At 36.8% G+C, this 72,089-nt stretch overlaps 2 protein-coding genes across 2 annotated transcripts; one reads left to right on the forward strand and one right to left on the reverse strand.

Moving 5' to 3' along the window:
• The first annotated feature begins 33,951 nt into the window (after nucleotides 1–33,951).
• On the forward strand, nucleotides 33,952–41,315 carry LOC107797159 (CBS domain-containing protein CBSX1, chloroplastic). The gene is made up of 8 exons (XM_016620026.2): nucleotides 33,952–34,287; nucleotides 36,016–36,103; nucleotides 36,181–36,245; nucleotides 37,622–37,670; nucleotides 39,259–39,311; nucleotides 40,446–40,561; nucleotides 40,673–40,730; nucleotides 40,809–41,315. The coding sequence occupies exons 1-8, from the start codon at nucleotides 34,087–34,089 to the stop codon at nucleotides 40,881–40,883; spliced, it is 705 nt and encodes a 234-aa protein (XP_016475512.1). The 5' UTR covers nucleotides 33,952–34,086; the 3' UTR covers nucleotides 40,884–41,315.
• A 16,636-nt stretch (nucleotides 41,316–57,951) lies between these two features.
• Nucleotides 57,952–59,436, reverse strand: LOC107797149 (ethylene-responsive transcription factor ERF011-like). The gene has a single exon (XM_016620017.2). The coding sequence runs from the start codon at nucleotides 58,718–58,720 to the stop codon at nucleotides 58,211–58,213; it is 510 nt and encodes a 169-aa protein (XP_016475503.1). The 5' UTR covers nucleotides 58,721–59,436; the 3' UTR covers nucleotides 57,952–58,210.
• Nucleotides 59,437–72,089: the final 12,653 nt, after the last annotated feature.

A 72,089-nucleotide genomic window follows, 5' to 3' on the forward strand; every position in this document is an offset into this window, starting at 1 on the left:
ATTGCAGGATAGTATGGATATCTCCCGGATTCAGGCATTCGCCCAGAATATAGAAAGGGGTAGGCGTCGGCAGCAGGGTACAGAGAGGGCTGAGCAAGGGCAACGTAAGAGGATGAGATTTCCCAGGTCTCAGGAGCAATCTCAGGGTAGTTATAGGACCCAGTACTTCGGACGGCCACCTAGGCCTCCGCCACCTCAGTTACAGGGTTACGGGTATGACCGATATACTCAGTCAGGACCAGGTGAGAGCTCACGGGCGTCGGGTTTGCAGCGACAACGAGGTTCTGCGCAGACATGGTCATTTCCTCCGCGGTGTGACATCTGTGGTAGAGGACACTTGGGTCAATGCCGAGCAGGTTCTGATGCTTGTTATACATGTGGGCGTCCGGGGCATATGATGCGAGATTGCCCAAATAGAGATTCTGGGGGAATGGCACAACCAGCGAGTTCAGCAACAGGATCGTCTATGTCCGTGCATCCTTCAAGGCGCGAGTCTCAGTCTTCGGCTGGTAGAGGTCGAGGCAGAGGTAGAGGTTCCAGTTCAAGTGGTAATCAGAACCGTATCTATGCTTTAGCGGGTCGACAGGACCAGGAGTCTTCACCAGACGTTGTGATAGGTATATTAACCATTTGCTCTCACGATGCTTATGCTTTGATAGACCCAGGATCTACTTTATCGTATATTACCCCATTTGTCGCGAGGAAGTTTGGTATAGTGCCTGAAATACTAAGTGATCCTTTTGCGGTATCTACACCGGTCGGAGAATCGATTATTGCTAGACGGGTTTACCGAGGTTGTACGGTGACAATTTGTAGTCGTCAGACCTCAGCTGACCTAGTTGAGCTAGAGATGATGGACTTTGATGCTATCATGGGCATGGACTGGTTGGCAGCTTGCTATGCCACAGTTGATTGCCGAGCAAAGGTAGCCAAATTTCATTTTCCGGGTGAGCCAGTCCTTGAATGGGTAGGTAATACACCAACACCCAGAGGTAGGTTTATTTCCTATCTGAAGGCGAGGAAAATGATCGCAAAAGGGTGCATTTATCATATTGTGCGAGTTAGAGATGCAGATGCTGAGATACCTACACTTCAGTCTATTCCCATAGTCAAAGAGTATGCAGATGTGTTTCCAGATGAGCTTCCAGGTATTCCTCCAGAGCGAGAGATTGATTTTAGCATCGATTTGCTTCCAGGAACTCAACCAATATCCGTCCCTCCGTATAGAATGGCACCTGCCGAATTGAAAGAGTTGAAGGAGCAGTTAAAAGATTTGCTGGAGAAAGGTTACATTAGGCCCAGTACCTCACATTGGGGTGCACCGGTACTATTTGTGCGGAAGAAAGACGGCTCGCTGAGGATGTGTATCGATTATAGGCAGTTGAACAAGGTAACTATTAAGAATAAGTATCCACTTCCAAGGATCGATGACTTGTTTGATCAGTTGCAGGGAGCTAGATGCTTTTCCAAGATTGATTTGAGGTCGGGGTACCACCAGGTCAGAGTTCGGGAAAAGATATTCCGAAGACAGCCTTCAGGACCCGATATGGCCACTTCGAGTTCCTTGTCATGTCCTTCGGGTTGACTAATGCACCCGCTGTATTTATGGACTTGATGAATAGCCTATTCCGGCCATTTTTAGATCTGTTCGTGATAGTATTTATTGATGATATTCTGGTTTATTCCCGTTCAGAGGATGAGCATGCGGACCACCTGCGAGCGGTACTCCAAACCCTCCGTGATCGTAAGTTGTATGCTAAGTTTTCTAAATGTGAGTTCTGGTTGAAGTCTGTAGCATTCTTGGGGCATATTGTATCAGATGAAGGGATAAAGGTGGACACTCAGAAGATTGAGGCCGTGAAATCTTGGCCTAGACCTACCACTCCGACAGAGGTTCGTAGCTTTCTAGGCTTAGCAGGATACTATCGGAGGTTCGTAGAGGGTTTTTCTTCCCTTTCGGCACCATTGACGAAGTTGACACAGAAAGAAACTAAGTTTCAATGGACAGAGGCTTGTGAGCGGAGTTTCCAAGAGCTTAAGAACAAGTTGACCTCAGCTCCAGTTCTAACACTTCCAGAGGGTCTAGAGGGTTATGCCGTGTATTGTGATGCATCAGGTGTCGGGTTAGGATGTGTCCTGATGCAACATGGGAAGGTAATTGCATATGCCTCAAGGCAGTTGAGGAAGCACGAGAGGAATTATCCGACCCACGACCTCGAGTTAGCTGCGGTTGTCCATGCACTTAAGATATGGCGGCATTATTTATATGGTGTTCATGTTGATGTATTTACTAATCATAAAAGCCTACAATATATCTTCAAGCAGAAAGAGTTGAATTTGCGATAGAGGCGATGGCTTGAGTTATTGAAAGATTACGATGTTAACATTCTTTACCATCCAGGGAAAGCTAATGTTATAGCAGATGCATTAAGTCGCCGATCTATGGGTAGCTTAGCACATGTAGAGCCCGAGAAAAGACAATTAGCTAGAGAGATTCATCAATTGTCTTCGTTGGGGGTTCGGTTAGTAGATTCTGAGGATGGTGGAGTGGTACTCCAAAACACTACAAAATCATCCCTCATAGCGGAAGTCAAGGAAAGGCAGTACGAGGACCCAGAGTTGGTCGAGTTGAGAGAGCGAGTTCCGCAGCAGAAGAAGCCATTGTTAGAGCTCAAGGGAGATGGGGTTCTCAGATACAAGGGTCGTTTGTGTGTTCCAGATGTAGCAGGGCTACGAGACAGGATTATGTCAGAGGCACATTATTCATGGTATTCCATCCACCCTGGATCGACGAAGATGTATCATGACATTAAGGATATGTACTGGTGGAATGATATGAAGAAGAACATTGCTGAGTTTGTCGCCCAATGTACTAGTTGCCAGCAAGTGAAGGTAGAACACCAGAAGCCCGGAGGGCTAATGCAGACTATAGAGATCCCGACATGGAAATGGGAGGCGATAAACATGGACTTTATCATGGGTTTACCTCGTTCTAATCGTAAGTTCGATTCCATATGGGTGATAGTCGATAGGCTCACGAAATCAGCTCACTTCCTACCGGTCAGATCTACATATACAGCAGAAGATTATGCAAAGTTATATATTAAGGAGATAGTGCGGCTACACGGATTACCAGTTTCTATTATATCTGACCGTGGGGCTCAGTTTACAGCACATTTTTGGAGGTCATTTCAGAGAGGTCTAGGGACTCAGGTGAATCTCAGCACAGCTTTTCATCCATAGACTGATGGACAAGCCGAGCGCACAATTCAGACGCTCGAGGATATGTTACGAGTATGTGTGTTGGATTTTAAAAGAAGTTGGGATGAACATCTACCTCTTATCGAGTTTGCATATAATAACAGTTACCACTCCAGTATCCAGATGGCTCCGTACGAGGCTTTGTATGGGCGTAAGTGCAGATCTCCTATAGGGTGGTTTGATGTTGGAGAATCTGGGTTACATGGGCCAGACCTGGTTCAGCAGGCCATAGAGAAAGTAAAGGTTATCCGGGAGCGACTGTTGACAGCTCAGAGTCGTCAGAAGTCATATTCTGACGTGCGGCGACGAGACTTAGAGTTCAGGATTAATGACTGGGTATTCTTAAAGGTATCACCTATGAAGGGCGTGATGAGGTTTGGCAAGAAAGGAAAGCTTAGCCCACGGTATATTGGGCCTTATAGGATCATTCGGAGAGTGGGCCAAGTAGCTTATGAGTTAGAGTTGCCCTCAGAATTGGAGTCTGTCCATCCGGTTTTTCACGTATCTATGCTACGGAAGTGCATTGGCGATCCTACTCGAGTGGTGCCCACGGATGATGTACAGATTACAGAGGAATTGTCATACGAGGAAATTCCAGTTGCCATCCTAGACCGACAAATCCACAATCTACGAAATAAGGAGGTAGCTTCCGTAAAGGTTTTATGGAGGAGCAAGAATGTAGAAGAGATGACGTGGGAATCGGAGGAAGAAATGAAGTCTAAATACCCCCACCTATTTCAAAATGAAGATATGGTTCGAGATGGGACGCTACAACATAGCTCTATGTAGGCTAACAGGTCATCAGGTAAGCTTTTATTTTTCACTTTCAATATTTATGATTTACGGTCGGTGAGGTAAATTGCTGCTATTTATAAAGATTGGCCATATGTGGCATGCATAGTATGTTTCTGGCTACGTGCAGGTTGGTTTTAACCTAGTGTACGAAGGATACTTTGGCAAAATTTTCCAAAGTCTCTAAGAGTAAACATTCGAGGACGAATGTTCCCAAGGGGGGAGTGATGTTACACCCTATATTTTCGTACGTAAAAATGCGTCGTAAGCAAACTAATGTAGGACCAAAAATGAGATAATATTTAAAAGTATATAAAGTAAGTTAATCATGTTACCTCTGAGGTTACAAATATTGAAGATCATGAAAAACAAGTACAAAGAGGGTTGGACAGTTCAGAAGCTAAAGCAATTAAATAAAACAATGTTTCATCGAAAGTCGACAAGTTGGGAATGTTATAACATGTACCTTTGGGGTGAGACTAGGGTGATTAACATGATAAAGAGATTATGTTATGATTTATATTAGTCGTATTACATCCGTGTGTTATGTTTTTAAGTCAAGCGAGTTGTGGAACAAAAGTCGATGAAAGTCATCACAAGTTACATTCATAAGTTTTACTGAAACTTTGGGTCAAATGTAACTGCAATTTTCTCCCAATATACTTAGAGTTATGGTGTGTTCCACCCATCAAATTAAATATCTATGAGTCTATTTGCCAACGCATTAAACCATTTGTCAATACGACATCGGAGTAGAGAGATATGTGCATTTTTGCGATACTGCGCAAGCTGCTAGGTGACAAGTAGGTGTGTCACCTACTTGCTTAAATGAAAGCCCAAAAATGGGCCATTTCGGGTCGTCCAAAGAGGCCTTTTAAGGGCCTATTTTCTTCATATATTAGACTTAAAATAGAGCATAATAACCAGACATAAGCTCTGCAAAGAATCCTCCCAAAAATTTTCCACAAACCCTAATTGATTTTCTCTCCCTTTCAAGTTCCAATTGGAGGTAAAACTTAGAGTTTGAAGAACCAAGATAGGAGCTGAGTTATCCAACAAATAAGGTGAGTTTACTGCTCTCTTTCATCCATTTTTTCTGCTGTAAATTCATGGTAAGTCGTTCTATACTTGTAAGAACTCACGGGACGGTGATCGGAAGTCGTGAGTTCGAGTTATTCACTTGTAGCGGACTGTTTTGTGGACTGTTTTGTGTTGCTGTTGGGCTGCGTGTTTTATTACTATTTTGTGGAGTTTTGGAGGAGGAAGGGGGTTTATAAACACCATATAAATGTAGGGTGGTTGGCTGGTCGTTCGTCATAACATTTTCGGGTCGTTTGACACTACTACGGTGATCGTTTTGTGTACGAAGAGATTGGGGTGTGTTGGGCTGTTTTGTAGTATTTGATGGTGTATATAGGGCTGGAAAATGATGTATACATGTTGTTATTGTTCTGTTCTTGTATTGTTGGTGTTATCTTGAAGTTGGAGGAAGGGCATACTATAGGGGAGATGCTGCCCGTTTTAATACAAAATAAGTTTATCGTTCGTTGTGCGATAGTTGTACCCTTCGTAACTTAACGATAGTATTATTATCGTTCTTGTAGATTAAGGTGCAAAGAGGTGAGTTCAACTTGGTGATTGGAAAGATTGTGATAAGGTATGTTAAGGCTAAGCCTTCCTTCATTTTGGCATGATCTCGTAGCTACATGTGTTAGTAATGAGACAAAAGAGAAGTTCATATTCATGAATTTATTCACACTATTCTAGTCTCATAAGTTACAATATTATTCCTTATCGAGACTCTATATTCAATTTTAGTATTGTCTTCTTCCAGTCAAGAGAGCAGCAAGCCTATATATACAGTATTACAGTATTTTCATTACCATCGAGCTATAATCGATGGGCAGGCCCCTATTGGGCAACCTCTGATCAGATGGAAAGTTATATACCGAGCCTACTGTGGCCGAGCGCCTATGAGCGAGCCCAGCATGGTCGAGATACATAGCCTAGTATGGCCGAGCGCCTATGAGCGAGCCTACTATGGCACAGCAGTTATATATACCGAGCCTTATAAGGCCGTACAATTATTTTACTTACTATATTGAAGGAGTTGAGTCAGTATCAGCAGGTAAGTATATCTCCAGATCATCTTTGACTCCCAGTTAATTTCAGTTATCATATTATCAGTTCAGTTTCAGATTTCAGTTATTTTATTGCCTTACATACTCGGTACATTATTTCGTACTGACGTCCCTTTTTTGGGGCGCTGCATTTCATGCGTGCAGGTTCAGACAGACAGACGGGTAGACCTCCTCAGTAGGTGTTTCCCGAGTTCCGCCTGATCGGTAAGCTCCACGTCTTTCGGAGTTGCTAGGACTAGAGTTTTGTGTACATCTTATGTATATCTGTATATATGTTATGGGTAGGTCGGGGCCCTCTTCCGATCACAGTACATCTATCAGTAGAGGCTTGTAGGCATATCCTATTGGTTAGTGCAGTATGTTGGGTTTGTATAAATTGGTGGTTTGTCGGCTGTAGTAGCTATGACGGCCTTGTCGGCCTAGCTTTATATTGATGTTTAGTTAGCGCTAGTTTCCATTCAGTTTTATATTTTGCTTTGCAAATTGTCTTGCAAGGTGGCCCCATGGCCAAAGTATGACATTATATGTTCAGAGTCCCTTAGTCGTAATTTGGTACGCCAGGTTAGGTGAGGCACCGGGTGCTTGTCTCGCTCCTAGGTTCGGGGCGTGACAAATAAAAGCTTAACTTAGTCAAGTAGCTAATTTCTAAGTCCCCGGCAATGGCGCCAAAAACTTGTTGGGACCAAACACACTCACGCAAGTATACGTGGTCGTCAAGTAATAAAGTAGTGAATAAAGTATCGTTCCCACGAAGACTTATGATTAACTTTTGACTAATTCAAACTCGAATAGCTTATCGATTCAAAATATTTCTGACAAAATATATAAATTTCTAAATTACTACCTAAAGGCTATCAAGTAATGAATTGCTAAGAATCAAACACAACACTTAAATAGTTTTGAATAACAATCAATAGGATATAATATTCCAGGGTCACGGGTTATCTAACAATCATGTTGCATTCTTAGTTTAAAGTAACTAATTGATTTATCTGGATTGTTGATTCACAGGGTTGATATTACTCGTAAGTATCTGTCGAGTCCTTACTCGCCTATTCAAGCTAACTTAATACCTATAAGTCTATGGAATTAAGTTTAACAAGAACTCATTTACAATTCCTGTATTGCAACCGAGTAAGGCAATTAGGTATATGTCTATCCTAATTGAGAATCCGTTCCCCGATGCCCGGGTTTAAGAACTTACTCTATTTAATTCTATATGCAATCTAGAGTTCCCACTTTCGAGTTCAACTCTAGATTCGTAGATAGTATTTCACTGTTAGCTACTCAGCAAAATAATTTAAAACAGAATTAAATAAACAACCCAATATGATAAAATCAACTTCGTCAAATTAAACTTCAAACATCAACATTCATGTATACCCATGACCCTAGAACAATAGGGTTCTTAGCTACTCATGTTCATACAATCATCAAAAATTGTATTTTCAAACATAAAATCAATGAATACTAGGAAAGGGATGGAAGAATTGATCAAATCCTCGCTTTTTAGTGTTTTGTGCCTCTCTTCTTCTTTTAAATCCGTTCCCTCCCTTCAAAAATAGGTTTAGGTTGGCTTTTATATGAGTTGGGGGCGTCTAGGGGTCGAAATAACCGAGTCCTAGTCAAAAAAGGAGAATTCCCGTTGTGAGCGTCCAGGCCAGCGTGGGGCGCTGGACCTGGCGCTCAAACTTCTTTGCTTCTGTAAAGTGCGCCACAGCGAGCGCCCCACGCTGGTTGTGGCGCTCAACTTCCATTTCTGCAATTTTGTTTCGATTTCGCTCCAATTCATGCCCTTTCGTCCCAAATTGCATCCGAATGATTCCTACACATAGAAATACCAAAATTTAGCACAAACAATCATATTAAACATCTCAAATCGTCGAGACGTGAACAAAATGTGAGGTGATATATACCAAAATATGCATTCATTAAGCCGATTATCACGTTCCTAGCTTTGAGGCGTCCTTGCAGGGTATAATACAGAGTTTAGATTCGACAGGATTGACAGGGCCCTCTGGATCCTCATCAGACCCATCCCAGCCAGGACCATCGCATTCAGGAGTTGCTTGAGGAGGCTTTTTATTTATATGTTCTGAGCCTATTTTATGTTGTCTTTTACTTTCTAGTCGTGTCCAGTAGTATTGAGTCCTTTAGGTGGTGTCAGAGTTTGTCGTAGTCTGGTTGAGTTTGTCAAGTTTTTTGTTATCATATTTCCTATTTTGTATTTGAAAACTAAAAAAATATATAAATGAAAATTCCAAAAAGATTTTTATTTTTTTAGTCTATTTTATTCATCACTTTTCCAGAACTACGCTTAGTCTAATATATGTGGAACATGATACGTAGGCGACCTACATCGGGTTTGATCGAATCATTTTAAAAATTAAAGAAAAGAAAAAAGATGAAGTTGTGGGATGTGAGAAATGAGAGGAAAGAAAAGAATGATAAGCATAAAGGAAAAGAGAAGAAAGAAAATGAGTAAACCAAGGAGTGTTAGAGAGGAAAGAAAAGAGGAAGGTTGGAACGAGCAAATTTGGATGATGCCATATGACCTTGTGACCCTCAAAGTCATTCTAGAACCGTTAATTGTTGATAGGTTCATTGCACGTAATGTGATATTATTATCTGATAAATGCCCTAACGCTAACATCTTGACTTTCTTTTGCTCCTCTTTGTTATCTTTATTATTATTATTATAATATAGGAAGGTGGTTAGTTTGTTGCACTCTGGCGAGTCATCCATACAACACTAGGTCAAAGAGCAAGGAAGTCATGGCTAGCAAAGAATTGGACACAAATGTTGTTAATCCATCAAGAGAGATTGTGCAGTTAGAATCTGACTTGAAATAAGAGGTCCAAAGGTTGAAACAGCGTATGGCAGAGACGTATCAAGCTTGGATCAATGGGCATCCTCCACCCTCATTTCCCGCTATCTACACTGAAAACCCTGCCACCATCCCACCACTATCGCAAGCCCAGATTTCCACTACCAAGACATTTTGGCCCATCCTGCTGATGCGACGAGGCTGCTACAGAAGTCTTTTTCACAGACAGGCATCTCCGGGCATGCTTATGGTGCGAGTGCTTCATCTCGAAGTCCCCGGCCGTTGAACAAGTAACCAAAAAGAAGATGTTCCTCCGTGGCTGGGGGAAAGAATAAGAGGGTGAAGAATGCTGCCCCCGAGTTGTCTTCGGAAGTCGTGGTGACGAGCCCTCCACCCGGGCCGGCCATAGATACCATGATGATTGATGATGATAGAGAATCTAGTGAGGAGGGGGCTTCTCTACACGGAAGGCCACCTTCATCAACTCAACAGACTGCTCAATTTGTTGAGTTAGTTACACCAACCGAGGACGATGCCTCTCTAGGGGGAGTTTGAGATGGTGGAAAATGACAACTCCCATTTTCGGATCCCAGTCGATGCGCCCGATATTGTGGGGCTGAGTACCAGGTCCCTGCCATTTTTGGTTGACGAGTAACCAAATACCAGCACTATGTTTGTCGCAGCTGCTTCTCACCCTTCAACGCCATCAGCTTCATCTCCTTCTTCACCAACTCTTTCACCAACAACTTCTACATCATCTTCGTCGGCCGCATCTGTCCGAAAAGAGGATGTTTCTATCCCTCAGTCCCCAGTTCATGGGAATATGGGGCAAAATTATGCTTCCTCCTCAGAAGATCCGCAAAGGAGAAGGAGTGTTACTCTCTCAATCTCCACCAGATGCAATTTGTTGTCCTGAATGATAGAACTTGCTAACTAACTGAAGCCTTTGTCTTCAAAAAAAGGTTGGGAAAAGATACTGGCTCTCTCAGGATAGTGCTTATTAAACAATGCTATGCACAACGCCGCAGCAGTATACTCTTCATTTCCTCTGACATTTCTTTTGTCTTTGATTTAGTAGTATTTTGAGTTTGCCTTTCTTGTTTCACATGCCAATTTTCTTACTTCCGAGGGCCTCCAAAGATTATTTTGGAAAAAGTAGGAATTTACCTCCGAGAGGGATCAACTTTTGGCCAAGAGGGACCAATCTGTTGTTCGCCTCTCAGAACTGGAAGCCAAAACTACTAAGGTTGTTGAGTTGGAGGCTCGTTTGCAGCAGAGCGAGCAAGAATTAGAGACCCTTAGCCAAGAGATCGGCCCGCTAAGGGTTTAATTTGAAGAAGTTAGGGCCAAACGGGTTGAAGTCCATAGTGTCGTACTTGCTGTATCCGATAGTGAGGCTGCCTCCGCTAAAAAGTTAAATAATTTGGAGGCAGCCTTGAACTCCAAAACTTAAGAGCTTGTTGTTGCCGGAGCGAAATATTCCCAATTGGAGGAGAAGTATAAGAAAACCATTGAGCACAATAGACTTATCAGCTCTACTGTTCCCGAACTCGATGTTAGCATCAAGTCTGTTAGATAAATCTATTTGCCGAGGTTGACTAGCTTAAAGAAGAACTCAAGCGCCGAGCGAATTCCCTCATTATTGAAAAAACATATGTTATGTACAGCATGAGGAGAAAAACCTTGGAGGAGGCTAAAACGGGTGTCATTGACTTTGATGTCAAAATCACTAAAGCCCGTGAGCTGGAGTCAGCTGCTAAAAGGGGTCTCTCAGCCAGGCCTGATGCCTCCGATTCTTCTGGTTCCGGTTCCGAATCCTCGGGAACTAAAGAGCAACTGGAAGATAAAGATGTTGAGGGACAAAATAATGAGGGTCAAGATATCGAACCAGCGGCGGATCCATCTACTTCCCCTAGGGGCACAGATTATTCTCTTCCTCCAGGTTCCGGAGATGCAGCAGCATAGCTTTTCATATCTTTTTCCAACTTTTGTACTTGTGCCGTTTTGGCACATTTATAGAAATAACTTTTGCTCAAGTATTGCATGAGCCTTTCTACATTATTTTGTTTGAACATTTATGCAAGTTTTAATCTTTGTATTCTTTCTTGCTTAAGTGGTTTGCGCAAGTTTTATTGTTTTCGTCTGATTATGCAAGGCTTTGGGTGTATTTTCTCCTAAAAGCATTTGGACTTCGACCACAATTTCTTCTGAAATCAACCCTTTATCGTGAGGGTTTTCATAAAGGAGGTCCCTCTTATGTTTACGGTACTCTTGAAGATGGTGTCTTTTGTTCATTACGGCACTAGTATTTGAAGTACTTGTTTAACTTTCAAATGACAAAATCAATTCATCGTTCAGATAAGAAACAAGATAGAAATAAAAGTACTTTACTTTATTCCTTTCATTTTCAAAAGTACACAAGCATTCGTTATGCTAAAAAGAAATTTTCATTTCTTGTGTCTAACTTGTACAACTTGTTTCTAAGGGGCTTGCCGCGCAATCCCCAGTCCTGATGATACAACTATGTTTCGAATTTCGTATTTCGGTCAACGTGGCAGTCATTATTTCCGTATCCTCATATCACCCCCCCTCTCAGTGTTCGAATGCGAAAAATGCGAATTTGAACACTGAAAGTTTTGCACCTTCTAGGATTGCACTAATGAATCGCTAGATAATCTTCAATTCGGTGACAAACTTCACTTTCCCTTAGGAATTTATGCAATTGAGCCAAATACTATCTAACAATCCCCTAGTGGGTTTCACTTGTGAATGGTCGGGTAACGTTTATTCGGTAGCAATCTTAACTTCACGATGGGAGTTTTGCTACCGAGCAAAAGATTATCTAACCGCTCCAGAGTGGTTCTTTGTTGTTGTGCCTTGCTATTAAAAGGTCTTATTGCTGCTGTTGAAACCTTCATCGTAGTATGCTTTCTGTTGCTGCTTCATTAAAAATCTTGATAGAAAAACCCAATTGGGACAAAACTGGATGAAGGAAAAAATAGTGCAGCACATACTTTCAGTACAGGTGATGTTCTTCAGTAATAGTATCTCTTGAGGTGTGCCACATTCCAGTTGCTTGGAAACTTCTCTCCATCTTGGTTATCCAATTCGTATGAAACTTTCCCGGTGACAACTGAAACCAGGTAGAGGCCTTCCCATGTAGGACCTAACTACCCTGCGTTGAGTTCCCGGGTGTTTTGTGTTACTTTCCTTAGAACCAAGTCTCCCACTTTAAAATAACAGAGGTTGGCTCTTCGATTATAATATCTTTCTATTTTATGCTTTTGAGTTGCCATCCTTATATGTGCCAAGTCCCTGGGCTCATCGAGTAGCTCCAAATTGACTAGCATTGCTTTGTTGTTTGCCTCTTCATTTTCCTGGAAATATCTCAAGGTAAGTTCCCCTACTTCCACCGGAATCAAGGCTTCTTCTCCGTTCACAAGGGAGAAATGAGTCTCTCATGTGCTCGATTTGGTCGTTGTTCGGTATGCCCAAAGTACTCCAGGCAGTTCCTCGGGACATTTACCTTTAGCTGTTTCCAATCTCTTTTACAAATTTTGTATACTTACTTTGTTCGTTGATTCGACTTGACCATTTGTGTTTGGATGATAGGGAGAAGAGGTGATCCTTTTGATTTTCAAGTCTTCAAGGAACTTTGTGAAATTTGCGCCTAAAACCTGTGGCCCGTTATCGCAGGATGTCTCTTTTGGCATTCCAAATCTGCAAATTAGGTTCTCCCATAAGAAATCCAACACCTCACATTCACTAATCTTCTAATAAGAACCTACTTCAACCCACTTAGAAATATAGTCAGTTAAAATCAAAAGAAATCTTACCTTACTATGGGCCGACGGCGGTGGTCCGACGATATCCATTCCCCACTTCATGAATGCCCATTGAGACAAAACTGAATGTAATGGTTCTGCTAGTTAATGTACCAGCAGTGCGTAGAGTTGACACTTATTGTATTTTTGTACGAATTATTTAGTGTCTTGTTCCATTCACGGCCAATAATACCCTACCCTTACCAGGGTATTATTTAGCGTCTGGGCCTGAATGATTTCAACACATCCCTTTGTGGACTTCTCGTATAACATAATTAGCTTTGGAGGCTCCCAAGCATCGGGCCAGTAGGCCTTGGAATGATTTCATGTACAATTGGCCACCTTTTAAGCTATATCGTGCTACTTTGGTGCACAGTGCCCGGGATGCCTTGGGGCCTTCGGGCAACTTCCCATGTTCGAGATAATTAATGATTTCATTCTTTCGGTCCCTAACCAGATTAGTTATATTTACCTCATAGTAGCTATCTGCATCCAGAACCGAGTGCATGAGTTGTACTACCGTACCGGAACTTCATTTCCGTTGATGAGCCGAGGTTAGCTAATATGTCCGCTTCCGAGTTTTCTTCCCTTGGGATGTGCATAATTGACCACTCCCGAAATCAAGCAAGCAGAGCCTGAACCTTCACTACGTAATGTTTCATGTGTTCCTCTTTTGCTTTAAAGATCTCGTAGACCTAATTTACCACTAGTTAGGAGTCGTATTTGATTTCTATGACCTCAAAATCTATTCCCCGGGCTAATTCGAGTCCTGCAATCAAAGCTTCATACTCTGCTTTATTGTTACTCAAAGGGACCATTCTTATGGCCTACTTTAGGGTTTCTCCCAAAGGCGTGCTTAATACTATGCCAAGCCCGAACCCTTTTACGTTGGAAGCTCCATCCGTAAATAGGGTCCAAACTCCTGATGTCGATTCTGAAACCATCATTGCTTCTTTGGTTGCCAGATGCAGCAATCCCGGACTAAAATCGGCAATAAAGTCGGCCAAAACCTATGACTTAATCTCAATCCTAGGTTTATATTCTATGTCAAATTCACTCATTTAGACGGCCCATTTGGTCAGCCTACCCGAAAGTTCGGGCTTATGAAGGATATTCCCCATGGGAAAGGTGGTCACCATAGCTATCGGGTTACATTGGAAGTAAGGCCTTAGCTTTCGAGCGGTGACTACAAGAGCTAAGTCCAGCTTCTCCAAATGCGGGTAGCGAGTTTCTGCTCTCGTTAAAATTCTACTAACGTAATAGATGGGATATTGTGTACCTTCGTCCTCATGGACTGAAACGGCGTTTACCTCTACTTCCGAGACTGCTAGGTAGATTAATAATTTTTTGCCTTCCTCCGGCTTCGATAGTAACGGAGGGCTTGACAAGTACATTTTTAAATCAATCAAAGCATGCTGGCATTTCGGGGTCCATTCAAAGTCATGCTTCTTGTTGAGTAGCGTGAAGAAATGGTGACACTTCTCTGATGATCGAGAAATGAACCTGCTCAAAGAAGACAATCTCCCTATGAGCCTTTGAACTTCTTTTACGCTTGATAGTTGGTCTGGGATGTCTTAGATGGGTTTGATTTAATCGGGGTTTACCTTAATCACCTTTTGTGAAACCAGAAATCCTAGAAACTTGCCGGAGCTGACCCCGAGCACGCACTTCTAGAAGTTAAGCTTTATGTTATGCTTTCTTAGGATGTCAAAAGTTTCTTGCAAGTACTTAAGATGGTCACCTACATTCAAAGACTTAACAAGCATATCGTCTATATAAACTTCCATGGTTTTCCCTATCTGTTTTCAAATATCTTGTTTACGAGCCGCTGATAAGTGGCTCCGGCATTCTTTAGCCCGAAAGGCTTCACATTATAGCAATATGGGCCAAAATGTTTCGTGAACAAAGTTTTTTCCTGATCCTCCGGGTTCATCTTAATTTGGTTGTACCCGGAAGAAGCATCGAGAAAACTCATTAACTCGTGCCCGGCCATTGCATCAATCATTTGATCGATGTTTGGCAGTGGGAACGAGTCCTTTGGGCACGCCTTATTCAAGTCTTTATAGTCTACGCACATGCGAAATTATTGTTCTTCTTAGAAACTACTACTACGTTAGCTGGCCAGTCTGGATACTTTACCTCTCAGATCGAATCGATATCAAGTAGGCGAGTTACTTCTTTTTGATGAATTTATTTCTGGCCTCGGCAATAGGACGTTTCTTTTGTCTTACAGTAGGGATGCTAGGATCCAAGGTTAGCTTGTGTACGGCCACTTCTGTCGGGATACCTGTCATATCCGCATGTGACCACGCAAAACAATTGGCATTAAATTTAAGAAATTTAATAAATCCTGACCTGAGCTCAGGGTGCAGTCATGTCCCCAAGTGGAATTTCCTCTTGATGAGCTCTAATCACTCACTTAAATTATGCTCGTTACTAAAATATATAATAGTATAATATTGTATCCACATGTATTGGATTTAAACAGTATTCTTTTAGTTTCTAGCTTTATTGTTATTTAAGATGATCAACAATTGAGATTTCTATGAATTCTAACTAAAATTAACTAAGAGTCTAAAGCTATTAACTAATGACAATTGAAACCAGGATAAGCAAAGAAGTTATCAGTGGGAGAAAATAGAGATTGATAGGATAGGTGTAAGATAATTATTTGAGATCTAACTTTAGATACTTTACTTCTAATGTTTAAGTGAGTCTCTCGAATTCACTCAATTATTAGTTCAAACGTTCAGTAAAAACTCCTCTCTCGATTAAGTCTTAACCTCATGAGATGAGCCAATTTAAGCACAAGAAGATATGCAAGAATGTGCAGTGGATTAGTCTTTAGGAAAATCTCTTTCTATTATTTACCTAACTAGGTTTAATCAATGATTCAACTAGCTTCTTTCGATTACTAATAAGAATTAATGAACTCAACTAATAATATAATGCAAAGATATCACAAGTTATGCCTTTCTCGATTACATGAACAAGTAAATATAGATACAACAGTTAAATCATCCAAAACGCTTCAATATATAAAACTAGAGTTATAATCCACAAATAATCATCAAAACACCAAATCAATCAAACCCTAAAAGGGAACTACTCCATAGATATGGAGAAATTCATCATAAATATAGCTAAATTACTGAAAAACATAAATTCATACTAAGCTCGGGTCTTGAGTGAGGAAAGAATGATAAAATCATTGTGCTCGTGTTCTTCCAACTCCTCCTTAGCGTCCTTAGGTCGAATATGTGTCAAGGGTCCTCTAAAATTCGTATTTTTGATGTATTTATACCATGTAGGAACGGGATCGGACGAAACTATCCTTTTCAAGCTGAAGTAGGAAAAGTTGGGTGAGAAAATACACTACTGCAGCGCACCGGGCGGTGCACCATGCGCCGCATTAGGGGGGAAGTTCAGAGGCCTATGTTTTTCACTCTACATGAATTTTGCACTAGCGCCCGGTGCCCCGCTATGCATGGCACGGAGCGGTAGTGCAATTTTCTTACAGTAATTTTTGTTTTCTCACTTTTTGACATCCAGACTTAGTCCTCGACCCCCGAACGTTATCCCGGCTTAATTTCTTGGGCTTTTACTCAGATTTCAAAGCTCTAACTTGTTCAAATTAGCTTTAAATTATCTTAATAGCTCGGAATCATTTCCTGCAAGGCATAAAATACGTAATAAGCGCAAATAACCATTATTTAAGCTCAACCACAAGTAAAATGAAGTGATTAAAGTGCAAGATATGACTAAAATACGAGTTTCTAGCCTACCATCACCTCTCCAAGAACTTTTCAAAAAATGCGACTTACTAAAGCTCTTCCATCGTGGACTTCATTGCGTCCGTCTCTTCTGGTACCTGGAAATATCTTGGCACCTGATAAGATTCTGACGCCTCTTCCCTCTGGTTGACTTCACTTGATTCGAGAGAAGGTGTTGGTTCTTGTAATTGCAACGCCGCATGCTCCTTCCCTTTGCTACTGGAGATCGAAATCGCATCCATCTCCCTTGTTGCCTGTTGGTCGCCTTTTATCTATTTAATCCCATCGGTAGTTGGAAATTTTAGCAGTTGATGATACGTCGATGGTACAACTTTCATCTCATGCAACCACGGTCTTCCCAGGATAATATGGTAACCCATATCATTGTCCACAACCACGAAAAGGGGTCGTCTTCATCACTCCATCAACATTTGTGGTAGCAGGATCTCTCATCAGGTTGTCACACTTGCGAGGTTGAACCCGACGAGGAGTTTTGTGGCCGGAATGATGCTTCCGGTAAGTTTGGCTTGTTCCAATATCCTCCATTGTATAATGTTGGTTGAACTCCCTGGATCCCCCAGAACACATTTGATTTTAAAATCTAATAAAATTAAAGAAATTACCAATGTGTCATTGTGCGGTAGCAACAATCCGTCTGCATCTTCCTTCTTGAAAGTGATGTCGTCTTCAGCGACTTCTCGGAGCCTCTTGCTATGGGTTACTGTTACCTTCATCTTTTTTGTTGCCAAGAAGGTAACCCCGTTAATCTCGTTCCCCCCGAAAATCATGTTGATCGTCTAGCACGGGGGATCTTCTCCTGCTTTTGAGGGCTCCGTGTTATCACGGTTGCGATCGTAATTGTTTTTGGTCCGATCACTTAAGAATTCCCTCAGATGGCCATTTTTCAATAGTGTCGCCACCTCTTCATGCAGATGTTGGCAGTCCCCAGTCCGGTGGTCGTTCGTCCAGTGGTATTCGCACCACAAATTAGGATACCTCTGGCTGGGATCGAACTTTATCTGCTTCGGGAACCGTGCTTCTTTAATGTTCCTCATAGATGACACCAACTCTACTACACTGACGTTGAAGTTGTATTCTGAAAGTCTGGGATATGAAGGATCTCAAGAACCTGATGTTTCCTTGTCCTGTAGCGATATATTGTTTCGGTCACGGTCAAATCTTCTATCAGTAGCAAACCTATCTGCCATTCGAAAACCTCTGCCGTGTCCTTCGGCCCGTTCATAGAGTAAAAACCGTCCCCTCAAAGACCGTCTAAATGTGTCAAAATCGTCTTTTGATTTCACTTTATTCTTTTCCCGGTCTTTAGCTGACGCCGAGAAGCCGAGATGATCATCCTCAATCCTTATCTTTGACTCGCACCTGTTGTGAACATCCGCCCAAGTAATCTCTTGGAATTCGATCAAGCTTTCCTTCAACTTCTGGGAAGAATCGAAACTTCTTGGATTCAAACCCTTGGTGAAAGCTTCAGCTGCCCATTCATCTGGAATAGCCCGAAGCAACATCCTTTCCTTCTAGAACTGGGTTACGAATTCCCACAGCAACTCGAACTCTCCTTGTGCAATTCTGAATATGTTGGTCTTCCGGGCCTATACCTTTCTGGCCCCAGCATGATCCTTAATGAAGAATCTGCGAGCATCTCAAAAGAATTTATGGAATGCTCCGGTAACAACGAATACCACGTCAAGGCTCCCCTCGTGAGAGTCTCTTCGAATTTTTTCAGCAAAACGGATTTGATCTCGTGGGGAGCAAAATTGTTCCCTTTCACCGCCGTTATATAGGTGGTAACGTGCTCCTGAGGGTTCGAAGTCCCATCATATTTCGGCACGTAGGCCATTTTAAACCACTTCGGGATCAATTCTGGTGTTGTGCTTGGTTTGTACGGCAATTGAGTATACTTCTTTGAGTCCGGCCCTTTCAGTACCGGTGGTACACCCGGGATTTGGTCCATGTGGGCGTTTACTTCCCTCATAAATCGTATGAGTTCGCTTTTGAAGGGATTAATCTCGTTGTTGTGATCGGATCTGCTCCCCGGCCCTATCGAAGCCAACCTCGCCCCTCGGGGTGTTGTTGTCGACCCTCTGCGTTGTTTGATTTGCGGGAGCACCGGGAGGAACTGGACCTCGCCCATTCGCGTTATTGGAAGCACGCGATAACGTCTGCTTTAGTTCTATCATAACCTTATCCTGCCGTGTAAGATGGCCTAGAATGACTTACTGTTGCTCCTGTAGGACCCTTGCCGCTTCAACAACATGCTCCTCTTCAGCATCATTAGGAGTAGCCTCCCGAACATATCGCGGGAACTGCCTGTCATGGATCGCGTGGCTTCGTTTCCCCTATTGCGGGTATCACTGATTGAATCCTCGTGCTGAGGTTGGTTTCCTTGGGCCTCAAGATTGTGTGTGTTGTTAACGCCATTATCTATCATTTTCTGTGATTTTTTGCTAAGAATAAATAATCAAAATACGTTATTAAAAGAAGTAATGACCAACTTAATTACACGACTGTCTAGGCCTCATAGTGGGCGCCAAACTGTTTACTCGTAAAACAGTACAGTTGAATTTATACGTGATTTCTAGACAAGTGAATTAATTTGATCTTGAGATATTAGAAGAATTAGATAAATATGCAATACTTAGCCTTGGGATGGAGACGAAATAGCAGAAATAGTAGTTCCGGAAGCAGGGCTTTCGGGCACAACAACAATGAAATCAAAAAGCAAGAAGATAAAATTATATTAAGCTTTGAATAGAGTGTAGCGTAAGTTTGCCAGACAATTCGTGTGGTTTACAATGATAATAGAACTCATTATTTATAACTGCACCTAGGGAACAAGGTCCTAGGACCAAGCCCTTCTTTAATGTCAATTATAAGGGTCATGGAAGAATATGTAACGGTGGGCATGAATGTCATATTCTTTGTAACGGGTAGTGTATTAAATGATGTAGAATATTCTTTATTAAATGCTACCGAGTGGCACACATTTATTTCATCTTTATAAGTATCATTCTTTCCGGTAACAGATGGAATAGTTGTCTTCGGTTTCAGATATCCTCTGCTTTCGGCTCCACGTGTCACTTTCTTATGCGATCATTTAGTATAACATATTTTACCCTATACAAAAATAACAACCTTGCACCTATCATGTCAAAACTCTTATTTCTCACATTGATAAGAAACCAACTCTCCTAATCTCTAGTTTTTTGCAATCAATTGTCAATTGCTTTACTTTAGTAGTTAATCGTAGTTTGTAATCATTCACTACTAGAAATCCGGTAAAAACCGACCAAAAAAACCGACCAACGTTGGTCGGTAATGGCCAAAAACCGACCAAAACGCGACCATTTACGTGTGGACAGTATTTTTGTGGTCGGAAAGGAATACCGACCAAAGTTGGTCGGAAATTACCGACCAACTTTGGTCGGTCAATTAAATTCAAAAAAAAATATTGCAAAAAAAAGACCAAAGTTAGTCGGTTTTTTCCGACCAAAGTTGGTCGGTATTTTAATTATGTAATAAAAAGATTCACCATCTGGGAATCGAACCGGGTTCTGTACTGTGGCAGGATACTATTCTACCACTAGACCATTGGTACATTTTGTTTTAAGACTGTCTTTTATTTGATTTATACTCTTTAATTGTATTTTCGCACGAAAATAACGGACCAAGGTTGGTCGGTTTTATTAAAAAGTAAAATTACCGACCAAAGTTGGTCGATTTTTTTAAATGACCCGCCGAATTAACCGACCAATTTTGATCGGTTTTTTTAATATTAATTTTTATTTATTTTAATTGAAAAACCGACCAAAGTTGGTCGGTTCTTGAAACATAAATTTCGCGGGACTCAAAAATAATTTTTCGCATTTTTGCACCAAAGAAAACCGACCAAAGTTGGTCGGTTTCGTAAAAAAAAAAATTAAAAAAAAATATTTTGAAAAATCGACCAACTTTGGTCGGTTTTTTGACCGACCAAAGTTGGTCGGTCGACCTTGATCGGTTTTTGGCGAATTTCTAGTAGAGATTCCAATCAAGTTTTGATCATTCTGAATAGCAGTTAAACTAGGAATTACTAGAGTATTGTTTAAATCCAATCCCGGTTGAAACGATAATCATACTATACGCTTCAGATTCTTTATGAAGAGTTACTGTTGGTTGGTTAATTGCACAGAGCTCACTCTTGTCCATTTTCTTTGACATGCTTCTCTGTTGCAAAATTTTAAAAAACTCTTTGCATTTTATAAACAGTATATACCAGTTGGGTTTTGTGGAAAACTATTTTGATGTCTCTTTATTGGCTAGATAAATTAACTGTTCCTATTAAGCATTCCCTTTGAGAATTGTTGATGTATTAGATAGCTCAATATGTGCATGTGCCTATGTGGAAATAACGTGAGGAAGAAAGAGAGATATCTGGAATCAGAATTGTAACTTAAGTTTGCGCGAGTGAGATTTTGGGTAAGGTGAAATCTGAAATTAACGATGGGGGACTGGTTAGCTAAACCTTAGATGGCTCTTATCATACTTTGATCTACCACTTCCTAATTTTATTTTATTTTATTTTCTGTTTTGTCAAATTGTTATGTTCTCCTTTTCTTCTCTGTGTTTTCTGTGTTGAGTACTATCTTTGGGTGTGTAGATAATTTGACCGAGTTATTTTGAGTGACTGTTTTATGGGGTCGTGGGAGTTGGGTTGGCCAGCCCATTAGATAATTAAATATTTTAGAGGAATTTAAATAGAATACAATCTTTTTAATATTTATTTAAGTTTTCTACAGCTGCTTTGATAAAATTACATATAATACAATTTATTTTAAAATTTATAACTTTTCATATTTCGAATATATCTCTCTTGAGATTATCTCACATAAAATGTATCCTAATATCTCTCTTAAGATTCTCTTTCATCTAAAAGTATCTATCATATTAATTTTTCTCTAATTTCTCCATTAATATATTGTATATTGTATATTTCTTGTACAAAATGTATGTTATATGATTAATATACAATATACAAACACTGAACTGAAAAAAAAATATCATTAATAAATATAATAAAATATCATTAATAAATATACTACACAGAGTATAATATATATCATGTATATATTAAAAAATATATAATATTATATTATAAAAGAACTTGGGGGAACAGGGTTTTGCATTGACATAGAGGTGAAGAAGAATCAAATTTGGGGAATCCTTTGAGATTTTTTGTGTATAGCATAGGAGTTCTAATAGAGAGAAATAATTTCGTAAAAAAAAATTAAAACTAACAAAGACATGTTTCTTTTGGTAAGGATATAAAATGATTGATGCATAATACACGGATAATTAAGGCAAGTGGGTACTTATAGTGATAATCAATATTAATAAATTGGAGAATTTTTAGGGACAAATAAGGATATGTTTCAAAATAAGATTTCTCATTAATAGGGAATCTACTATATTTTTAGAGTGTATCACTTATATTTTGTTGTAAAATTTATAATTCTAATACAAGTTGTAGATTATATACGAAACGAGCAGCCGAAAACGGTTGTCCCTGTTGTATTTTAGATGGAGTCATCTACAGGGGTAAGAATCTTACCTTTATTTAGAGAGGAATAGCAGTACCATGCTCTTCCGTGCTCGTAGATTGACTCACCTATGCATCCCGACTAAGGTCTCACAAACGTGCACTTCCCTTGTGCATCCAATTTCCCAATATTTTATACATGCTTTAGAAATTGGGGTTTGGCCAAATACATGAAAAATTGTTAAGAAATGAGCATGAATTAAAATCTCTTGTTATTTAATTTTCTTTTATTTAGTTTATTTCTTTATATTATTCGCTAGTAGCATGTTTAGGCCGAGCACACTTGGGTAAGTAAATATTAGATTGTTTATTTATTTTTATTTTTCAAGGCTAGAGGTTGCCATGTTAGCTAATTAATTTATTAGTGGTATGCCCCGAAGAGTTTGTAAATATTAGTTTGTTCAGGGGAATGTCCTGCAGTAAATGTAAATAAAAGTGGAGACGGACGACATCATGGAAGCGTAGTATAAAATTTAGTTCTTTTGTTTTATTTTTATTTAGGTAGGGGCAACCTCGAACCTTTTTGTGTTTATTTCTACTTTGTGTGTTTTACCTCAATTTGAATACCCTTTAAAGCCAACCGGATCAAGTGTACAACCATATTAGTTACGGGACTCGGGGAATGCCTAACACCTTCTCCCCGAGTCAATTGAACCCCTTTCTCGAAATTTCTGGTGCAAATTATGTTTTAGAGTCAAAACGTATTTTAAAAGGAAAAGTTATTTTTTGTTAAAACGGTGACTTGGCACACCGAAACCAAATGTCAACTGGCGACTCTGGAGTTACCATTTTAAATACAACTTTGTCATTTTCAATTTCGAAAATCCTTTTGAGCTTTAAATCACTTTATCATTTTAAAGGGGTTAAGGTGAAAAAGGGGTGTGACAGAAGTAATAGGAGGTTAACCAAATGATGAAGAAGATTAACGGGAGTAACTTCTTTAGTAAATATACACAACCGCTATATAATACTATAATATTTCATGACATTTACAAAAAATTTACGCATTTATTGCTTTCTCCAACTCTTTCCAAAACAGCAGGATGAAACTTCATTAAATTATAGTAATATTTAGTATCTGTACAATTAAATCACTTGTTCATTTGATCAAACAGAAAAGATATTTTGAATAAAAGCGCCCAACTCAAGCCTCTCACTGTTGTTTAACCAAATTGTTCAACCCAGTGTTAATAGTCTATTTCTATTGGATTTGTCACGTACAAAGTAGCTTAGTTTTAAAGGCTTGCCTAATACGTGAAAATTCAAGTGAAGGGTTAGTATTATGGAACTTTATTTTTATGGAAGAAAATAATATTTTAGCTAACTTTTTCGTTTTTAGTTCGCAATTCTTTTTCCGGAAACGTGTAATTCACTTATATTTTTGTGCTAAGATAACCAAATAATAACAATGAATGAAAATTGTGATCTTGGCCACACAAGAAACAGTTGGGGCCCATTTGGTTGGCTGGTAGAGAGATTAAAATCAATCAAAGGATTTTTACATTGTACAACATTTATTTAAGATTAATCTTTAAAATAGCATTACTTTTACTTTAGCTTTAAATTTAAAATAACATTTTTGTTTACAATTATATCATATTTTACATATAATTTTAAAAGAAAATTCACCCACAATAAAGGAATCTTTAATATATCAAGGGACTCCCCTTTCCTTTCTATCTTCATTGTATTGCAGCCCCCCGCCCCGCTTTCCTTTCTCTCCCCTCAACCCTAATTTTCTCTCCCTTTTCCTTTCGTGCAAGTACCTTCCATCTTGACAAGTGAGGCTTGATCAGGTAAAAACACCTCTATTTACGATCGTTAGGTCTCAGGTTCGAGTCACAGTGGAGAGAAAGTGTGAAAACACTATAAATCATCCTAATTTGGAAGACGTTTAAAAAAAAATACCTTTCATCTCCATCTCCTTCTCCAATAAATATTTTAAAAAATATTTTAATTATTGCTTCAACATTTTGTTCTACTACAATTAATTAAATATCATCATATAAAATAAAGTGAAGTAAATAAGAAAGAAAAACAAAAATGAAAAATCAACGTTGAGAAAAGGCGTGGGAAGGGACACGATAGAGAGGAAAGAGTGTGGCCGAGGAAATAATTAAAATGGTCCTTAATGTATGGAGGTTGTTTTATTTTGGTTCTTATTGTTTTACCCTTAACAAATATGGTTCTTAATGTATATTAAAAGATAACATATTATCTTTTGATCGGGTTATTAAATTTAACCTGCAATTAAAGACATATGCTTTCCCTTTTTCCATCTTGAAACAAAGGAACAAAGAGCTTTCGTGCACAAGGGCTCCTTGAATGAAGAGGTTGCGTCTCTTTCTTTCCTCTCTGTCATAAAAAATGTCTACGAAGAAAGCTAATTGTCGACAATATTAAGAAACGAGCAAATTGCCAGCAACAAGCATATTGTGGACATAGTTTTACAAAATTACATTAGAAAAGCAAAATACAATAATTGAAGTCTAGTTGTAAGATTTAGGCTTCAAATCAGCTACTACCAACATCAAAACCAGCAAAAATATCTTCACTTCAAGTCATCTACTACTCCATTAACAAAAAGATCAGCAACATATCGACCATCATCTGAAATATGCATAGAACCCATTAGCTTAGATATGACAACGAAAGTAACTTATTAGCTTAAGTGTAATCAAACTGGAAAAAGAAATTACCATGTTAAAAATTTATGTCAGATGAATTAACATTATCATCTTGGACAATTTCTGCTCTTCTAACCTGTAAAAGAAAGAATCTTAAATTTTTTTAAGAAACCGAGCTAATTCTACTATCAAATCAAAATATTTATCGATATCTTTTCGGGAACAAATGAAGTAGCAGGCATCCAACAAGCTGGCTCAAAAACTCCTACTTCTGGCTGCACATAGTTAAACTTGCAAGTTCTCCTATTATGGCCAGGCTTGTGACATGGGCCACAGTCATTATCGGAATCACTATTCAAACTTTTCTGATCATCGGAGTCCACACAATCTGAATCTCCATCTTTGTTACACAACTTTCTCAAAACTGCTTCACTAATAAGCTTTCTGTCATCCTCAAAGCTTTGTTTTTTTTGTCCTTGTCTTTCAAGGATGAAATCATCATCAGATAATTCATTTTGTGAATCTCCACACTCATCATAGCTATGTGTGTTTTCCCTTTCAATATGTACGATAACATATTCTTCTTGGTTTAATGTGTAATATGTTTGGCCTGAGATCTCAACTACTCAACCACAACTACTCTATCATTCGGGATGCATTTTTCAATTGTGAGGGATTCAACTTCAGTAGAAACTAATCTCCATTTATTGCCGAACTTCCCACATTTATGCCAAAAAATTTCCGAGTCATTCATATAGCTACACATCTCAGCAATCTTCTTCAAGTTTGTTAGATTAAGGTTTGTCACTTCAACATAGTCAAAGTAGTCCACCATGCCTCCAACATAAAGTTTGCTTGGCTGATGCTTCATCAGTCCCTTATGGCAAACTTTAATGCTAAAAAATGCAGCCTCGGACACAGGGTCTGTCAAAAAAAATTATGAGGACCACCATTCTAGATATTATCTGAATATTTTAAAGAACAAGCATATACTTCTAAAAAATCTTATCATAATATGGGGCTGATTCTTCACCAACATTCCTTTTGACCAACATTCTTGGTAATAAAGAAGAAAGTAGAATGTACTTTTACTGTAGAGATCGATTCTATTGACAAAGAGATGAAGACAACGCAGCTGAATAAAATTAGGGCATGGTCTCAGCCAAACTAGTTGCTCCTCTGTTAAGAAATTTTGAGAACTGTTTTTGAGGGGAGATTATAAGCTTTTTCGCTTTTTAAATGATTGCACGTGAGCTGCACATGGGTCCTTAAGTTAAATTTAATAGTTTTTTTGGATAAATCTATTAAGTTTAGGGCAAAAAATCAAATATATTATCTTTTAATATACATTAAGGATCATATCTGTTAAGAGTAAAACAGTAATGATCAAGATAAAGCCCCGTACATTAAGCACCATTTTGATCATTTCCTCAAATGTGGCCTATTACAAATTGAGTTTTGGATTAAGTAGCTTGACAAAAAAGCCACGTATAGCACACATGACAAAATTCCCAACTAGAATGGGCCCTTCCATCTAATGTTGGAGTTATGTTTTATATAAGATTAAGGTTCCCAAAGACAAAGCCAACCAATAATGGAATGCAACGAGGCTCTTTTTTATCTTTCCTAGAACAGGAAATAATTGCTATGTAATATAGCCCAGGCCTACATTTGCACCACTAGTCCGTAGCTCCAGATATTTTTAAATTTTTGCAGCTGTAGGCCCACACTTTTTTTATTATGGTGTACGTAATGTTTGAGAAAATGACACCATACGACCACACATAACACGAATTAGCAAATTTATAGTCTTATATTAGGTTTTGCAAAAAATGCCCTAAATAATTATTATTAAAAAATTATGTGTTATACATTGAGATATACAAAAATAGAAAATATATTTTTTTTGTTCATTTAATATACACAAAAAAAGAAAATAAAGTTATGATATACCTTTTGGTATACACGTTATTTGATGTGTTATACACTGTGATATACAAAAATTATAATTATTTTTCTGTTATACACTTGGATGTAAAGACAACAAGAAATTATAGATAACTATATTTATAACTTTATATTTTAGATATACAAAAAATAAAAAATAATATTGTGATATATATATTTTTGATATATATAAAGAAAGAAAATAAAGTTGTAATATAAATTGTGATATACACTTTATTGTTATAATATACATTTATTGGCTACCTAATGCCAATATCTATAACTAAAGTTTTTTCTGCCAATTATGTGGGTAGATTGTCACACCATGCCAAAGTTCCTTAATATTTGTTTGACTTGCAAAACCATTAAACCGCTACATGAAAAATCAAAGAAAATTACACCAGCTAGCAAATATAATTATTTTACCAACAGACTAAATGCGTAACTTGCCCAAATATCAACGTCGTCCTCCTCGACTAGCCATGCATCCTATTCCTCAAAATAAACCTTGTTGTAAAACCTTTTGTCTCCCAAAATTTTGAAGTGTTTTATTTCTATTGAATTTTTCTTAAAAAGCAATTTTGAGAAGATAACAGGAGTATTTTCCAGATTCATCCCACTAACATTTTGAAGACTTTGAGGGATGTGCTAGTTTAGGATGAGTTAAGCTAGTCATCCTCAGACCACCTGTCTAATTATAATAAGTGGCAATTTTTAAATACAATGTTATAATTCGAGTGTTGATTATGCAAATCAAAGCGATAATGTATTAATTTTAAACGAGGAAAACGTGAAGAAGGCAAAATGCTAAGAGGCCTCCTAAAACCTTCCTATAGCAATTATGGCAATTGTTTCTTCTCCCCTCCCCCCACCGCCCACCCAACCCCACATTATGGCAATTGTTTCTTTTCCCCTCTCTTTTTTTTTTAAATTTAATAGAATTTGTGAATAATTTAACAAGATTAATAGAATGAAGATTATATTAAAGTTATGCCCGCTGGCAAACCTTGATTTCCATTCTTCAAGTGAGTACTGCCTAGACTAATTTTGAACAAATTCTTTAAAGGGGAAAAATTTAAACTCTGACTTCAAATGATACTGTAAAGTTTAGCATTTATTAAGTCACGGTTTACAGTCAATAGACGCAGAGATAAATGGAGTTATCCTCTGCAGATTAGTTTTACAAAAAATGGTCCATAAAACCTCGAACCTCAAGACTTATGCCTAAGTTATGTAATGTTTTTGTAGCTTATAAAGACAGACAATTTACTGATTTGTGCAATGAATTTAAAGAAGTGTTGAAAAAAACAGTTTCCCCTAATGATCAGCTGGAAAATTGAAGATAAAAACATCATCCAATCAACTGCAAGAAACGGCAGAGATCTAAGCGAAATTTTCCACATGTTTGCAGAATGATCATTCTTGTTTTGTCAATTTATATAACCAAAAGTGAATGAAAGAGACTACAAAATGGGAAGGTAGGGACCAATTAATGGCCAAAATTGAATCCACAAAAAGAAGAAAGCAACCAAGTATTGGAGTCCAATCACACCAAACACCCCCTCCTTCTCCCCAGGTCTCTTTCCAGCTTTGCATTGTGGTGGAAAAGAGTTTTCCCTAACTCACATATTAACCCACGAATTTAGAATTTTAATTTTTAAATCAGCTCGTCAGTAACTTATACCCTGTTTGGCCAGCCTCCAAAATCAACTTATTTTATAAAATATTTTTTTTCAAAAGTGCTTTTCAAAAAGGTATTTTTGGTAAGAAACAGTTTGTGTTTGGCTACTTAATTTGAAAAGTACTTTTGAGCAGCAATTAGTATTCGGACAAACACTTAAAAAATGCTTCTAAGTAAAAGTATTTTTCAAAAAAATATTTTTGAAGAGAAGCTACTTTTTCTGCTCCTCCTATTCAAAAATCTTTTTTTTTTCTTTTAAAAGCTTGGTCAAATAACTTTTTTTTTAAAAGCACTTTCGACTAAAAAAGTATTTTTAACTCAAAATAAACTTGGCCAAACAGGCTACTAGTTGTAATTTTTCATTTCTTCTTTTCCACCAAAAATGTGGTAGCTTTTTCACACTATAATTAGTATTGAAGCATTTCTTCTTTTCCACCAAAAATGTGGTAGCTTTTTCACACTATAATTAGTATTGAAGTCTTTTTCGTTTATACTTGACCGATACGAGGATTTCAGCTGTTTGCTTAGAGAGGAATCAAAATTAAGAAACAATGATGCTTTTCCTTTGGGCTCTATTTCACTTATACTGATAGATATTAATTTGTAAATATTTCGTTTTAAATAAGATGGCCGTTGCTTGGAAGACTAGCTTTTATAAAATTGGAAACTACAGTATCCAGTCCAATTAATAATATGGCTGTTGCTTGGGCAATTTAGCCTCTATTGGCAGCCCTACCACATGAATATAACAATTAAAAAAGGGGAAGAAGAAGAAGAAAAAATTTCATACCATAGTTTATATAACTTAACTCCTTTATTAAATAAGAGTTACTTATATACATAAGTTGACGAAGAGGAGCCTAACTCCCATTTATAGAATAGTAGAAAAAGAAATATTTACACTAATAGAGCAACCAAAATATCTACTGATAATAAGAAGAGGAACCCGTACTGGCCCATTTTTATATCAGCCTGGTTTCATGTACTCATGTACCTCCATTTTTCGCATAACTTGCACATCAAACGTTGCCCAATTTCATTTCAGCATGGTTTCCAAAAGAGTAATTTTCAGAAATCACTATAGTTTCACTATCAACTTTAATTCATATAGCAATCATATACATATTTACTTCATACTTAATATTTTGTTGCTATCGGACTGTATTCGTTATATTCGCGCTACTGTATTCATGAATACAGTCGTGGAATTCGCCTAATAAGTAGGGAGTCCAGCTGTTTAATAACGAAAAGAGGATCAGTTAACGTGTATCACTTCTAATTTAACTCAACAAAATCAATTCTACAAAATTTCGTTGCTATTGTGTTGTATTTCATGTATTCGCGCGACTGTATTTATAAATACAATGAGGTAATCCGCCTTAAAATAGTGATTATGTGTTTAATAACGGAAAGCGCAATATTGAATTGTATTCAATTTCACTATATTGAATTCAGCCGTATTCAAACAACAAAAAATCAAGAAATAGGGTGTATACCGTTATATTCAATTCGACTATATACATTGTATTCAGTTCACCTATATTCATTATTCACTATTATACATTATATTTAATTCACCGTATTCAATTTGATTGTATTCAAAACAACAAAAAAACCACAAAAATAGTGATATTCGGTTGTTTTAAAAAAATACAGACCTTCGAAATACATAAATACATGCGAAAATATAATGTATTTATACAAAAATATAATGTATTTGAGTCTATTTGTACAGAATACAATATATTTGTATCATTGTGTGTGACTCATTAGCAAAGAAGAAAAGAAAGTTCGTCGGAGATGACGTTTTTCGGCCAAGAAAAATAATGTATACATTGAGACGAACAAAAATCAGACCCTCAAATCTTCTCCAGCGATTCTACTTCAGATTTCCAAAAGCTCAATCTGTAGCCATGGCCAGATCTGTTCATCTACTCCCTCTTCGATTTAGATCTATTCTCTTCGCTTCAAAAAGTCTATCATCGTCACCCAAAATGGTTGCTATGATGGCTGCTTTGATGGAAAAGGGAGAGAGATATGAGAAGAAGAGAGAGAATTGAGAATCTTGCTGATAGAGAGGGAATGAAGAAAGAGAGAAAGAACATAACTAGCGTATTTTACGCCTCAATGATAGGGTATAAAATAAATACATATTTTGCTATAAAATAGAAAAGATCGCTATAAGTAATAATATTTTGAAATTATTTTGGTTTATAATAAATATGGTATAATAATTTGTTATAGGAGGTAAAAATTCGTAAAATAAACAACAAAATTGCATAAAGTAGGCCAATTTTTTTTTTTTTGGGGGGGGGGAGGGGGTATAATTGTAAGATTATCAACTGAAAGACTCTTGGAGAGGGCCTAAAATCAAATAGAAATACATAAAACAAGTCCAAATATGACAAGACAAAGCTACCGAAACAGAAAGATTCAACAACTCAATATAATCTCACTAGTAGGGTTTGGGGAGGATAGTGTATACGCGAACCTTACCCCTACCCTGGGATGGGAAGGCTTTTTCCGATAGACCCTCGGCTCCCTCCCTCCCTCCAAGAACTCCCTACCTTGCTCTTGGGGTGACTCGAACTCACAACCTCTTAATTGGAAGTGGAGGGTGCTTATCACTAGAGCAATCTACACTTATCATAACTGAAACAGAAAGATGAGTAACAGAAATGAACGATCTCCTCTTTCAATTGTCAAATCATGCTTGTAGAATGTAGATACTGAAACCAGCAAGGCATACTTTGCTTCAGCATAGGGAAATCTCTCTCTCTCTCTACCTTTATTTTTTCTCCTCTCTTTCTCCTTTCTAATTAGTTAGCAGAGAAAGGCTTAGCACGCAATTTGCTGACAAACTATGGGGAAAAGAATGATGTCTACACACGATTAATAGGATGAAAAATTATTTTCACGAAAATATTCTGCCTAGAAAATATGTTATGTTGACAATTTATTCTTTGGATTGTTCCTGTTTCATTAAATATAATATTATGTGGTGTATAGAGTAAAATTGGTTTATGTTAAATGCTCGAATGATTGCGTGACACGTGAAATCGGAGGCGGACGGAAGATAAATCGAGTGAAAACCAAGACCGAAGACAACAACTTCGGTTAGTACCGGGTAGATCCCGAAGGGAACGCGGTCAACGGAAGCAAACAAATGTTTGCCACAAGATGACATTTAATGAAGAATATTTCTCAGTATTAAAAATGCAGTCGTTGTAGAGAATTTTGGCATTTATAGTTTGTCGTTACATATGGCCCCTTTATTGTCATTTAAGAGGAGATTGATCCTAGAATCTTGTTTCCTAGGTATAGTTATAAATAATGACTTCAACAACCATTCTAGGGGAAAAAATCTCTAGCAAAATTTATGCTACACTTTATTCTCAAGCTAAAAAATATAATTTTATTTTCAGTTGAGTACTATTTTTATCGTTGTGTTCGGAAGCATTTCTCCCGGAACCATGCTGGTCATTTCCTTCGATTTCAACACTAAGTATTATTTTTCATTTAATTTATTTATCATTTTTGGATCAAATCAGTTTGCTTGTCTATAAACCACGCAACAAATTCAATTGTACCGTTTTACGGGTAAACAGTTTGGCGCCCACCGTGGGACTTAGACAGTTGCGTAATTGAGTTGATTCTTGCGTCTATTGCTAACTTGTTTGATTCTTTGTTTCGTAGCAAAAGTCGAAAAGAATGACAGCTAATGATGTCAACATCACACACAACGTTGAGGCACAAGAAAATCTTCCTCAACATGAAGATTCAATCAGTAACACCCGTAATGAGGGTATATAGCAACTCCGGTCCATGACGGGCAATATCCTCGACATGTAGACAACTCCTGATAACACATGGTTAGTGCACCGTTGGCTTGCCTAGCAGCGACTTTGGGCGCATTCACAGCCTATAGGAAAATTGGGTCGTGACAATGGAATAGATGCAAAGTATTGATATATCATAGTCCAACTATAATGGAATAGATGCAAAGTATTGATATAGCATAGTCCAACTATATATTCTGGAGTTTCTTTTTCGCAGAGGAAAATGTTGACTTAGTAACATGGATTAAGTTCTTCTATTTTTACTATTTGTGTTGGAAATTTTAGAATGGAGTGTTTGAAGAGAAAAATACATAATGTAACTATTAAGAAACAGTTGAGTCACATGTGACCCTCTTTCTGAATGAATCTTGTGCAGATATTCTTTTGAAATATCCTTAAGTTAAGAAAACTAACTCTACCTATATATAAAGTATAAACTCCCAATTACAATACTATAGTCCTTAAATACGTGAAGTAAAACTGTGAAAGAGGATGTGTGCTAAATTTGAGATAGTAATAGGAGTTAACTGTTTCACAACAGGTAAGTCACTGTTTCAAACTTTCAACTCAAATAAAGCTCATACAAAAAATAGAGAAAGAAAGGAAGACAAAGAAGCAAATCTAGTCATAAATACAAAAAGAGAGAGAGAGAATACAAACTAATATTGATAATTTGTCACTATCTTATATTTACCTGAAAGTTCTTGTTTATGAAAATTGATATTAACAGAATATCCCAATCTCAAATTTTGAAGAGTAACAGAAAAATCATAGTTTAACGGCAAGAAAGCTACATAACTTTCAGAACATAACATAATACATCATAACAAAAAGATTATATAAAACATTATTTATGAGATCGATAAGGAGAATTGTTTACCTGAACCAATAAAAATTGTCAAAATTTTGGATAGATTCAACGACGCCAATTGTCAGGGGCTATTCTTTAAGAACACAAATTTTAAAATTGTGATATGTATACTATAGTCAATTAAAAGAGGTAATCAAATTTAATTTTGTGAGAAAATATGAGCAATTTCAGCTCGCATAACAATTAATAATTAAAATTATATATCAACCATAGAGTGTGGCAAATAATTGGTAATTAAAAATATATATCAACCATAGAGTGATAAAAATCTTAAATTAATAAAATATTAACTTGATATGATTCCAAAATATTAACAATCCTAATACGGTATTGATTCCAAAATAATGGGAAGAAACGAAAGGGAGAAGCCTAATACGGTCAGTAAAGAAGAAATTGAATCATAAACTAAGACTAAAGAGATAATGGAATTGGAATCCAAAACGAATACAAAAGGGACATAAAACGCGTAGGCAAGAATCCCAAACATGGACAATTAGCTTTTTTTATTTTTATTTGAAGAAAAAAAGTAATTAAAATTATAATTATATCCAACATGAATAATATTTCGATAGTACCTTTCTGCTTTTAATTGTAGTATAGATTAGAGCATATAACTTAAATCAGGTTTGAATAACAAGTTAGAATAATCCCATTTCAACAGTATGTGCCTGTCTGGTAAATAAAACAAACTCCAGGGAGTAGAATGAAAATATTTTTCCGTGAGAGCACCAATTCGAAGGTTCAAGTTTAGATGCCTCTAGAGTATCAAAAAATAACTACCTGACGAGTGACGAAGCCATACGCGTCTGCTTACTAAGTACTGGCTTCGCTATTTCCGTCGAAGCCATTACTGCTGCATCTTCACTTCCACATCTTCTCTCTGTTAGTTGTCATTTTCTTCTCCCGTCGATGGCGTCTATATCGCCGTCTGGACTCTGTCTCCACCGCGCATCCGCCGCATTCCACCACCAGCTGCCTTGCCTGCTCTTATCTCTGCCTAGCCACAAACTTGCTGCTTCCTCTAAATGTTTCCTGCCGGTACGCCTTTCGGACTCTCGCGAGACCTTTTGCCTTGCTGCAGCCAACACTTTGACGACCAATTCTGTCCCGGTTTGCTTCCTTATCCAATTCTACAATCCTGATTGAACTCTTAGCTTAGGCTAGCTTAACTTAATTTAAGCAACTCTATTCTCTTTGAATGTACTTATATAGTAATTTGGCATATCTTCACCGGCACATACGAATTATAGGATTTGAAGTTTCTAGAAGGCTAAAGGTTTGGAGTATTTGATAAACTTCTTAAGCACTTAAAAGTTAAAACTTAACTCATTGTGAAGTGATAAAATGACTCTTAAATTATGTTCTGGTTATGATTATACTTATAATTTAAATTAAAAATTGTGATTTATTAATTAAAACTGAGACATGAACATGAAGTCGATCAATCATTATCATTAAATAATTAACTATTAATGAACTTTAAAAGTTATTCTATATGTGAAAGCTTAAAGCTACATGGTTACTTTCTGCATAGGTGGATTTAGTTAACAGGCATTCATGCTTTTTGAAAAGTGCGTGAATAAAAAAGGTAAGTAAACTGTAGTGCTTCCTCTGTCTAAAATTGACAATCCCTTAACTCTTTTTTCAGTTATGCTAATAAAGTCAAAATGCATAAAATTAAGCTTGACCTTCAAATTTTGGATTGACTTCTACTTGATGTGGTAAAGGTTTGGCTATTCATTTACATGTGGTAAGTTAAAGCAGGGTGCTTGATATAAATTAGATTATGATTTAAAATGATATTACTTGCCTGTTAGTCTTCTTCTTCTTCTTCTTCTTCTTCTTCTTCTTCTTCTTCTTCTTTAAAATGATATTACTTGCCTGTTAGTCTTCTTCTTCTTCTTCACTCTTCAACATTGTATTAGATGGACCTTTTGGAAAAATTCGATTTAATTCCAAGGCGGAAATATACATAATATAAAAATGAACAGAAATTCACAAGGTCAAAACCTTTGGCAATAATTTATTATATGGCATTCAAGGGATCCTTAAAAGTTTGAATAGTGATAAACTGACTTAAAGAGTAAAAACTCAACAGAGCTTTGCATTCCCTTACCCTCGCTCTTAAGTCTAAAAGTTGTGACAAAAGGGAAACTGCATTCAATCTCATTTGATTGAGAGAGGCGCTCCATGGGAAATGTAGCAATTGAACTCAAGCATTTTTAACGTTATTTGACAAAATTCTTGGCCAAAGTGAATATTCCCAAGGTTAGTACAATTTTGTAGTCATAGTTTCTTGGTATGTATTTTAATCCAGATTAATTTGAAGGTAGCCTCAACCTATGGATTGAGGTAGAGAAGAAAAGGTAAGGTTGCAATTTGGCATGGTTCAAATTTGAAATATGTGCAACATAACTGAATGTGGAGGAACCATGTAACTTTTTGCTATTGCTTTCACTGAAAAAGAGATATAGGTATTTAGAAAAATAAAATTAGATATTTAGGAACTGCACTGAAAGCATTATAAATGGCATTTTATTTCAGAAAGACCAGAATACGTTTAAATGTCTTATTCAAAGATTTATTTATTTGACCCTTGGGAGCAGACATGGATTAAAGTTTCGGGACAGAGAGATCAATATGTATTGGCTCCTCATGTGAATATCTTGCTCACGAGTTGTTGCTTGAACAAAACTTGGTGCTAAATGTCTTGGATCTGTTTCTCTCGGAGAGCCCTTTGTTTTCGAAAGTTAACTATAAATGATTTATCCATTGCATCAAGAAGTTCCTTTTCCCCATGAATGTCCACCAAATCATAAGCTTTTCCACTTGTGGCAGCCCAGAAATGGTGTCTATACAGTAGGTGATTTCATGACTAGAAAAGAGGAGTTACATGTGGTAAAGCCCACAACATCAGTAGATGAAGGTACTTTTGTACTCAAATTTCATCTTTACTTGCTATACATGAAGTCTCTATCTGATACATGATAGTTCCTGCAACAGCCTTGGAAGCTCTAGTGGAACACAGAATCACTGGTTTCCCTGTAATTGATGATAACTGGAAATTGGTAAGTTCTGATTTGCAATATTAGCTGCTATATCCAGTGTAGATCCCACTTTATTGAGTGCAAGTACCCCCTATTCGATGACTCTTTCCCAGCTTATGTAGCACTTATGAACATCTCTTAAACTAACTTCATACCTGAAAGCTAATTTGCCATTAAGTTTCAGTTGAATTAATATCATCAAAGCTGGGCATTAGGAACCTTTAACTTCTTTAAGTGTCTATCTTGTGCAAACTGAAGTTTGTTAAACACAGAAGATAATTTAGCATATCAAACCCATATAGATTACTATGACACAGCACATAACTTTTGTTTATTAGACAGCTAAGCTAGTTATTTACAATGATGGGGGAATTTTCACGAATGTTAAAAATAGATCATCTAGTTACTACTCTGGAACTTTTAGTATAGTAGTTGCTGTGCATGTGATTGCGCATGACCATTAGGATAGATTTTTAATTAGCATCATATTCTAATCAACAAGCTCTTAGTTAATAATATGATAAACATACTAGAGACTAATTCATGTGCTTTAGCTCTCACACATGATACATGCTTCTCTTGACATGTTACATTAAAATATTTTAAGTCATAAAATTTGTTGATCTGTTATAGGCTTATAGCCACCATCCAAATTAATTAGTACATCAAAAGCTTTACTTGGGAGATTATCTTCTTCTCATTTAGTGTGCAATCACATGTTTTCTTTTCTGGCTTATATTTGTGAATGGATATTTATAGGCTTATAGCTACCATCCAAATGAATTAGTACATCAAAAGCTTTTGCTGGGGAGATATTTTCTTCTTCTGATTTAATGTGCAATCACATGTTTGCTTTTCTGGCTTATATCTGTGAATGAATCATGTTTCAAACCACAAAGCAGGTAAGGAAAAGCTAATGCTAAAAATTCTTATGGCAACTAATATTTTTTTAATTCCTCTTCTCCTTTGTTACTTGATAAGATGACAACAGGAATCTATTTTTAAAATATTGGTAAAGTAAATCTAATGCTATAGTGTCTTCTGGCAACAGGTGTCTGTAGAAAAGTTCTTTTGTTTTGACAGCTTATTACTTAAAATATTTTGACTGCATACTAATAGGAATTTCTTCTCTAGCTTGTATGGTTTCCATCCACTTTTGGTAAATCAAATATTTAGTGGATGATCCTTTTATCCGATACCTAGTATGCATCAAAACTATTAATTATGAGAAATTTATTAACTGAATAATGCAATATGTAATTGCAGTACTATAATGCGAAAGGTATGGCCACTTCTCTATAGATTTGATTCAGGATATTCAGTTCAAAGATGTGCTAAGAGTAATATTATTTTGTCTCATCAAACACTCAAAAGTCAGAAGCTCTTTCTTGGTACAGGTTGGTCTTGTTTCTGACTATGATCTATTGGCGCTCGACTCTATATCAGGTAAATTTTCCTAAATTGTGATGCTATGATGATTTTCATGCGGAGATTACAACAAATTCTATCGGTATTTGGCCAATATTTTTTTCTGGACCGTTTTCGTTGAAACCTTTAACGTGTTTGGCAAGTAACTGGTGTGTTTGCTGGGGACTGGCATATGGAGAAATGGAATACAGTCCACTATACCCGTCTACAGACAATGTTTAGATTTTAAGTTTTCGGATTCTAAACTCTTCCATAATTTGTTTGCCTTCATACTCCAGGCAAGCTTTATGTTCGAGATGAGTATAGTGCATCTCTTCTTTTTTTTCCTTCGTGAACATGTACCAATTACATGTCTCTCTAGTTAGATCCCACCTATCTTAGTGGTGAACTTTCTTATACCTCGAATATTGTGGCATAATATTTGTGACTTGGAATGTCTGTCAAACAGGAACAAATTCTAAATCTTTTTTCTTGCAGTGTTTAAATATGTTGTTATCATATTTGAGGTTTTACTCACTTAGTTATAAACAGAGTGTGTTTAAATATGTTGTTAGCCTTACTTTATGGTTATAAGTTGAAAATAAATTATGGTTTCCTAATTCGTTATTTTACTTTGGATCTTTATGAACTATAGCCAAAGTTCTAGTAAAAACTTGGTCTGTTCAAATTAAGCCCTTCTGGTTATAAGGTGAAAAATAAACTAAGATTTCCCTAATTCCTTATTGTGCTTGAAATGCTTTGGGACCTTTTATAACTCGAGCCGAAATCCTATTGAAAACCTCTCTGAGGCTTATCTTCTCTCTTTATTTGGATAACATAATCCAGTACTGAAAGTTTATTTGGATTAAGAATATGTTGTTTGTTTTACCCCTTGTGAAGGTATAGTGCATTCCCATTCCACATGTTCATCTTATATTTCATTTATCCTGTATTTTGTTTTCCACTTTGATATCATTCTTGCCTTGAAAGCAATCTTTCCAAAGGCACAATTAGTTCTCTCTTGGTGTACTGTGCACTATTTGCTCTGTCCCCTTTAATTAGCCATGGCAAGAAAACATGTCACTACTGCACCAGCTTAGAACCCCAATCTCAGGCAGTGGTCGAATGATAAAAGGAGCAATTGTTTTTTTCTTCTTTTCTACATCTACTTCCTTAGATTTTGGTTATCTGAAAATGGAATTTCCTGAAAAGATTCATTCTTGCTGCCTAGAAAAATTCTTATATGGAGAACTAATTTATTTATGCAAGAGGAGTAATTGATTTTTACGGGCATCACAACAACTTGATTCTGTGGATGTGGGGCATGAAAGAATAGGCTTAACAGTTAACAGTTACAACATAGTCCCCTAACATTAAGTCCAGTTTGGATTGTTCAAGATTGAATTTTTTATCCCATTAGTTGAGTAATCATTAAGAAATTAGCATTTGAGCTGCTAGCAAGTTGGTGTTCTTGATAAAGATGGACGAATGGAACTTTTATATCTTTTCTTCTCTTTTCTGGTGGGTTTGTTAATCCTCCACTTTTTCTGTATTCCCCTTCTCCATTTGATTAAACTGATATACTAAAATACTGATATGATGTTAATTGTCCAAATACTTTTCTTAGGTACAGGAACAGCTGATGCAGACATGTTTCCTGAAGTAGACAGCAATTGGAAAGTAAGAAAATTTTAATGCCCTTGTACTGTTTATGGAGTACATACTTTTGTAAAAATAATTGACGGTGCTAATTCCATAGAATTTTTATTTTAGGCATGAAATCCTTTACAAATATTTGATAAGATTGTGATTTCTACGTAGAAGACTTGAATATCTCTGTAGTGAAAGGTGGATATTCTCTCTTTCACCTTTTCCTTTTTCTCCTTTTGTGTGTGTGTGTGGGGGGGGGGGGGGGGGGGGATAAGAGGAGGAAACATTGGATGGGTTTTCAGTCACCAACTTCAGAAGTTGGCCATTTCATTAAAACGTTTGCCTCACATGAGTGCCTTAAATATTCCTATTTCAACTACAAGAATTCAATATGTGGACTTCATCGTTGCACACTGATCTTGCATATGGATGCTCCCGACTGCTAACATATCACATGAAGTCAACTTTGTGCAGTTTAGGTGTTTGTGGCATTGAATTCAGAAAAAAAGGCCTGTTATTTGTAAGATGTAATTAATGGCTTATGAAACCTACTGAACTGCCTCTGGGTTTTGCTGTCGTATCTAATAATGCATCTATCCTATTTCCAATCTCATAATGATCTGTCTGCTGATTAGCTTCTATGGTCGTACTGAGTTCATCCTCTTACTACGGTTTGATTCGGCATGGAGTTTCGGGAAAACTTGTAATCTTAAACCTTCCATGACATTTTTGTGGTTATAATTAAAAACATGCTATCTTGGGTAAATGAAAATTTTGAACTTAAAATTGCTTTCAAATATAGAGAGGTGTCATTCTTTCTACAACGGACTACTAAAAAATAGTGTCACATGAAATGAAAGTAGATGATATTTTTTGACTAGATGCTCCATGTTTCCTGTTGTCCAAATGTTGGGTCTGCTTCCCCAAAGATAAACCTTTTACCCTAGACTACCTTCGGTTCACTCCCGTAAAAGCAATTTTTCAGGCCTTTGGGCGTCCTTGTAATGGTATTAATAAATGGGGTGGCTCACTTGGAGTTAGCTTGTCATCTTTTTGCTGTGTGGAAGAACAGTGAAAATGCACTTGATTATGTATCATATTAACTGCATCACACAGTATCTCAAAGCTAATCAAGCTTTGTCTCATTCTGAATAATAATTGCAGACATTCAATGAGATTCAAAAGTTGCTAGGTAAGACCAAAGGGAAAGTGGTTGGTGATCTGATGTCACTTGCTCCATTAGTAGTTCGTGAATCTACCAATCTTGAGGATGCAGCAAGGTTCTGTCATTTATTTATTACTATGTTCCTTCCGTTCACGTTACATGTTTTCTTGCTTTTTATTGGATGAGACAGCAAACCGTTTAATGTATTTCTTTCTTTCACTGTCAGACTTTTACTGAAAACGAAATATCGTCGGCTTCCTGTGGTAGATGGTGATGGTAAGCTGGTAAGCTCCTCAAGCTTTGTTTGGTTGCATCTTCTCTAGCAAGTGATTTTTTAATCAATCAACTGTTGTTTAATGAAGGTGGGAATAATAACAAGGGGAAATGTAGTAAGAGCGGCCCTTCAAGTAAAGCGGGCCAACGAAATGGAAGGCTGACATGTACCCATCTTAGTTAACTGTATGCATTTTTACTAGCAAGAATCATAGTCTGTCCCTTCTTTCAAAGGATCTGCTCATCGAGGCAAACTTATATTAATTGCGGTTCCCAACCATACACAGTATGTCAGAATCTAGGATATCTATGTAAATCTACAAACTTATAGGAAACTTCATCAGCGAAAAAGACATTGCAGAGATCATTCTGCTAGATAATATGGTTCAAATGTTACATGGAAAAGCGAAGTGTCCGAGTCAAAACTCTTCAGAGGTTTGAACCACAGAAGAAAAACAGATAATTTTCTGTAAGTGGGAAACATTTTAGGTGGACCTTAAAGAACCTTAAACAGTAGGCACCTTCGTTGACTGTGGAACTTTACTCTTTGATTGAATTTTGTTATTTGTTATCAATGATATTTTCTTCATTTCTAACTTTTAGTTTCATAATATTTGTGTGGAACCCATCTCTGGATGGGCTGCTTCTTTCTTTGGTTGTTGAACTACAAAACGACTGACTAAATGGTGTTAGTCTGCTGAGGAGGTTGGTTAACCCTATGTGGAAAGAACATAAAAGAACAGCCCCATATAAGATTTTCAACAGGTCCTGTTGACACAAATGGCACAATTTTAGTTTTTTTGAGTGGGGCCCTAGTGATTGGATTATCTTTTGGGAACAGCGCGTTTCCACATGCTAACAGTTAGGGGTGTCAATGGTTCAATCGGTCCGTTATTTTTTAATTTTGTATCATACCAATTTTTCGGTTATTCTATTATGTATAATCAAAATTAGACTTTTCGAAACCGTGTCAATCATGTCGGTTTTTCTTTGGTATCGGTACGGTTCGTTAAATTTTCGGTAATTTTTTTTAATGTCATGTAAAGTCACTAGTAGAAGTAGAATGCAATAACATACGTACTTTTATAGGACTTAGCAATGCTCTCTAGACATTTTTACAGTTTAAAAGGTGATGAATTAAGAAAATATGAAAGATGGCTAGAATATAGATCCATCAACTATTCTACATCAGCGTAAAAGAAACCAAGCAAATACAAAAACAATATAAATCACATGAGTGAAAAAATATTAACTAAGTTGGGATTCAAGAATAAAGTCTATAGAAGATTAAATATCCAAAAAGATAAATCAAAATCATACAAAAGGAAACATCTTTAATACATTATAGTTTGCTACTCATAATCGCTACAATACCTTGTGTCTTGCTAGTGAACATGCCGGAAATAATTTTGTTTTAATAGGAGTAGCATAATATGTTTGAGTATTATGATTTTGAGTTTAATTACTTGTTGACTTGTAACAGTTTCATAATTCCAAGGCTCAAGAAAAAATTTAATACTTTATTATTTTTAAACTTAATATATAAATATATTTTTCACATTGTAAATTTATTCGGTACGGTTCGATATTTTTTCGGTTTATTTTCATAAAATAAAAAACCTACCCTAATTATCAGTACGATTATAGATTTATATAAAAACTAACGATTTTATTAAAAGAAACCTAAAAATCGGTTCGGTATGGTACAATCAGTTTAATCGATTTTTAAATATATATATGGACACCCTACATAGTTTTGTTACTGAGTTTGACAGGTACCCAATAATTTGATGTAGTAGAATATGAGCTCACGAGTCTCTATGTGAAAGCATTCCGATTCACATTTCACATTTCACATTTGATCAATTGCCTCTTTTTTCTCTTTTTCAAGTATTACTTGGTACCAATTGGAGGCAGAGAATCCAAGTTTCCCCTTTCATTCAAACCGGAGAAATTTCTTTCCTCAATTTAATAGTGTAGTTGATGCCTTTTCTTCCAAGGTTAAAGCTAGAATTATTTGTAAATAAAATTGCCCGGGCAGGAAGGTAGGCACGGTGCTGGAAGGAGCTGTGGACACATTCCATTAATTTCTACCACTATTTTTACATGTAATTAGTTACTTATATTATATCTGGTCCATTTAGAATAGAAAAGGACTTGTTACGACTCCCGCCTTCTGTGGTCCAATAAACTCTTGTCAAACAGCCGTGAAAGCACTTTCTTCTCACCTCATATCAATTGTTTCTATTGTCAACTAAAGCATATTATATTTATATGTATATGCACTCTTTTATTCTAAATATATTTAACATTGTTCGCTAAAATTGTTATGTTATATACATTATTTCAAATTTACTTAAATAGTAATTTAAAAAAATTCAATTGATAAAACTCTAATTTACTGTTTCTGCAATCAAATTAAGTCTAATGTTTATAAAAATTTCTACTACTTATACAAAGGCAAGTGAACATCTTGTGGCAGGTCAAAAATGTTGTACATTAAAAAGAAGTATTCTATTGCTAGTGCATATGTGACAGTTTTGATTTGACAATGAAGTTGATCTCTTTATACAGAAGAGGGACTATGGCAGGCAAGCGGGAATGGCTAGGGCCCAGCCTCTGGTGGCCCATAGTCTCTTTTAGGTGATACATATGTCGGGTTGGTTCAGATTTTTTAATTATCAAACCAAATTAATTATATCGGGTTATTAAATCGAAAGACCAAACCAAACCAATAAAAGTCGGATTTTTAAATCTCGAATTTTTTGGGTTTTTAGGTTGTTTCGGGTTTTTTTCATAAAGTCTTCGTAGTGCAAAATATAGAATTTGTGTTCCAAATATTTCTTTCATCCTAGTAAGACAGAACTATATAAGATGTTTTTTAATAAAATAACATAGATATGAGATGATTCATGGCATTGTACTAAAATATTCAACAATAAAGATGAGAAAATCGTATAAAATAAATATTATTAATAAGCCATAATGAAAACAAACATAATTTAAAATTACTAATAAGTTGCTAAAATAAGTACGACCAATAAGTACTATTATTTACATGACTAAACACTAAAAGAAAAATAAATTATGTATTTTATCTAAACCATGAAAAAACTAAAAAAATAGATATCCTAACACTATTTTCATTCATAGTACAATTGAATTAAATATCTTTTATTATCATTAGTATTGAATTGATTTTGGTTTAGGATTTATTTGAGTTACTAATATTTATGGACTATAAAATTTATTGGAGCATCCAAAAATTATAAGTCAAAGCTTAAAATAATACGTTAAAAGATAAAATTATGAAAAAGCTTAAGAAATATTTATAAACTACACTACAATAAATATTTTCATGTATTAAATATATTTAAAACTTTTATACATATAATGTCAGGTTTGTTTGGTTTCGATTTGACTTTTTTTAGTTAAAACCAAATCAAACCAATTATCGTCGGATTTTTATTTTCAACACCAAACCAATCAAATCAAATCATAGCCGAATTTTTTTTCTCGATTTGACTCGAATTATCGGGTTGGTGCTGTTTGTCGGTTTTATTTGTATACCCTATTCTCTTCAATAACTTCATCAACACTATTAAAGATTAGTGTACTGGAGAATAACTGTGTTCTAAAAAGTCTATCATTTGATCGATTCAGGTATGTTTTTCTTTTTCTTTTCCATGATTCAGATATATCCAATGATAATATGTAGAGTTTCAACAAAAACAAAAAGATTGAATTCAACTGAAAATTCGAGTCATACCAATTTAAAAAATCAACATGTACTTCGTCTAATTTAGTTTGGTAATGAACAAGAAAAAATCAAACCCAATTGACATATGGATATTTTTTTTCTTGAGTATATAAAATTTATATATTTTTTCTTTTAGAATAAGTCTAGGCAGATTCGTTATCTTTGCTTGAGATGTAATACATTATGTAACTAATCTCGGCAGATTCGTTATTTCAATGTCTGTCCTTTAGTTTTACTAATGAAGATTTATTAAGCTCATATATCTTGTTTGGTTCTAAGATGAAGATCAAACCAAACCATGACCACCCCAATAATATCTGTCGAAAAGAAAATAGTGAGGAAATTACTAGTTGAAATATTATTAGGAAAACTATTATTCCGAGCATGAATCGAACTCAATCCCTGCTACTACTAGTAACAACAAAATGCAAAATAAAATTTAAAAAAAAAGAAATTTTACCTCCTATAGCAAAGCTTTACGCCCTATTTATTATAAATAAAAACTCTTTTAAAATATTATTTTATATAGCTTTCTTTTAGTTTTTATAGCAAAATATATATTTATGGTCACTCCTTACGGTTAAGCCATAAAATACGGTGTCTAATATTTTTCTCTCACATTCTTTCAGTATATTCTCTCACTAAATTACCGCACAGTTCTCTCTCCACAAAATTCTTTCACAAAATTCTTAATTTTCTCTCCACGTTCTCTCTCTCACAGCATTGTCCTCCCCATTGTTGAAGCACGATTCTCCTTTATCAGCGCCATTGTCTTCCTCAATTTTTAATTTCTTTTGCTCCAAAAAGTTGTAGTAAGTATTAAAGTTTTTAGCTTTTGGCCGGTTAAAACTTCTTCTTTTTCTCTTTAATATTTTTTTAAAAAAATATTCACCATTGTTTAGTTTTCACCAAAAAACTTGAAATTTCATCTTCAATGGCTGATTCAACAACCCAGAAGAAGGTTACCAGAGGTATACCCACCAAAGCACTAAATTTCGATGGGCCATCTTTCGATTTGCAAATCGCTCAAGTGGAACCAGTATTTGCAGGTTCATTAGTAACCACTGAAGCCAGAAGGAGAACAAAAATACACGATGACTCTACGAAATAAGGTCAAGTTGAGAAATCTTCGAAAAAATCAACACTTCCTGATATGGACAAGAGAAAAAAGCTCATGGGTGATGCTTCAGGGAGTAAGGGAAAAGATGTCTTTATAGGAACTAGCTCGGAAACACATAACGATAAGATAATTGTAGATATATTTATATGTATTCGAGTCCTCATACATTGATTATTAGCTTGTACAGTGGTTGTATCTTCTTGTATGTAGATGTATTTATATGTATTCGATATTTTCTACACTAATTTTTACTTTTTACAGTGATTTTAGACTGTTGTAGTTAGATGTATTTATATATATTTTAGTTCATTCAACAATATTTTTAAATACACCAGTTGTTCTGTATTTAGTTATGTATTCACCCTAAATGTATTCATATGTATTCTCAAGCCAACCGTATTCTGTTGTATTTAAAACAACAATCATTACCATAACTCATAATTTTTGTGGTAAATATCAATGCATTATGTTGTATTTCATGACTGAATTATGTATTCAACATAACTTTATAATCTTATATATATGAATTGTATTTAACTGTGACAATCTTCTTTTTCCAGGGATTGTGGGTTGTATGTCACAGCATACGCAGAGTATTTGAGCACTTATGGATTGGTTTCACAAACAACCTTTGATGCCAATTTACTCCGTCAAAGATATGCTGCCCTCCTTTGGGACTATGCTATGCGGAAGATAGATGCTGATGCCATAAGCGATAATGAAGCACCCGCAAATATTTTTAGGTAAATAACAGCTTCGAATACTTTTGTAAAGATAGTTTTAGAATAGTTTTCTGTAAATCGAATTGTATTTGCAGGTTATCACTGAATACATCATGGTTTTACTCAACATTTGTTATTTTTTAATATATTAATGTATTTTGTTTTTAAGATGTTAATGAATGAAACCATAACATTATTTAAGTTATGCTATTAATTCATATATTATGTTGTATTTATGTATTAATAATCATCCATATACTTCTATTATGTATTTTTATAGTTGTATTATACTTATATATATCCCTGCTATATTCAACATAATTCAATGGTTTTAAATCTCTGTTATGATCCAGCTATATTCTTCAATATTTGAATGATAGGCAGTAGTGTATTCAATTGTATTTTACTGTATTTATTTGTCACTACCCAAATTCCCACCACATGCGTCGTGATGGCACTTAATCTCTAAGAATAAGTAAGCATATTATAATAACAATTCAAGCCATTTTTTTTTATTCAATGCAAGTGTCAACACTAACAACGGAAATATTCAACAAACAACCTCCCAAGACTGGTAATACTGAGTCACGAACTCTAGCTGAATACATGGAATGATCTCGAGAACCGAATGTACAATACTGTTCGGATAGGAAATTAACAGTACAATAAAAATGAAAAGACTCCAAGGGACTGCGACGACCAAGCAACTCTACCTTGAATCCTTGCGATCACACTCTAACTTTGTCCAAGTCCGATATCTCCAATATCTGGCTCTGCATAAAAATGTGTAGAAGTATAGTATGAGTACACCACAGTCGGTACCTAGTAAGTATCAAAACTAACCTCAGTGGAGTAGTGACGAGGTACAGTCAAGACACTCACTAGTCTAATAACCTAAGCAATATAGTATACAAAAATAATAAGAAACAAATAACAATGATGGCAACATTAATCAACTAGTGATATACACAACAGGGCAACAAGAACACCATTAATATTGTTCAACAAATAATGAGTACAAGTATAACCAATTAATCAAGTCCTTAAAAATATACATCTTTTATCTATAAGTTTTTCAATAAAAGTCTCTAAAATATAATCATTTTCAATAAATATATTTCAAATATACTTCCTTCAAATAAATATCTTTACATTATAATTCTTTCAAATAAATATCTTTCGAATATAATTCTTTCAAATAAATATCTTTCCATTATAATTCTTTCAAATAAATATCGTTCGAATATAATTCTTTCAAATAAATTTCTTCCGAATATAATTATTTCAAGTAAATATCTTTCAAATATAATTCTTTCAAGTAAATATCTTTCAAATATAATTCTTTCAAGTAAATATCTTTCAAATATACTTCTTTCAAGTAAATATCTTTCTAATATAATTCTTTCAAATAAATATCTTTCTAATATAATTCTTTCAAATAACAGTCACCATGTGACACCTCATTTAACTTTCCTGGCGTGAGAAATATATTCAACATATCACATCAAATGGCACGGCAATACCTTCGTGCACTTGTCTCATTCTCACCCAATATATATATGTATAGATTAAATTAATATATATATATATATATATATATATATATATATATATATATATATAGATAGATAGATAGATCAATTGGTACGGCAATACCCTTCGTGCATTTATATCTTTCTCACCGTGTATACATATAACAGTACCAACTAGGTGGGAGAAATGCCAATAACAAATTAACAATAAAAGAAATAAAGTGGAGGCACACAGGAATCAACAACGACTACAAGTCAGATGGAAAACATAGGTGCACAATAACATCTCAAGATAAAGGCATGAATATATACACAACAAAACGATATCACAATATAATGTATATCTCTCCTCCTCGCCTGCACGGAAACACCCTTTGTGCCATGATTATATGATAATATAAAAATAATGGTACGGCATCACCCTTCGTGCTTTTGCTCTCATCCTCACCTGATAATATAAATGAAAATGGCACGGCATCACCCTTCGTGATTTACACTCTCAAATGGTACGGCATCACCCTTCGTACTATACACTCTCTCTCACATGATAATATAATTCAAATGGCACGGCATCACCCTTCGTGCTTTACACTCTTCCTTACCAAGCACATGTATATCATTAACAAGCAAGGTATGAAGTATAAATAACATCAAGGGGAGTGTTTAAACCACAACATAATACAATAATTCATATCACAATTTGCCACTAACCACAATCAAATTCCAACTATATAGCAGAATCAATAAATTTCTCAACAAATAGCCCAAGATTCCACACAACGTATATTAAACCTCAAAACAATCAACAGAGGTGAAAATACTTAGTATATGGCAACACCTTCATTAATCCAAATTCTTGATAATTATATTAACTCCTCAATTTAAACTTATTTATTAAATAATTACAGATAAGGATTCTATCATTAATTTAATTCCAAGAAAAATATCAAATCAACAAACACACAGAATTCACATAAAATCTAAGTGACAATAACACCAAATTATTATATAAAATACAAACTTGACAAATAAGGAATGAGGCATGATAATTCAAGGATTTACTAAATGCCAACAATTATCCAATTTAATACATAAAAATACCTAAAACTTTAAACCAATAAAATTTGCACATATAATCCCGAGTACGTAATCGTCACCTCGCATACACGGCTTCCAATCACACAATTTTCACATAAGACTCAATGTCTAAGGGGTAATTCCCCCACTCAAGGTTAGGCAAGATACTTATCTTTTAGAAGTTATGCTGATATTCCAAAATCACCTTCTTGCTTGAATTGACCTCCGTACAACTCAAATCTATCCAAATTAATTGTACAACTTCATTAAAATTCATCGAAAATAATTCCGGATAATAAAACGTTGACTTAAAATTATATTCTAAAAAGTCATTCAAAGTCAACGCGGCGCCCGCCTATCGGAACCCGACATAATTTTTACGAAATACGAACACCCATTACGATACGAGTCCAATCATACCAATTTTATCCTATTCCAATAACAACTCAACCTCCAAATCTTAAATTTTTATTTTTGGAAGATTTTGCCAAAATCTTGATTTCTTCCATAAAAATCTAAATTAAACGATGAATATAATCATAGATTCATGAAATATAAACACTTTAGGATATAGAACACTTACCCCAACCAAGCTTGTGAAAAATCCCTCCAGAAATCGCCCAAATCCGAGCTCCAAAAATTCAAAACGAAAATGGCGAAATGACCATTTTTGGTCCTTATGATTCTGTCCAGGCTCCGCACTTGCGGACAATATTTTTTCTTTTTCGAAGCCGCTTTTGTGAAACCCTTCTCGCTTCTGCGACAGACCACTGCCAACAACCCCATCGCACATGCGTATTCCTCTCCGCTTCTGCGCATTCGCAGGTGCGATGCAATATGCGCATCTGCGAAAGCAGTCGCTCCTGCGTCGTCCGTTTCCGCTTCTGCGCTTCCGCAGGTGCGAAAATTTCTTCTCACCTGCGACTACTACCATGCCCTTTCCATCTTCGCTTCTGCGGCCCTGGCATCGCAAAAGCGATTCCACCAGCTGCTGCCATTTTCCAGCAGTTTCCTTCAAGTCCAAATTGCTCTGTTAACCTTCCGAAATCTACCCGAGGCCCTCAGGACCTTAACCAAATATACAAACATGTCCCAAAATACAATACAAACTTAGTCGAGGCTTCAAACCACGTCAAACAATGCCGAAATTACGAATCGCGCATCGAATCGAATTATGAGTTTTTAAATCTTTCAACTTCTATATTTTGCACTGAAACGTATTAAATCAATCCAGAATGACTTCAAATTTTGCACACAAGTCATAAATTACGTAATGGAGTTATTTCAATTTCCGGAATCAAAATCCAACCTCATTATCAAAAATTCAACCTTCAGTCGAACTTTTCAAAAATCTTCTATTTTCCAACTTTTGCCAAAATGCGTCGAATTGTACTACGAACTTCCAAATCCAAATCTGGATATACGCCTAAGTCCGAAATCACCATACGAAACTATTGACATCATCAAAATTCCATTCCGGGGTGGGTCGTTTGCTCAAAAGTCAACTCTCCGGACAACCCTTTTCATTTAAGCTTCAAAAATGAGAATTGTTCTTTAAATTTATTTCCAAATCTTCCGAAAATTAAACTCGACCACTCCCGCGGGTCATAATACATATTACGAAGCTGCTCGAGACCTTAAGTCACTAAACGAGGCGTTAATTCTTAAAATAACAAGTCGAGTCGTTACATTCTCTACCTCTTAAACATACGTTCGTCCTTGAACGTGCCAAGAATCTTTCTAAGGATATTCAATTACTGAGTGTATTCTTACACACATACTCGTGGGTGATTCTATGTCACCGTAAATTTAATAGGAGTCCGACAACACCATCTCAGTGGAAGTTATTTCTTTTATCCACACTTATAAACTTTAAAATCAATTTCTTACACTCCAAACATTTTCAAAAGGTCTGATTTTTACATCAATACACGGTATTAGTCTCAACTGGCTATAGCAACTCGTGCCTACGAACACATCAACTTTCTTGATAGTGCTGAAGTACTTCGAAAGTTTTCGGGGTGTTACATTCTCCCCCACTTAGGATCATTCGCCCTTGAATGAGAAGTAGAGTCCGCCCTCAAACACATAACATAACTTATCTAAGGAGCATAAAAGGAGTTCTCACCTCGATAATCGAAATCGAATCAAAATAAGAATGGTGCTCCTTTTATTATAAATTAAACCATTCCTGTAACCACACCATCTGGTGTATCGGCCTCAGCGAATTCATAGCAATTATATCAACAGGTCGGGCCTCCACCTCTTAGGAGCCCTCTACCCGCCTGTCCTCCACCCCTAAATGGCTATGCACGTTGAGTATTAACTGGAATAAAGCTTGTAGCCTGAGTGTTCTGATGAAATTCACCCCTCCCAAGTCTGGGATAATTTCTCTTGATGTGTCTAGTATCACCACTCTCATAACAACCCCTCTGCGGGCGCAGCTGCTCATACCGAATCTCTACCGGATAACTGGAATAACCACTGTAAAAACTCTATGTCGGTGGTGCACTAAAAGTATTAACTGAAGTACTACGAGTATTATGAATTGCGGACTAGGCTGACTGACTGCTCGATCCTCTGCCATGATGAGACATATCTGCAGAGGAGAATCCACTAAATCCTCCAGAGTTCCGAGACCTTTTGGCCTCCTTAGCCTCCTTCTCCTCACTTCGAACACGTTCTAGCATCCTAGCAATATCTACTACTTGCTGAAATGGAATGTCAGCCTGCAATTCTCGAGCCATACATATTTTAAAATCATAATTGAGCCATTCAATGAATCTGCAGACTTGCTCTCTAATTGTACAAACCAAGATAGGTACATGACGGGCTAACTCACTGAACCTGATGGCATATTCTGACACCGTCATGGCCCCCTGACGCAACCATTCAAACTCTGTGTGCCACGCATCCCGGTGAATCTGGGGAACAAACTCTTTCAAAACATCTCTGAAAATTGAGTCCAAGTTGGTGGTGTTGCATCGACTAGTCTATCCTCATCATAAACTTGCCACCATTGATACGCTGCTCCTGACAACTGAAATGTAAATGAAATGGCACGGCATCACCCTTCGTACTTTACACTCTCAATGGCATCACCCTTCGTGCTTTACACTCTCAAATGGCACGACATCACCCTTCGTGCTTTACACTCTCCCTCACATGATAATATAATTCAAATGGCACGGCATCACCCTTCGTGCTTTACACTCTTCCTTACCAAGCACATGTATATCATTAACAAGCAAGGTAGGAAGCGTAAATAACATCAAGGAGAGTGTTTAAACCACAACACAATACAACACTTCATATCAAAACTTGCCACTGACCACAACCAAATTTCAACTATGTAGCAGAATCAATAAATTTCTCAACAAATAGCCCAAGACTCCACACAACATATATAAAATCTCAAAATAATCAACAGAGGTGAAAATACTCGGTATAGGGCAACGCTTTCATTAATCCAAATTCTTGATAATTATATTAACTCCTCAATTTAAACTTATTTAGTAAATAATTGCAGATAAGGATTCCATCATGAATTTAATTCCAATAAAAACATCAAATCAACAAACATAAGAAATTCACATAAAATCCAAGTGACAAAAATACCAAATTATTATATAAAATACAAACTTGACAAATAAGGAATGAGGCGTGATAATTCAAGGATTTACTAAATGCCAACAATTATTCAATTTAATACATAAAAATGCCTAAAACTTTAAACCGATAAAATTTGCACATATAAGCCTGAGTACGTACTCGTCACCTCGCATACACGGCTTTCAATCACACAATTTCCATATAAGACTCAATGCCTAAGGGGTAATTCCCCCACTCAAGATTAGGCAAGATACTTACATTTTTGAAGTTATGCCGATATTCCAAAATCGCCTTCTTTCTTGAATTGACCTCCGGACAGCTCAAATCTATCCAAATTAATTGTATAACTTCATTAAAATTCATCAAAAATAATTCTGGATAATAAAACGTCGACTTAAAATTTTATTCTAAAAAGTCAATTAAAGTCAATGCAGAGCCCCCCTCTCGGAACCCAACATAATTTTTACGAAATCAAAACACCCATTCCGATACGAGTTCAACTATACCAATTTTATCCAATTCCGATAACAACTCGACCTCCAAATCTTAAATTTTCATTTTTGGAAGATTTTGCCAAAATCTTAATTTCTTCCATAAAAATTCGAATTAAACGATGAATATAATCGTAGATTCATGAAATATAAACACTTTAGGATATAGGACACTTATCCCAACCAAGCTTGTAAAACATCCCTCCAGAATCGCCCAAATTCGAACTCCAAAAATCCAAAACGAAAATGGCTAAATGACTATTTTTCGTCCTTATGATTATGTTCAGGCTCCGCACCTGCGGACAATATTTTCGCTTCTGCGAAGCCGCTTTTGTGAGACCCTTCTCGCTTCTGCGACAGACCACTTCCAACAACCCCAACGCACCTGTGTATTCCTCTCCGCTTCTGCGCATTCGCAGGTGCGATGCAACCTGCGTATCTGCGAAAGAGCTCGCTCATGCGTCGTCCCTTTCCGCTTCTGCGCTTTAGCAGGTGCGGGAATTTCTTCACACCTGCAACCACTACCATGTCCTTCCATCTTCGCTTTTGTGGTGGATGCCTCGCTTCTGCGAGGTCGCTTCTGCGACCCTGGCATCGCAAAAGCGATTCCACTAGCTGCTGCCATTTTCCAGCAGTTTCCTTCAAGTCCAAATTGCTCTGTTAACCTTCCGAAATCCACCCGAGGCCCTCGGTACTTTAACCAAATATACCAACATGTCCCAAAATACAATACGAACTTAGTCGAGGCTTCAAACCACGTCAAACAACGCCGAAATTATGAATCACGCATCGAATCGAATTATGAGTTTTCAAACCTTCCAACTTCTATATTTTGCGTCGAAACATAACAAATCAATCCGGAATGACTTCAAATTTTGCACACAAGTCGTAAATGATGTAATGGAGTTGTTCCAATTTTCGGAATCAAAATTCGACCTCGTTATCAAAAATTCAACCTTCAGTCGAACTTTTCAAAAATCTTTTATTTTTCAACTTTCGCCAAAATGCGTCGAATTGTCCTACGGACTTCCAAATCTAAATCCGGACGTACGCTTAAGTCCGAAATCACCATACAAAATTATTGACATCATCAAAATTCTATTCCGGGGTCATTTGCTCAAAAGTCAACTCTCCTGTCAACCCTTTCCATTTAAGCTTCAAAAATGAGAATTGTTCTTTCAATTTATTTCCGATTCTTCTGAAAATTAAATTCGACCACGCCCGCGGGTCATAATACATATTACGAAACTGCTCTAGACCTTAAGTCATTGAACGTAGCGTTAATTCTTAAAACAACAAGTCGGGTCATTACATTATTAAATTTCAATGAGAGATAATGTTGTATTCAATGGTTGTATAAAGGTCCTCCTATATACATGTCATGTTATAATCAGCATAATTCAGTTGCATACAGATACAAAAAAATATCATTCAAGCTATATTAAAAAGTCAAAATACCATATTTAATGTTAATCTAACTTGTATGTATTCTTGTTTTATTGTATTTCAGTATATTTAAATGATAGACAGTGTTGTATTCATTATCTTGTATTCATTGTATTTTATTGCATTTATTATATTTTCAGACTTAGCTATGTTCAGTGATCATATTCTGTTTTTATTTCCTAACGTTTGTATTCTACTGTATTTATGTATTAGTATAATCTTCCACATAGTTTTATTTCAAGCTATATTAATCTAACCTGTATGTATTTTTGTTTTACTAGATTTCAATGTATTTAAATGACATAGAGTATTGTATAAACTGCATATTTTTGTTTTACTATATTTCAGTGTATTTAAATGACAGACAATATTTTATTCATTATGTTGTATTCATTTTATTTTATTGTATTTATTATATTTTCAGACTTAGTTATGTTCAGTGATTATATTCTATTTTTTATTTCCAAACGTTTGTATTCTACTGTATTTATGTATTAGTATAATCTTCCACATAGTTGTATCATTTTTTTGGAATTGAATTACATATGTATTCAATTATTTTTTGAATGTACATTCATGTATTTTATGAATACATGAACTGCTATACCACATACCTATATATGAATCATTTTGTAAAGGTACCACGAAACATAATAGCGTTCAATTTAGTAATCTAAACTTAAAAAATTCATCCACTAAGTAACCAATACACCAATAAATCAATATGTAATATAAAACATTGAACAAATCTATGACATATAGTTATTGTAGTAATTAAAATTAGAATATGAACTAATTCCTACGTGGAGCATTTCTACAACTACGCTTATTATATCCTCTCTCCCCACATATACTACACGAATGTTGATTTTTCTTCTGAAGCAATTCACTTAACGGCTTATCGCGCTTCTTCTTTGGCATTTCAGGAGGTCTTTTCCATTTGGGTGGTAAGACAACTTCCTCTGATATATGTGATGGTATATTTCATTCACTTCGGTCAGGCAGTGGATACACCGGCACTTCGTATGTCATTACAACAGAGTTTGATTTGTAATAGCCCGAGCAATAATCTTCCGGCATTAGAAACTTGCTTTTCAAGACAGCCCGAGCATGTGGGCATGATAATTCGTCAACTTGGAACCGCCCACAACTACAAGTTTTCTCTAGGAGGCAAACGATGTAATGTCTTCCTTCATCATTCACCATGTGCATGTGTTCAGTCGATGGTACAACCTACATTAAACAGAGAAATATAAGTTGTGGACATTGGTACAAGTCGTGTATCTATCAATGACTAAATGTATTAAATACACTATACATGTATACAAGAAAAAAAATATTTAAAATACACCGAATACAAACGCTATTTATCTGACAGAATATTAAAGTGATACATATATTTGTGCAATACAGTGAAATACACTAAAATATTGTCAATACAAAAATATAACCAATGAAATACAGTTATAGCAAGATGTATTATCAACATATAATATGCATTAAAAATAACTGTTTGATACAACAGAATACATGCACTAGTGTTACTATAAAAAAGGCAGGAAGTAGGTAAATAAATTAATACATTTATATGTGAAATACAGTGAAGTTTATCTATACAAAATAAAAACATTGAATTAAACCAATAAAATACAGCTGTAGCAACATGTATTATCCACATATAATATGCAGTTAATACAACCATTTGAATACAACAGAATATTAGGCGTGCAATTTCCTTCCACTTTGTATTCAATTTTAATTGACTTTGAACTCAAATCTATGTCAAGTTGCTTCGAAATTGAAGCAACCAAATCATTGTACGACGCATACTCTTTTATCAGTATCTCATCAATCAAATAATCGATATAGCAATTTTCAATGTTCTTGCCAGAATGATGAATTAGTACGGTTAAACTTTCCATCTATTTCTATGGTTACGTGTATCACTTCCAAGAAGAATCTTGAACAGTATCGGTGGAAAAAAAATTATCGAACGATACCAGGGGGAAAAACGAGTGAAACTCTGAAGGTGGCTCTGTTTTTTTGTGTTTGATGTTTGCAGAATCCTCTCATAAATTGGATTGCTAATGTTGCGTATTTTAATGGTATTTGTTGAGTTATATTAGGAGTGTATCACGTTAATTGATCCACTTTTCGTTTTTAAACAGTTGGAGGGACCTATTTTTACGTTGATTTCTGTTACTGTATACGTAAATACATAGCGCGAATACACCTGAATACATAAACGTACAACTGTGTTTTCCTGTTTTTAGCCGAGTTTTCCTATTGTATTCATGAATACAATAGATTGAATACATTACCATAACAACTAAAAATATAGCTATAGGAAGTAAATAAGTATATGATAGCTATAGGAAGTTAATAGCCACTAAACGATAGTGGTTTCGGAAAATTTCTCAAAAAAGCTACTGTATTTAAGTATTGATAAACACATTTATCCACTACTTATATTAGTCAAAAATAACATCTAACGAAATAATTGAAGGGCATTTAAATTGACCCAAACGCCATCATTATAAGTAAGAAAATATTTAACAATATAATTAAGGTAGGGTTATCGCATGTTCGGCCAAACTTTTAAAATCAACTTATTTTTAAAAATAATTTTCTTAAAAGTACTTTTCAAGCACTATGTGTTTGATTAATTAATTTAAACAACACTTTGAGCAACAATTAGTCTTTGACCAAGCTTTTAAAAGGTATTTCTAAGTATATTTTTCTAAAAAGTATTTTTGAGTATCAAATTACTCGTTTTTTTTTCAAACATTCTCAAAAATATATATATATATATATATATATATATATATATATATATTTTAAAAAGTCCTTTGACTAAACACCTTAACTTTGAAAAAAAGTACTTCTAGCTTAAAAAAAAAATCACCTTTGGCCCAATATTGGCCCAAGAAGCTATTGAATTGACTCGGATACCACTGTTAAGAGTAGTTCATTTTGTTCACAGTTAGCAAAACACAAAATTTCACATATTATCCACTTGCACCAAACTCGAGCCATTGTAGGGCCAGTGATGTTTCCCTCGTCCTCACCCTCTCCAAGTGGCCGCGGCCGTTCCCCACTTGGATTGGATCCACTCGGTCCAGGAGTCTTTTTTACAATTCAGTTTCACTAGTAGTAGTGCGATCAGATGTGACAATAATCTATCAGATATCTTTCCCTCATCCACTGTTCATGATATCAACCACTACACAAATAATTTAAAACAATAAAAGACTTGACTACAAGTAGTAACAATTTAACACCCCATTCTCCTTTTCTGTCGCCGCCACACACGCTCTCCTCACTCCTCAATCATCATTCATCATTTCTCTACAATAAACAATTGGCTAAGTCTTTAACATCACCAATACGCATATAATACCATTTGCTATCCAAACACCACCACCACCAAGGCCCCAACCAAAGAACAATTTGAATTGCGAAAGACAAAATATTAACACAAATCACCTTTACATATTACAACATCAAAACTGTTTGAGCTCAAGAATTTCTTAAAAAGAAGTAAAAAATAAAATAAAGAGGTGATACTTTTGAGAATATAACAATCCTAGGCTACCAGCTAGGAATAAAGACAATCTGGAGCGGCGCTTGTATTCTTACCAATGCACCCCCTCTTCCCCAAAACAAAAAAAAAAAAATTACACTAGCATAGTTACTACTATTATTATCAGTAATAATATTGTAACTAAATATTACCAGTAATCCAGTTCTGGGTCTTCGGGCTCGGGCTTCTTGTTTAAATCGGGCTTCTCCTGAAACCAACATGGCTTCAATTCAGACGGGCTTGCAGTCTCACGCTGCACTTTTTCTTCGTGGTCGTGGTCGTGGTCGTGATGAGTTGCAAGTGAATTCTGTACCGCGTCAACTTGGGCACCAACTTCTATGGCCTTTTTACGAATTGAAGCAGCAGATAAATCATTAAGCCCACCATCACCACCCAACAACTCAGGAAAATTCAACCGGGCCGAAGGCCCGCGTAAATAATACACCGCCGTATCATAAGCCCGTGCCGCCGCCACCGGCGTTGAATACGAGCCCAACCAAATTCTCGAACGCTTATTGGGTTCTCTAATTTCTGCAACCCACTTTCCCCACTTCCTCATCCTTATTCCTTTGTAAGGCCTTTCGTTTTTTCTCTTAGCGCCACAACACCCCCCTGAACTTGCAACTCCTCCACTTTGACCCCCACCACCCACCTCCATCTTCCTCTTACCCTCTATATCTTCCTTTTCTTTCTCTCTGATTCTATAATTATGGGAAAATACAGGGGCTTAATTACAAATTTTTTGTTTCCCTGTAATCTAGAGCTTGACTAGGAGGAATAACAGAGAGAGAAAGAATACCCATGAAAAAGGCAAAAGCTGGAAGTGAAGAAAGGTTATGGGATGCGGTTGTGGATACTCTACGTTGATTTTCTAAAAAGGAATTCTTTTTTCATTCTCCTAAAATAAATAAAAATGAAAAGGCAAATATCTTAAAAGCACCGACACAATCAATCTTCTTCTTCTTCTCTCTCCACAATAATAATAAATACAAGTAGTAACTTGCTGGATGAGTATAAAACAAGTTTTTTATTGGCCCCTTTCTTTATTCAAAAGCTTAGCTGCTCATACCTCATAAAAAATGGTGGTTGTTGGCCATCAGCCATGTTAATAGCTCCTCAAAATTCTCAGACCCTCCATCTGTAGCTATAAATTTAGCTGTAAATACCACTTTTTTAAATCAAAATTGTAACTTTGTTTGTTTTTGCTTCTGTTTTTGTGATGGGGGTGTTGGTTGGGGGTGGGGGTGGCGTAGTATGTGAGCTGAGGGAAATTTAGGGAGAACTCAATAATGGAAAAACAGTTGTCATTTGGCTCAGTGGTGACGACAGAGAAATGGATTTTATTTTCTAAGCATATAAAATAGGAAGAAGGAACGATGATTACAATAATTCAAGGGAAAAGGGCGAAATATGCCCCCCTCCACTTTAAAATATTATCTACATTTAACCTCAATTATATTATCCGGCTAAATTTATTCATACTATTATATTATCTGGCCAAATTTATCCATATCATCAGCAAACATTTAAAAATTATCCTTTGATGTGTTAAGTAATTCAAAATCTCCGAGTTTCTTTTATTTAAATCACTTGTTATTCTTCTTGCTCCACTATTTTCAGAAATTACTATTGATATGTTACTAGACTATACAAATTATTCATGAATATTTTTAATTACCAATGCACCCACTTTTCTTCTTGTAATAATAGTTTTGGATTTGGTTTAAAGTTTTTTTTTCCAACCATATACACACTGTAGAATCCAGTGAGTCTATTTATTGTGAATTATATGCAGCTGATCATCATGTATGCACATGTATTATATTCAAATATATTTTATTATTGTATGGTTAGTATAGAGTTCGATCGACTAACTTAAGAGTGCACAATGTGTAGGCATTTGATTAAAGCAAAGTTGAATTCGGCAATGTAAAGTCTCCGAGAAACTTCAACTTCAATCACTAATACTTGCAAAGTCCCCATACATTTGGTGCAACGAATTCATTAAAATTGGGATATTGTAAATATTTTTAGAATTTAGAAAAGCTACCTAATTTAGATTTTTCAAATAACTATACTTTATTTATTAACAATTGTATTATTTAATTTTTTTTTCCTCCAATTCAGATAGCAGGTAAATGCCAATTATTTTGAAAATAGTAAAAAAGGAAGCAGAATCAGTAACTTAATTAAAATGATTTGGGAGATTCTGGGTCACCTGACGGACTGAAGGGTAATTTTTAAAAGTTTACTTATTGTAGGGATAAATTTGACCCAATAGTATAACGGTAAGGATAAATTTGATCCGATATTATAACGGAAGTTAAATATAGATAATATCTGAAAGTAGAAGGAAAGATGATGATTACAATAATTCAATGAGATTGTTAATATTATTATATTATATGGTTGGAATTAATAATTTTGTTGTTTATGTAATACTCCAGTAGGAATTTATGTGTTTGGGTAATTTAGGGAATTTAAAAACAGTGGTGGGAGAGTTAGGTCGGTGGTCGGTGGATGGAATAGATAGTGTTGTGACTTGGACTTCCAAAACTGCCCCCGCCAAGCAATAACGATTTTTGTGAAGTGACTGTTTTGCCCTTATCCAAATTATTTGGCGCTTAATTGGTGTGGTCGGAGATTCCTATGCTTCAAAGCTTAATCATGGGTGTACTGCCACTCTGTCTCCCATTTGGTTCAAGAAAAAAGAATTGGTACTTATTGTACTTTGTCTTCAAATTTCTATCCATATGGTCTTAAACTTTGCCCCATATACACCTCGGATCGTTTCATTGATCGTATTGGTATAATCAATCACAACATAAATTATCGCATAAAATAATAACGCATATGATTAATTGTGTAAAAAAAATAGTCTTTACGTAATTAATGAGTGCAATTTTTGGTTGATCGTATAATAAAAAATAATATACATGTAATTAATATAGTGTAGTCCACGGTATTAAATAGTCCGCATTAAGTTATAGGCGTTTGTGCATCATACTATGCGAGATAAAAAAAATTAGTTTGTTCCAAAATAAATGATATATTTTTAAATTTAGAAATAATTTAACTTTAAACTATTTATTTTATCTATTTTATCCTTAATGAGAAACGTTTATAACCACGCAAATGTCATGGTCCCATAAAACTTTTACCCCTTAAGCTTTTAAGATCACAAGTTTTAAAAGTATTCTTTTTTTTTCTTAAACTTCGTGGTGAGTCAAATTACCTCATCTAAATTGAAACGGAGTGAGTATGTGAACCAAACATGCCTTCATGTAGTCGTTTGATCGATATACGTAGCCGCATTTGCCCTTTGCATCGTATGGTATGTAAATCAGGTTTGAAACTGAGATGTCTGTTTCGTTTGACGCCTTCTGTAGCCCTTTCTAACTTATCACTTTTAATAGCATCATATCAATAGAGACAAAGAACAAACTACGTATACTATCTGTCTCCTTTTGTTTCTTATTCGAATATAAAATAACAACGAAGAGGGAGATACTCATTTTAATGTATAAATGTGCAGGCATCTTCAAGAATACTCTGATTATGAGTAGCGGCAGATGTAGCGCGAAGTAGCTGGCAGAGATATACATCCGGTACGAATAAAATATGTATGTATATTATGTGTCAGTTTTCAATGAGAAAATAACACTGTATAGCCGTTGTAAAAATAATAGCCAAATATATATATATATATATATATATATATATATATATATATATATATATATATATATATATTACTAGCTAGGTAAAATATCCCTAACCCCCTTGGGATAATTTAAACTTCTTTCTCTCTGTTCTACTGTTTTTGTTTTGAAGTGAATATATGAATTCGGCTGCCACGTGCACAACCCGCACCTTCCCCTACCAATTACTAAATTGTTTCTCCTTTTCAGAGTATTATGGAAATATTGTATGGGCCAAAAAAAAATCTTTGATATAGGCGAGCCACGTCAGCACCATGATAACCTTTCTCGGCTGCCACGTGCACAACCCGCACCTTCCCCTACCAATTACTAAATTGTTTCTCCTTTTCAGAGTATTATGGAAATATTGTATGGGCCAAAAAAATCTTTGATATAGGCGAGCCACGTCAGCACCCTGATAACCTTCGTCGGCTGCCACGTGCTATCAGTAAGATCTCCACAAAGATCTGGCCCAGGTCGAAGTAGTCTCGAAGTGATGAAAGGTGCGGTCGAAGAGTCAGCAAAGATCAAGGTCGTGAAGTCATCGTAGTTCAAGGTCGAGGTCGAGCATCTCAGACAAAGTTATAACGACTAGTTTTAAGATATGACATAAAGAAGAATATTCTAGTGAATATTCTCTACACCTGTACTATTATAGTTTCTAGAAACATGTTCCTTATAAATAGAAAAAGACACAATGATAGGGGGCATGAGATATTCCTTTGAAAAAAATACATTGACTTTATAGAGAGAATCTTGTCTTATTACAAGCATACAAAAATAACCATTTTGCTAAGATTCTTGTCTAGCATTCCCACTGGATCCAAAAACAATCTAAGTGTTCAAAGGCTTATGTCACGACCCAAACCGATGGGCCGCGACGGGCACCCGGTACCTTACTCAACCGAGTACCAACGTAATGTATCTTTCGTATCATACTATCATAGGTAATTGAGCCGGAGAGGCTGTCGAGAGATAAGTAGAATAAAACATGATGAAATACTCAATATAGGGTGACCCAACTTGATATAATGACTTATACATATGACGTACTGGCCTATAAGGCCATACTAGTATCCGTATACATGACATTTGTCTACAAGCCTCTAAGAGTACATAAATATCATAAAGGTCGGGACAGAACTCTGCCATACCAAACAATACATATTCAAATCATACTCACCAAATAGGCAACTCCGGAGCAAGTGGAGTGCACAAACACCTTCTGCTGAGCTGATAACCTACTAGGAGAACTCTCAACCTGTCTATCGGGACCTGCGGGCATGAAACGCAGCGTCCCCAGACAAAAAAAACGTTTGTACAAATAAAGTACCGAGTATGTAAGGAATGAACATCACTAAATAAAAGGCATGAGAGAAACATGGAGTAAAGAACTCAACCTGTAATTCTGAATAGCTCTTTGAATCATGAAAAATTTATAATGCCATGCATGTGCGTATAAATGCCATACCATGCATAGGTATATGCGTACATAACATCATCAAGCCTCTGAGGGCATCCCATCATATCATCTCAGCCACTGTGGGCAAAATCATCAACGTATACCAGCTGATCAGGTGGTGGTGCGTATATAACGCCTTAACCTTTTCCCATATCCCATATACATATAATATACGCGTATATAACGCCTTCTGGTCATGGGTCAATGTACATGTATAAATGCATGAAATGCATAAGAAATACGTTAATAAGATTTCTCGAATATCATAAAATCAATATGCCTTTCGGACAAACTTTATCAAATACATATTTTTCTGAGACCCATGAATAGAGGATATAATAATAATTCACATGGGGAATCAAGAATATAGACACCCCTAGTATTTCTATGAATAGAGTCATTTATGAAAGTTGCGTATTTTGCTCATTTCGTTTGTATCATTTGGATCATGCCAAAAAGAAAGAAGGGATAGCCTTAACATACCTCAAGTCGTCAGTGTAACTCAACAAGCTTATGAAAACTAGCGTGCCAACCCTATAGCAAAGAAATATGTGTACAATTTAGATGGCGGTAGTAGATTATGTATCTCAAACGATAACTCGATTCTAAAATAAAACGGGTAGCATTTCCCCTGATTTTACTGCTCCCTCAAGCCTACTATAAGCGAGATACAAACACAATACAATCAGCAACTCAAAACCAACCTAATTATAATCCGGGACCTTCAATACAACAAAACCCCCAAATATACCATAATACACTCAATCAACAAGTTATCAATTAGCATGTAACTACAACGACGAGCGACCAACCTACTACCCTACCACATGTGGCGTTTCTCCACGCCCTTTTTATCCTTCCAAACTCCATAAATCAGCAGCACAATAGACATCCCAAGAGCAACACGAAACAGCCCACAAAACTGTCCACTATAAGTCAAATAACTCGAACTCACGGCTTCCGATCACCGTCCCGTGAGGTCTAACCTTTTAGGAAATGAATTTATCAACTTTTCTTGATATTCTAAAGCTTAAATACATAAATTAGGAATTTTTATTAACTATTAAATACATTCCAAAACTCAAACTACAAAGAAAAAGAGAGGCGATATAGCGATACTTACGTCGTAGGGATCGTTCTGATGTTATCGCTTCTCGATTTTATGCCCGGGATGTTAGTATTATTTGAAGCTCTTGTAGAGAACTCAAGGACCATTTTTTATGGAGTTCTCTGGTCAGATTATGTGCAAAACTGAAGAGAGAGAGGGAAAGAGAGGGAGAGAGAGAGAGAGAGAGAGAGAGAGAGAGAGAGAGAGAGAGAGAGAGAGAGAGAGAGAGAGAGAGAGAGAGAGAGACGAGTTAAAACAATATAACAACTTTTGAAAAGTCAAAAGGTACTAGCTTGGCACCCTCTGATTTGCCCATTTTCCGACGCTTATATCTTTTTATCCGGATATCGTATGAATGAACAGTTAAGAGCGTTGGAAACTACATTCCAAGACGTTCAATTTGGTATATAATATGTCTCAAAAATACCTCATATAACACATGAAATATATTTCTCAAAAAGCTCTGTTACAGGGCAAATCCTTAGTCGGTGTTTCCGCAACTTTAATCTGATTTTTTTCCAAACATCATATGTAGACATATTATGACTTTAAAATCATTTAAATCATGATTAATAAGTCTCATAATCATCTTAACTTACTTAAAACTTCGGTAAACCTTTCTTATCCGTGTAAAAGGATTTCGCCCTTTTTGAGCTTATATTAAATAATCCTATAATGATAGTGACATCTGAAGTACGGGGTGTAACAACTTATCAATTATTCATCATTGTGAGAGAGAATATTCACAGATCTCACACTTTTTCGGGTGACTCACACGTTTCTATTTACTTAAATGTCATTTATTACTACTTGTTATTATTTAATGGCATATCCTATCTTTTTTTTATCATTGAACATTGTTATTATTGCTTACATTCATTGTCATCCAGACAAACATACAAGTTATTTGTCATAAAACTAATAACTTTGTCAAGATATTATTATTAGCAAAGATTGACTCATCTTTATTTAAATCTAACTAGTTGAACCAAGATTTATCTTTCTGGTCAAACAGTTTGGCGTCGTCTGTGGGAATTTCGTAGTTAATTTTTTAGTTTCCTTTGGTTTGTACAATTAATGTGAGTCACTAACCTCACAAACCCCAAGATCTTTCTCTTTCTTTGCACGTACAAAAACCTACATGGCAGGTAACCAAGGAGAGATGATTAAAGTAACAGGTGATTTCCCTAGCAACCTCATGAACGCTATCAACGAGAGTTGTGAGACATTAGGCAAGGACGTGCAAAAATATCAGACCGAGATCTGTAAGCTGTTGCTCGAGTTCGGCGAATACCAGCTCGACCAGATACCGCGCGTGCAGAATGCTAAAGTAGACTGCTTCGCCAAATTGGCCGCGTTTACCAAAAGCATCACGACCGGGGATAAAAGTGTAGTCCACCTCCTCAACTCATCGCTAAACCAACTTGATGTAAGATCTGTAAGCTTAACTTGGGATTGGCGCAATCGTATTATCACCTATTTGCAGGACGACGCACTCCCAAACGACAAAAAAAAGCCAAGAAATTAAGAATGCAAGCAGCCAGATACAATATCCACCATAGCGACCTGTACAAGAGGACATATGGCGGCCCTCTGGCGAAATTTTTGGGCCCAAACCAAACCCAGAGTGTCCTCAAATAAATCCATGAAGGCCATTGCGGTGCTCACTCCGGCAATCGAGCATTCGTCAGGTGCCTCATACGGGTCGGATACTATTGGCCCACCATGAAAAAGGACGTCTCAGAATTTGTGAAAAATGCGAACAATGTCAGAAGTACGCCCCAATAATTCGCAAAGCAGGCGAACACCTCCACTCAATCACCTCTCTGTGGCCGTTCATCGAGTGGGGAATGAATATCGTGGGCCCCTCCCAGTAGGGCGAGGTAATGTACGATTCCTTTTGATTTTAACTGACTATTTCTCTAAATGGGTGGAAGCATGAGCGTTCGCCCAAATACGCGAACAAGAGATAATCACCTTTATATGGAAAAACACCATCTATCGATTCGGCCTACCCAAAGAGATCAGCTACAACAACGGACCCCAGTTCACGGGAAAGAAAACTATCAAATTCTTTGAGGAATGGCATATTAAGAGGATACTTTCAACCCCGTATCACTCGGTGGGTAACGGATAAGCCGAATCCTCTAACAAGTCCATATTAAACATTATGAAGAAAATGCTCGAAGACGCCAAGGGATTGTGGCCAGAGATACTCTACCTCGAAGACGAGCACATGAGAGACACCCTACTCTTTGGTATATGTGACCGAGGCAGTCATACCAGTTGAAGTTATAGAATCCAACCTAAGGTACTCTCACAAAAACGGTACTAGTAATGATGAGAGTAGAAGATAGGAACTCGATGAAATCGACGAACGAAGAGATATGGCATACATAAGGATGGTCGCCCAAAAGCAGCAAGCAGAACATTATTACAATAAGAAAGCAAAGGTCCAGCCACTCAAAGTCAGGGACTACGTACTCAAAGCCAAAACTTAAGAGAGCAAAGACCCACGGGAAGGCAAATTGGGAACAAACTAGGACGACCCGTACAAAATTACAGCCAAAGCAAATAAGGGTTTGTTCCAATTAGAGACAATGGAAGGTAAGCAATTACTGAACAATTGGAACATCAGCCACCTCAAATACTTTAACTTCTAAAAGGAAGAAGTATCCCCAAGTCGTACTATTTTTCCCTCACTTGAGTTTTGTCCTATTAAGATTTTCTCAAGGAGGTTTTTAACGAGGCGACAAAGAGGACACTTCGAGTCAAAGTGTGCGAAGTAAGGACTGTTTTTCTCTTTCATTTCCCGACTCATCAATACTCTCCAAGTCAAACAATGAAGGGACTAGATAGACTGGGACTGGAATGCTAGCCAATGCCCAAAATCTGTAACTTTCCCCAATCATGTAACTAGAGCAACAACGTCAAAGTAATAAGAAACTTACGTTTATCATAACACATTTTGTGTTAAGGTTAAGTTCGACCAAGTTCGAATAACACATATCGGCCCTCGGTCGCGATTTAATAAAAGGTTAAGTTCTACCCAGCTCGAACAACACCTATCGGCCCTCGGCCACGATTTAATAAAAGGTTAAGTTTGACCCAGCTCAAAAAACACCTACCGGACCTCGGCCGCACTTTAATAAAAGGTTAAGTTCGACCAAGTTCGAACAACACCTATCGGCCCTCAACCACAATTTAATAAAAGGTTAAGTTTGACCCAGCTCGGATAACACCTTTCGGCCCTCGGCCGTATTTTAATAAAAGGTTAAGTTCGACCAAGTTCGAACAACACCTATCGATCCTTAGCCGTAATTTAATAAAAGGTTAAGTTCGACCTAACTCCAACAACACCTTTCGGCCCTCGACCGCATTTTAATAAAAGGTTAAGTTTGACCTAACCTGAACAACACCTTTCGGCCATCGGCCACATTTTAATAAAAGGTTAAGTTTGATCAAGTTCAAACAATACCTATCGGCCCTCGGCCGCGATTTAATAAAAGGTTAAGTTCGACCTAGCTCGAAGAACACCTATCAGCCACTACTTGGCAAAAGACCAAAATCAAACAAGTTCAAACAACACCTATTAGGTTGGTTTTGAGTTGCTGATTGTATTGTGTTTGTATCTCGCCTATAGTAGGCTTGAGGGAGCAGTAAAATCAGGGGAAATGTTGCCCGTTTTATTTTAGAATCGAGTTATCGTTTGAGATATGTAATATACTACCGCCTTCTAAATTGTACACGTATTTCTTTGCTATAGGGTTGACGCGCTAGTTGTCATAAGTTTGTTGAGTTGCACTGACGACTTGAGGTATGTTAAGGCTATACCTTCTTTCTTTTTGGCATGATCCAAATGATACAAACGAAACGAGCAAAATACGCAACTTTCATAAATAAATCTATTCATAGAAATACTAGGGGTGTCTATATTCTTGATTCTCTATGTGAATTATTATTATTATATACTTTATTCGTGGGTCTCAAAAAAATACGTATTTGATAAAGTTTGTCTGAAAGGCATATTGATTTTATGATATTCGAGAAATCTTATTAATGTATTTCTTATGCATTTCATGCATTTATACATGTACATTGACCCATGACCAGAAGGCATTGTATACGCGTATATTATATGTATATGGGATATGGAAAAAGGTTAAGGCGTTATATACGCACCACCGCCTGATCAGTTGGTATATGTTGATAATTTTGCCCACAGTGGCTGAGATGATATGATGGGATGCCCTCAGAGGCTTGATGATGTTATGTACGCATATACCTATGCATGGTATGGCATTTATACGCACATGCATGGCATTATACATTTTTTTATGATTCAGAGAGCTATTCTGAATTACAGGTTGAGTTCTTTACTTCATGTTTCTCTCATGACTTTTATTTACTGATGTTCATTCCTTACATACTCAGTACTTTATTTGTACTGACGTCCCTTTTGCTTGAGGACGCTGCGTTTCATGCCCGCAGGTCCCGATAGACAGGTTGAGAGTTCTCCTAGTAGGCTATCAGCTCAGCCGAAGGTATTTGTGCACTCCACTTGCTCCAGAGTTGCCTATTTGGTCAGTATGATTTGAATATGTATTGTTTGGTATGGCGGGGCTCTGTCCCGACCTTTATGATATTTATGTACTCTTAGAGTCTTATAGACAAATGTCATGTATACAGATACTAGTATGGCCTTATAGGCCAGTACGTCATGTGTATAAGTCATTATATCAAGTTGGATTACCCTATATTGAGTATTTCCTCATGTTTTATTCTACTTATCTCACGACAGCCTCTCCGGCTCAATTACCTATGATAGTATGATACGAAAGATATGTTACGTTGGTACTCGGTTGAGTAAGGTACCGTGTGCCCGTCGCGGCCCGTCGTTGGGTCGTGACAGCCTTCTCGGACTCTAGAGTGGTCACTTGATCATGAAGGACGAAGTTGTCTTTCTCCAGATCCCCGATCCTCTCCTCGAGATGGTCTTCCTTAGCTCTCGCCGTCGATTGATCATTTTCCTGCTCGGCTCGAAGAGTCTTATTCACCAACTCGAACAATCTCTGCCTTCCTCCGAGCGTCCAAACGAGAGGACTCCGCCTTCTCAAGTCCTTTCTTTTTCTCGGCAATCTCATCGATGAGGGCCTCCAACTGAAATCGGCACTCTTCAAGTTGCCCTGGCAATTCAACCACTTGAGCTTGAAGATCACTGCATTGGGCCTCTACGCCCCTGCTAACCTTAAGCTCATCTTCCCTACTTCTCAACGTCCCCTCGAGGACGCTGTACTTCTCTATGGTCTGCACCAGCTCTTCATCCTTCTTCTTCAGATCTTCCCTCAAGGTCCGCATATTGCCGCCCTTGCGAAACAGACTGCGGAGATCCCGATACTTGTCGCGATACTCAAGGTATTTATCTTTCAGTTTCACGAAGATCTCTTTACACCTTTTCTCCCTCCGAGCGCTCTCCATTTCTAAAATCACCGTCTGCAAACCAAAATAGAAGAAAAAAAGGACAGAACTTTGAATGCTCTAAAAAATAGGAAAAAGTTCGTATCACATACACTCACCCTAAGAGCAAGGCGAGCAATGCTCCTCGACAAGGCACCGTCATTTATTTCCTTAAGGGTCTTACCCTCAACTTTAGAAAAGATAGTACCAAGTCCAGGGACTACCTCCTCAGTGTGCACCAACAAGTCACGATCCATAGGGATTGCGATAGTCCTCGTAGACCCATCTAATCTTACTTCGAGCTGGATAAGCCCCTCTTCAATCATTCTCAGGTCGTCCGCATCGACATCGAAATTTGACTAGTCGTCCTCCTCAGTAATGTTTTTGCCCTTATCATCGGCAGATAGAGAAGCATCCGCGGTTGTCCGAAAGATTGAAGCCTCCTCTCGCCGCGAAAGGTCAAGAACGTCATTTTCCGCCTCTTCGGTTTCCATCCCCTTAGAATGAAGAGATACGCCTACATCGGCTTCTACCGGGCTCGGAGCCTCGAGACTCGGTTCAACATCATCGCTCACAAAAATTACTGATGTCTCACGCAATGAAAAGTCCCCTTCCGCCGTATCAACGACCAGAGTGACTCCATCACCCACATCCATAGACCTCCTCTTTCGAGATTGGAGATCTCTGTCACTGGGCAAATGCTCATCGTCCTCGTCAATGAGTGAATATAGAAGAGGGGAAGAAGTCTCAACGGCCGGAGCATAAACAAAGGCGGAAATTACGACAGGTTAATTGGAATGAAGGCAAGATCGGCCATAGTTGAGGCAGGGGCGGAGACTGAAGGTGTAGTGGCCCTCCTCTTCCGGAACGAGGGCGTGGGAGCTCTCGACCTCCTTGTAGACCCCCTGGCCGAAGCTAAAGAAAACGAGAAAGGAAAAAATTAGCAAAGGTAACGGACATATGCGAATAAACCAAGACGTCGTCGGTAGGGAATATGTTACTTGTCGAGGTAGGAGATGGCCTAAATCTCTGAGAAAAACCCGACCAATCATGTATCCTCGTTGTATGAGGAAGAATCTGTCTAACCCAATCGGCAATATGGGTCACCATCTGCAAAGGTCGAGCAGTAGCTGCAAAAAGGGGAAAGCCAATTAACCGACCCACAATAAGGAAAACATTGGAAATAAAAAGGTATATAAACAGATATATATACCTCCGACGGATATACCTTTCTCCACCGATGTACGAGTAGGGTTCCATGCCTCAAGAAAGCCTGCGGCGGCAGACACTACGTCCTCGATCCTCACAAAGGAATAGTCAAGCCAGAAATACTGACTAGCCTTGTCATCCATCCTCACCACCAAACATATCCCCCAGCGGTGGAGAAGATTCAGCAAAGTCCCTCGATAGAAATGAGGGGCGAAGAGATGGATCAGGTGGCATACTGTTATGTCAACGTCGGTCAATTCAGCAAATTTCATCAATATCATGGCCACTTTAAAGATATAAGGGACGAGTTACACCAGACGTATGTTATAGTAGCGGCATAACTCTTCTATCAATGACGACAAAGGGAACGAATATCCAATTAAGAATGGATATGCACAAAGGGCGCAGAAGCCGGGACGATGAACTCGCACCTCATCATCGCCTGCAGGGACCAAGTCCACGTGACCACGTAGACCGAGTCTAGCCTTGAGTTCAGTTAACCGCTCAACCATCATTGTAGATTTAAACCTCTCCGTTACTATTTCTGGCGCCTTTCAGAGGTCGGGTTTAGCATCGGGATATCGAGGTACAATTTTCTCTACAGTAGGTAGGGTTTCCTCCTCAACGGCAACTCCGACGTCCTCCCCCTAGTCAGGGAAAACAGCATCTAGAGGGATAGAGTGATCTTCCATATGGACATCTGATGGGAGGTCCGACATTGTTACGGAAAGAGATAGAGAAGCAAAGAAAATAATAGAGAGGTAAAGGGGTTATGCGAAGAAAAAAAAAGAAACTCTATTTATAAAGGAGAATGCGTGTGGAAAAGCTTCAAAATCAACGAACCACCCCCTATTTATAAGACTTTGGGGCACCGGAATCGAAACGGTAGGCCATGATTAGCATGGAGATCGAAATGATAGAACCAATCAAGGGTCATGCGTGAATCGACGCAACGCGTCGGGAAACAACATCATCATGACGCATGACGTCAAGACGTCACTTTTTCTATTGGACCGGATTGCTCCAACATACTTTCCGGGAAATTCAAAGAATTCAAAATGTGCGACCCTCAGAGAGCCACGTTGCCTGA

Source organism: Nicotiana tabacum, chromosome 17, assembly GCF_000715075.1.
Source record: "Nicotiana tabacum cultivar K326 chromosome 17, ASM71507v2, whole genome shotgun sequence".
Lineage (NCBI taxonomy): Eukaryota > Viridiplantae > Streptophyta > Magnoliopsida > Solanales > Solanaceae > Nicotiana > Nicotiana tabacum.

What these genes read in the sequence shown, in the direction of transcription:
- LOC107797159 (XM_016620026.2), top strand. Translation starts at nt 34,087, where the DNA reads ATGGCGTCTATATCGCCGTCTGGACTCTGTCTCCACCGCGCATCCGCC. An exon ending in TGACGACCAATTCTGTCCCG is followed by an intron (nt 34,288 to 36,015) that starts GTTTGCTTCCTT and finishes CACTTGTGGCAG; the next exon opens with CCCAGAAATGGTGTCTATAC. An exon ending in AAGTAGACAGCAATTGGAAA is followed by an intron (nt 39,312 to 40,445) that starts GTAAGAAAATTT and finishes TAATAATTGCAG; the next exon opens with ACATTCAATGAGATTCAAAA.
- LOC107797149 (XM_016620017.2), bottom strand. Translation starts at nt 58,720, where the DNA reads ATGGAGGTGGGTGGTGGGGGTCAAAGTGGAGGAGTTGCAAGTTCAGGG.